Source organism: Rattus rattus, chromosome 1, assembly GCF_011064425.1.
Source record: "Rattus rattus isolate New Zealand chromosome 1, Rrattus_CSIRO_v1, whole genome shotgun sequence".
In the NCBI taxonomy this organism is placed as follows: domain Eukaryota; kingdom Metazoa; phylum Chordata; class Mammalia; order Rodentia; family Muridae; genus Rattus; species Rattus rattus.
The window spans coordinates 182284602-182356690 of record NC_046154.1 but is presented as its reverse complement, the minus strand read 5'-3'; positions in this window follow the sequence as shown (position 1 = coordinate 182356690).

Here is a 72089-nt window from a genome sequence, read left to right as displayed (position 1 = left end):
GTAATTCCACCAACAATGGAGGAGTATTCCTCTTTCTCCACCTTTCAGCCAGCATCTGCTGTCACTTGAGATTTTTATCTTAGCCATTCTGACTGGTGTGAGGTGGAATCTCAGGGTTATTTTGATTTGCATGTCCTTGATGACTAAGGATGCTGAACATTTCTTTAGGTGCTTTTTGGCCATTCAGTAATTCTCAGCTGAGAATATTTTGTTTAGCTCTGTATCCCATTTTTTAATAGGGTTATTTGGCTCTCTGGAGTTTAAACTTCATCAGTTCTTCGTATATTTTGGATATTAGCCCTTTATCAGATGTAGGATTGGTAAAGATCTTTTCCCAATCTGTTGGTTGCCATTTTGTCCTAATGACAGTGTCTTTTGCCTTACAGAAGCTTTGCAGTTTTATGAGGTCCCATTTGTCGTTTCTTGATCTTAGAGCATAAACCATTGGTGCTCTGTTCAGGAAATTTTCCCCAGTGCCCATGTGTTCGAGACTCTTCCCCACATATCTTCTATTAGTTTGAGTGTACCTGGTTTAATGAGGAGGTCCTTGATTCACTTGGGTTTAAGATTTGTAGATGGTGATAATAATGGATCGATCTGCATTCTTCTACATGCTGAACTCCAGTTGAACCAGCACCATTTGTTGAAAAGTGCTATCTTTCTTCCATTGAATGGTTTTAGCTTCTTTGTCACAGATCGAATGACCATAGTTGTGTGGGATCATTTCTGGGTCTTCAGTTCTGTTCCACTGATCTATCTGCCTGTCTCTGTACCAATACCATACAGTTTTTATGACTATTGCTCTGTAATACTGCTTGAAGTCAGGGATGGTGATTCCCCCAGAATTTCTTTTATTGTTGAGTAATGTTTTCATTATCCTGTGTTTTTTATTCTTTCTATCTCTATAAAGAATTGAGTAGGAATTTTGATGGGGATTGCATTGATTCTATAGATTACTTTTGGCAAAATGGTCATCTTTATTTTATTAATCCTGCCAATCCATGAGCATGGAAGATCTTTCCATCTTCTAAGATCCTCCTCAATTTCTTTCTTCAGAGACTTGAAGTTCTTGTCATACAGATCTTTCACTTGCTTGGTTAAAGTCACACCAAGATATTTTATATTATTTGCGACTATTGTGAAGGGTGTCATTTCCTAATTTCATTCCCAGTCTGTTTATCCTTTGAGTAGAAGAAGGCTACTGACTTGTTTGAGTTAATTTTATACCCCAACACATTGCTGAAGTTGTTTATCAGGTTAAATAGTTCTCTGGTGAAACTTTTGGGGTCTCCTATGTACACTATCATATCATCTGCAAATAGTGATATTTTGATTTCTTCCCTTCCTTTTGACATCCTATCCCTGTCTGATTGCTCTGGCTAGGACTTTAAGTACTGTATTGAATAAGTAGGGAGAGAGTGGGAAGTCTTGTCTAGTCCCTGATTTTAGTGGGATTGCTTCAAGTTTCTCTCCATTTAGTTTGATGTTAGCTACTGGTTTGCTTCACATTGCTTTTACTGTGCTTAGATATGGGCCTGGAATTCCTGATCATTCCAGGTCTTTTATCATGAAGGGGTGTTGAATTTTGTCAAATGATTTCTCAGAATCTAATGAAATAACCATGTGGTTCTTATCTTTGAGTTGTTTATATAGTGGATTACATTGATGTATTTTCATATATTAAACTATCCCTGCATCCCTGGGATGAAGCCTACTTGATCATGGTGGATGATTGTTTTGATGTGTTCTTGGATTTGGTTTGCAAGAATTTTATTGAGTATTTTTGTGTCAATAGTCATAAGGGAAATTGGTCTGATGTTCTCTTTCTTTGTTGGGTCTTTGTGTGGTTTAGGTATAAGAATAATTGTGGGTTCATAAAAGGAATTTGGTAGTGCTCTGTCTGTTTTAATTTTGTGGAATAGTTTGGACAATATTTGTATGAGGTCTTCTATGAAGGTCTGATAGAATTCTGCACTGAACCTGGGCTCTTTTTGGTTGGGAGACTTTTAATAACTGCTTCTATTTCTTTAGGATTTATGGGGTTGTTTAGATGGGTTATTTCTTCATGATTTAACTTTGGTACCTGGTATCTGTCTAAAAAATTGTCAATTTCCTCCAGATTTTGCAGTTTTGTTGAATATAGGCTTTTGTAGTAGATAGGATCTGATGATGTTTTTAATTTCTTCAGATTATGTCGTTTGCCTCCCTTTTCATTTCTGATTTTGTTAATTTGGACACACTCTCTGTGTCCTCTCATTAGTCTGGCTAAGGGTTTATCTGTCTTGTTGATTTTCTCAAAGAACCAGCACCTAGTTTTGTTGATTATTTGCATAGTCCTTTTCATTTCTACTTGGTTGATTTCAGTCCTAAGTTTGATTATTTCCTGCCTTTAACTCTTCTTGGGTTTTTTGTTTTTTTGTAGAGCTTTTAGGTGTGCTGTCAAGCTGGTGACATATGCTCTCTCCTGTTTCTTTTTGCAGGTACTCAGAGTTATGAGTTTTCCTCTTACTACTGCTTTCATTGTGTCCCGCATGTTTGGGAATGTTGTATCTTCATTTTCATTAAATTCTAAGAAGTCTTTAATTTCTTTCTTTCACTTCTTCCTTGACCAAGTTATCATTGAGTAGAGCTTTGTTCAACTTCCATGTTTATGTGGGCTTTCTGTCATTATTGTTGTTATTGAAGACCAGTCATAGTGTGTGGTGATCTGATAAGATGTACAGGATTATTTCTATCTTCCTGTATGTGTTGAGGCCTGTTTTTTGTGACAGATTATATGGTCAATTTCAGAGAAGGTTCCATGAGGTGCTGAGAAGAAGGTATATCCTTTTATTTAGGATGGAATGTTCTATAAATATCTGTAAAATCCATTTAGTTCATAACTTCTGTTAGTTTTTCTATGTCTCTGGTTAATTTCTGTTTCCATGATCTGTCCATTGATGAGAGTGGGGTGTTGAAATTTCCTACTATTATTGTGTGAGGTGCAATGTGCACTTTGAGCTTTAGTAAGGTTTCTTTTATGAATGTAGGTGCCGTTGCATTTGGAACATAGATATTTAGGATTGAGAGTTCATCTTGGTGATTTTTCCTTAGATGTATATGAAGTGTCCTTCCTTATCTTTTTTAATGAGTTTGGTTGAAAGTCAATTTTATTTGATATTAGAATGGCAACTCAAGCTTGTTTCTTCAGGCCATTTTCTTGGAAAGTTGTTTTCCAGCCATTTACTCTGAGGCAGTGTCTGTCTTTGTCTCTGAGGTGGGTTTCCTGCATGCAGCAAAACGCTGGGTCCTCTTTAAGTGTCCAGTATGTTATTCTATGTCTTTTTATTGGGGAATTGATTCTGTTGATTTTGATAGATATTAAGGAATAGTGATGGTTGCTTCCTGTTATTTTCATTGTTAGAAGTGGAATTATGTTTTTTTGTCTCTCTTTTGGTTTCATTGCAAGGAAATTATATTCTTGCTTTCTGTACGGTGTAGTTTCTCTCCTTGTGTTGGAGTTTTCCATCTATTATCTTTTGTATGGCTGGATTAGTAGAAAGATATTGTTTCAATTTGGTTTTGTGATAGAATAGCTTGTTTTTTCAACTATATTAATTGAGAGCTTTGCTGGATACAGTAACTAGGGCTGGCATTTGTGTTCTCTTAGGGTCTGTATGACATCTGTCCTGGATCTTCTGGTTTTCATAGTCTCTGGTGAGAAGTCTAGCATAATTCTTATAGGTCTGCCTTTATAAGTCACTTGACACTTGACCTCTTTCCCTTACTGCTTTTAATATTCTTTCTTTGTTTTGTGCATTTGGCATTTTAACTATTATGTGATGGGAGGGATTTCTTTTCTGGTCCAATCTATTTGGAGTTCTGTAGGATTCTTGTATGTTCATGGGCATTTCTTTCTTTAGGTTAGGGACCTTTTATTGTATAATTTTTTTTAATATATTTACTGGCCCTTTAAATTGGTAGTCTCTATTTTATTGTATACCTATTATCCTTAGGTTTGATCTTCTCATTGTGTTCTGGATTTCCTGGATGTTTTGGGCTATATGCTTTTTGAGTTTTAAATTATCTTTGACAGTTGTGTCATTGCTTTCTATGGTATCTTCTGCCCCTGGGATTCTCTATTCTATCTCTTGTATTCTGTTGGTTATGCTTGTATCTACGGCTTTTTGTCTCTCCCTTAGATTTTCTATATCCAGGGTTTTCTCCCTTTGTGCTTTCTTTATTGTTTCTATTTCCATTTTCAATTCATTTGGTTGTGTTTTCCTGTAATTCTTTCAGGTATTTTTATGTTTCCTCTCTAAAGGCTTCTACTTGTTCACTTGTGTTTTCCTTCCTTTCTTTAAGGGAGTTCTTTATTTCTTTCTTAAATTCCTCCATCATTATAAAAAAAATGTGATTTGAAATCTACATCTTGCTTTTCTGGAGTGTTTGGATAACCAGTATTTTCTTTGGTAAGTTAACTGGGCTCTGATGATGCCGAGTAGTCCTGGTTTCTGTTGCTTAGGTTCCTGCGCTTGCCTCTAGCCATTGGGTTGTCTCTGGTGTTTGCTTGTCTTGCTGCTTCTGAGAGTGACTTGACCCTGCTGTAGGCCTCTGTCTTAGCACTCCTATAGAACTTTTTTCCTGTTTCCTTTCATCCTCTCCTGAGAACAGGTGCTCTGCTGTCAGCTGTGGCGGCGCTCCTGGAGACTGTCTTCCAGCTCTAGGCATGGGCAGGAATCAACTGGTCCTGCCCCTGATTGCTATGCGATTCCCTCTTGGGTCTGGACTGTGGACAGAGGGTAGTCTCTGACTTCTCAGGAGTATCCACACTTCTGAGGGTCCAGCTCTCTCCACCATGGGATTTGGGTGCAGGGAGCTTTTTGGCCGGTTCAATTCAGTCCTGGACACAGACCAGAACCGCAGGTACTGGCGGCTGTTTGTTTCTGTATCCCTGTGTCCAGAGGCACTGTGCAGTTTCCCCTTGGACCAGAGATGTGGACAGAGGTGTGCAGTCTGTCCTGCGGTCTCAGGATGTCTGCACTCTTGGGTAGTCAGCTCTCTTCCCCACGGGATTTGGATCCAGTACTAAGTTCTTAACCAGTGACCTATCTTTTCATTCTCACACATCTATCTTCCTAAAAATGTACTATATTGATATTTTCTTCTTAGAAGTAGATATGTGTTTCCCAGAAAACCACATTCCCAATTATAATAACTTCTTTAGCATTAAAAATAAACCCTCATGTAGTATTTTTTTTCTGGAACATATGATGATTATACTTGAAGAAAAAAAACACAGCAAATAATGCAGACATCTGAAAGTCTGTGGAAATTAAAAATGCGTATGTGATAACATTGTATTAGTCATATCCAAAGCCTCACAAATCAAACAAACATATTTTGAACTAAATGAAATGTCAAATGTCAATATTTATGATATAGCAATGGTACTTATTGGAGAATAATCATAGCACTAAATGTATGTGTTACAAATGTTGAAACAAATAGATTGATAACCTCAGTTTCTATCACAGGAAATTAAAATTGCAAAAGCAAATAAACCCAGAATAAGCAGAATAGTAAATGTAAATTGTCATACAACCTGGTGACAATGATTTAATTATTTCTATAGATGCCTAAACAACTGAAGCAATTAGTGAAGTTCTAAATTAGAATTTTCCAGGCCCAGGATTACAGTGATTCCTTGTGGCAAATCTTTATAACTTTTCAGCTGCAAATATTTAACAAACTCTCTGTAATCTTTTGTACAAGAGAGAAGAAGAAAAACATCAGTAAACAAAAAGTTATTTTAAAACAAACACATTTTAAAGCAAATGTTACATGTCAGTATTTTCTTCATATACATATTTTTAAAATTCACAATAAAGTATTACCAGAGCCGCAATTGTATACACTGTATTTATGATATATAATTAAGTGGAATATACTTTAGATATAAAAGTTCAGTATCAATGAAATGTAAATAAATAAAATAGTAAAAATTGGAAGAAGTATGCTTAAATTAATAAGTATTGCAGACCATTATATTGGCGAGGTAAGGAGGTAAGAAACCCTGTATTTTAATATCAATATCTGTGGTAGAAAAATTAAGAAGTCCCTCAATTATTCATGCTCAAAGACTTCAATACAATAGTTGTAGATCATTCTCAATTATCTAGAAATACCTATAAAAATATGTAGCTCATTGCATTTATATTAGTGAGACGCTTTTATATAAAATAAGATAAAGAACAAAGTGAGCTAATCCTTTTTAAACACTGTCTTTTGATATTAAACTGAAGACAAAATGATAAGAAAGACAAAAAAATATGACAATGTGCACTTGTTTGAATAGTTAATGATTCAACATTGTGAATGTATAAAGATAATAATATCTTGTTAAAAATTCAAATTATTTGAAACCTGACTGGAAAAGTTCTTGGGACCACTAAAAAATTATGGCCACAATGAAGGATTTTCGTAATATTCTCAAATAATATGAGCAGATAGCCAAAATGCCTATAGAGAAAGATGGGATGTGACCGCTTATAGGGGTCTCTTGAAAACCATTTTCAATAAAAGAACTGTTAAAATAAAAAATAGTTTTAAATAGTCAGCAAAACATCTTTTTGTTTGTTTGGTGTTTGTTTCCTCTTCCCCTTTACATTACAAATAGATTCTCTTCTCATATAATATATTCTGATTACAGTTTCCCTTTTGTGTAATCCCAGTTCTTCCCTACTTCCCTTCCAAACTGGATCCACTCACTTTCTGTCTCTCATTAGGAAACAAACCAACAAAAAACAGAATTCTAAGAGGTAACAACAAACCATAGCGAAATAAAGTATATAATAAACTTAAAACAAAAATCACATCAAAGTTGGACAAGGCAAATCAAGAAAGGTAAAAGAACCCCAATTGTACACAAAAGAATCAGAGACTCAGTCATGTCCATATGCAGGAATCCCATAAAATACTAAAGAGAAAACAATAATATGTACAGAGAAGACCTGGTACAGACCAGTAGAGGCCCTGTGCTTGTTGCTTCGGTTTCTGAGTTCATAAGGGCTTTGCTCAGTTGATATTGAGGGTCTTGTTCCTGGTGTCCTCCATCTTCTCTATCTCTTACACTCTTTCTACTCCTTGTCTATGGGGTTCGTGATTTCTGGGGGAGGAATTAGAGCCGCATGTCCCCCCCTCCAATGTCTGTCTGGAGAAGTAAATGTCTCTGGTGGATGAATAAGGCACTGATCTATTAGTACAGCAGAATATCAGTTGGAGTCATTTTATTATATTTTTTAGATCAGTCTTAGTTTTACTCGAGGTCTCTGGACTACCTCGTCGTTCTTGATAACGCAAGCAGTATTGGGTATAAGTTTCATCTCATGGAATGGTCCTTAAGTCACACTGCAAAGTGATTGGTAACTCCCACAAGTTTGTGCCACCATTTTCCTAGAATTCCTTGCAGGTAAAACAGCATTGTAGATCAATGGGTTTATGTCTGGCTTTGTGTTTGTTTCTCTTTTAGTAACATGCCTAGTACCTCCCTGAACATTTGAACATATGGGTGAAGGCTCTATGTAGATACCAGCTCTGCTTCTCCATATTCAATGCATTGTGTAGGTGCTGTAATTTTGTCTTCTATAATAGGATCTTGCTTTCAGTTTGCAACCTATGGTCTTAACAACAGCCTGGGTGTTGGGGATTTTCATGGGATCCCTTTGTCCAGCAACTCAATGGGATTGAGCTGAGTTGGAACTCCATCTCTCTCATAATTTGGAGACTTCATCAGGATCACCTTTATATATTTTTAGGGTATTTCCCTGCACTAGGTTTTCATACTACCTCTCAAATGCTCTCCTCAGTTATACTTGTTTCTCCTCACTTTCTTTCCCTCATCCCTGCTACCCTATTTGTCCCCAACTAACATTGCTGTCCCTGCAGACTTCTGCCCCATTCCTCCTATAAAATCACAAAAATTAATTTCTGCAGTCACAATCATGCTTGCCTTGATAATGGAATTCAGTCAATCTAGAATTTTGAAACAAAAATTCATTTTTACATGAAGAATTTTCTACCTGTAGCACTATGAGAAATACCTGAGTCATTGGTGCACCTTTTAGTATATACTTTACCAAGTTTATGAGTTATAAAACTTTGACTAATACATATGTATATATGTAATAATAACATGTTATTATGGGATGTATAAAAGAAAAACTTTGAAATATAACCACTTGGTTATACTATCTTGGTGGCATATAAGAGAGGAAATTCAGAGGATGACCAGAATGACCTCAATGAAGTCATTTCCTGGTGTGATTATCTCATAGCAATTATCAATTATGCACATGTGTTTTATATTAGACAAAACAACCAGACTTCTTCTTACATATGATGACAATAAATTTTCCTAGCAATTTATCACAGCCTCTCCTGAACCACATCCAAAGGATGTTCACTGCAGTTGATACTGAAATGTTGTATGAGGTGTGCAGTTACTTCTGTAGCAAAGCCAACTTAGTAATGCTGAGGACTCTAATTTTGTTTTAAATAGCATGAAAACAATCATGTCTAACAAGGATATTTATTAATCAATGGCTTTCGGTACTTTTCTCAATTCCCAAGGCTGTAGCAAGTATATCAAGGGAATTTTAATGTGGATCCATTGTCACAAATAGATAACGAATTTACAAAATAAAATCCTTGTCTTTTCTTTTTCACAATATGGAACTTTTACTCATGTAATTTCTGTATTCAGGAGTACAAGAGTAACCCTTTACAAATGGTGCTTATTTTTACCAGAGTAAGTGGCAAAACCAAAGCAGTGTTTGGTGACAGTGATAGGGCTTTATGGTTTAAACCCACCTAAGAAGTTTGTTACAATCTCTTTCAGCTTTGCATCTGACTCTTCTGAGATTTTTCTCATCAGCCCTGATATTGACCAAGAAGGACTGGTGCTGGCTGATAGCATGAGACAAGAAAGCATTCTCAAACTTAAAATCCTCGTCTTATCTGTAAACCTTTGTCACAGTCTGTTTTGCTTATTTCTCAAAGTAAAAATGATTTTATGTATTTATTTTCATAAATAGTGAAAATTTGAAAATGTTATCTATTTTAAAGTTGTATGTGGAAGAGGTGCCTAGGTGTATGAATCCTGGCTAAATTTCTGGGTAGTTTCTACAGAGGCTGGAGGGTCCTGGATCCCATGGCACTCGAGTTACATGCAATAGTGAGTGCTGTGAACCAAATTTAGGTCTTCATAGGAACAAGCGCTCTTAACCGTAAAGCCATTTCTCCAGTGCCCAAAATAAAACATTTTATCTCCGTTATCTCCATTCTCTCTTCTCTTCTCTTCTCTTCTCTTCTCTTCTCTTCTCTTCTCTTCTCTTCTCTTCTCTTCTCTCTCTCTCTCTCTCTCTCTCTCTCTCAATAATTTTTTTAATTTGACTTAATTTTTTTCTTTTCTTTTACTTATTCACTTTACATCCTGCTCACTGCCCCCTTCATCACTTCAAAAATCACCTCCTTGTACAATCAGTCCCCTTGGGTATGCCCCCCATCCTGGGACTTTCTCTCTCTGCAGGAATAGGCACTTCCTCTCTCACTGATGCTAGACAAGGCAGCTGGACTAGCAGGACAAATCCCACATACAGTCAACAGCTTTTGGAATAGCCCTCTTTCCAGTTGTTCGGGACCCAAATGAAATCAAGCTGCATGCACATCTGCTACATGTGAGCATAGAGGCCTAAGTCCAGCTCGTGTATGTTCTTTGGTTGGTGGTTCAGACTGTGAGAACACCAAGCATCCAGGTTAGTTGACTTTGTTGGTATTCCTGTGGAGTTTCTATTCCCTACATGGCCCACAAGCCTTCTTCCTATTCTTCCATTAGAATCCCCAAGCTTCATCTAATATTTGGCTGTCGGTATTTGTCTTGGTCAGCTGCTAGCTGGAGCCTCTCAGAGGGAAACATGCTCCTGGCTACAAGCATAACAGAGTATCACTAATAGTGTCAGGGCCCAGTGCTGCCCATGGGATGAGTCTCAAGTTGGTCTGGGTATTGATCAGTCAACTAATAATGGCCAATTATCTCTTCCTTAATACGGTTTTTTCTCTTTATTTCTATAGAATTATAGTTTCTTAAAATATTAAACATACATATGTTTATGTACATGTATGTGCAGGTGCACTGAGTTAGAACAGGTGCTGGATATAAAGCTGCAGTTAGAGGCGGTTGTAGGCTACCTGACCTGCCTACTCAGAATCTAATTGGGTCTCCTACAAATACAGGAAGCACTACTCAGTCATATCTCCCACCCCCCGATTTTTACCTTAAATCAAACAGAAGATAAAGTACTTCTAAATTATTTTTATAATTTAGTGTGTGACTCACACAACTCCTTTTCTCAAAATATCAATGTTTTAGTCTATAATTTATTTAGAAATATTTTTGATCTGGATGCATTTCTATGTCCCCCATATGTGATTTTTGCCCAAAGTGGCCAGAAAAGTGGTCAGATCACTTAAGTCTGGGGATATAGATACTTGTTAGCTCCTTTGTGATTTGAATCCAGGGCCTTCTAAAGTATCTAGTACTGTGAATTTACTTATCCATCTCTCCAGCTACAAATTTGCAATTACTAACATATATTATCCTATTCTTACCCACTCAAATTCCTCTGCTCCATAAACTTTTTCCAAGAGTCAGATTTAACCTATCCCTCTACTAAATTCCAAACTTGCAGGATTTGAGCGAGCTTCTTGTGCTCCCTTATGCTTTGCATGCTTTGTTCCTAGGTAATAATCATCCTCCTTTGAGTATGCATGTTCTTTCAAAGCAGAAAAAAAGAACATATTTTTGTATATATTGCCATGTACTTAGTTAGGCAGTGTATCGTCACACCTAGTGGGTGGTTATAAAAGCTATTTGAGTTAATATGGAAAATACTAATCTATCAAAATAAAGCTTAAATGGAAAAGTTTCAAATAGTTGTCCAGCTTTCCCAAAGAGATAGCACTGAATCGTATGGAGTACATTTGCTGATTCTAATAAGAAGAATCATTGTTGGTTCTCAAAGGAAAAAGGATTGCATTGCTTATTAAACAATACCTAAGGGTTCAGGTAGATAACATTGGCAATGTCTGACTCCAAATCAGTTAAATAAAAAGAAACCAGCTCCCACATTTACTATGGAATGTACACCCACTCCTGCATTATGAGACACTCAGAACTCAATTGTCTTCCGAAGCTTCATGAGACATTTTGCTTCCAAACTGTATTAGTGTTCATATGTATGAAGGGTTAATACAATATTTTGCTTTGAGTCATATTTATTTTTAGAGATGGTAGCTTAACATATCGTTGGGGATAGGAATAAGGTGTAGAATGTAGAATGCAATTATGCTAATCTAACGTAATCATGCAGGTGGTACTTGATCCTTTTCTAAGGTTTTGTTACCTCAGCCCCCCAGGAACCTGGTTAGGATTCTAGTAACACACATGATTTCCCTCCTACTGAGACACCTTTAAGTCTAATTAGAAAGCTATTGGTTGGTACTGATATGTGAGAGTAACTTTGTGTACCTTTGTGCATACCTTGCCACATTAGTAATTGTTGTGGTTCATAGGTATCACAGCTGGGTAGGATTGTTTAATTGCTTCCCTCCATTGGCAGCTTTCATAGTGTTTTCTGGAACCGTAGAAGGTAGACTTCAGGGAAGAAGCATTCAGGTCTGATGCAGCTCAATTATCATGGGTTATAGGACCTATAGGTGCTGTATCTTCTACAATGGGATCCAATCCTCAATCCCCAAGAGATAACAAAGGATTACAACTTTAATCTATATTGTTTGTCGAAGGACTTTCATATTTATTTTCTGTGTTTTCTGTATCATGAGGTTTAAAATATATTGTGACTTTTGCAATGTAAACAATACTGGTAGTATAAATAGATAATATTACTGTTCTACTTTCAGGGATAGGGGAAGAATTAATAATAGAATCTGAAAAGGCGCCTATAGCAGAAAAACCTAGATTTACTGTCAGGGGTAAATGTGAAGAGTTTTTAAATTTAAGTTACTATTTCCATAATACTCATACCTATGATTTTAATTAGTTTTCAAGTATTAGAACAGAAGCAATCTTTACTTCATATAAGTCCCTAACAATGGCAATACTAACACAGAACTGTCAGTTACACAATAGGCACTATCTATTGGTACTTTTCTCTTTGTAGACACTTTCTATTTTCCAGGCATGCTTCTGGTTGGCTGAGTAGTTAAATCAAGTCCTAATAAAAAGTTATGTAAAATTTATGTATGGTATTATATTAAATAATTATATATAATATTTATGATTAAATATGTTTATATATACATATGTATATATGGATAATTGGTTTTAGGCTTCTAGGATATTTATTGACTTAGCACATGGTGCTATGAACTTGAAGGAATGCTTCTTTTTTTCTTATATTTTATGCAGTGAAAGATGTGATTTTTTTTCCTTCAGAGTTGTTCCCCAGTTAAAAACTAGATTTCTCTGCCATGTATTGAACTTTGCTGTCAGTTGATGACAAAAATAATACCTAGAGAAACTAAAAGGTCACCCAAGAGGCAGATGAACAATGAGGGTGTGCATTGAAGAAAATAATAATCCCAGGGCATCATAGTTTACTAATTCAGGCCTAGAAATCAATAAAAACTTAATATCCTGCAAAGAGTCTTCAAATGAGTGTTTGCAGAGCCAAACATGTTATTTTTTGGTAGATGACAAAAAACCCTGCAATTACTTTTATTAAAAAAATACAAAAGAAAATGTGTTTAGTGTGTTTAGATAAATCAGTAGAAGCAGGGCAAAAGCAGGTACAATTTGTTTCAACAGAATTTTCTTTGTATCTTTTTGGCACTGCTATGTGGATTGTTGTGATGGTTTGTACATGTTCAGCCCAGAGAGTGGCACTATTTGAAAGTGTGGCCTTGTAGGAGTAGGTGTGTCACTATGGATATGAGCTTTAAGACTCTCACCCTGGTGGCCTGGAAGCCAGTCTTCTGCTAGCAGCCTTTCAATGAAGATGTACAACTCTCAGCTCCGCTTGCAGCGTGCCTGTCTGGACGCTACCATGATCCTGCCTTGATGATAATGAACTGAATCTCAGAACCTGTTAGCCAGCCCCAGTTAAATGTTTTTCTTAGAAGAGCTACCTTGCCTTGGTCATGGTGTCTGTTCATAGCAATAAAACCCTAACTAAGACAACTGTCAAAATAGAAATGATTAGTGTGGGAGAGGAAGGAGGAATAAAGGAAGGACAACTAAAATTAAGGAACCTTTAAGGGATAGCATGGAAACCTAATGCAGTAAAAATTTTTCTAAAATATATACATATGTGCACATGAACTAAATTCAATTGCTAACTGATGCGGTGGCCTATGTCTAAATGACAACTAATGAAACTTCCACTACCAAGACTGAGTTACCTGAGTTGTTGGCCAGCGGAGTCCTATGGGAATCCCCAAAATTGCAGGCTATTGGCAAGAAAGTAATTTGGTCTCCACAAACTGACAAGGCTCCATAGCTGAAGATAACAGCCACATAACAGATTAAAGATGAGAATATCAATTCTGTGCCTAAATAAAGCCTTTACACCTATGCCCTAGCATCTTTGATACAAGAACAAAAGCAGGTAATTCTCATAAGAGAAGCAGAAACACCAAGCAAGCTACAAATCCTCTATCAGCAACGGTATTGCCTTCAAGATATGCCAGGGTATTGGTGGCACAAAAGTCCTGGGAGTAAACCACCAGTAGATGATGTGACTTAAGGCATATTCAACAAGATGAAAGCCATAATCACCATTTCTTGTGTTACCAAAAACTTGAGACAAGATTGCCCAGGAATGTAGGGTAAGACAAAATAAGATTGGTCTGCAGAAAAAAATATAGATGTAACTATTCCTAATGATATTCTGTTATACTCATAGATCAGAGCCTTTTTCGGATATCAGAGAAACTTTCTCCTGCAGCAGATGGGAGCATACATAGAGACACACAGCTGGACATCATGCAGAAAGTCAAGAGATCTTGGAATAGCCATCATTAAATGAGATTACTCCATCAAATCCTTCCCCTCAGAGCTCAGGAAACCCTGTGTAAGAAGAGACAGAGTTTAAAAGCCAGGGGGGATAGAGGACACCAGAAAACAAGACTCTAAATATGAGCAAAACCCATAAATTCTCAGAGATTGAAGGAACAAACCCAGGGTATTTCACTGGTCTGTACTATTCCTAAATCCGAGATCTGTCCTGGAGAGGTTGATATACCCAGTGTCACTCTGTTAGAGAAAATTGATATTTCCTTGTTGTACTAAATAATAAAAAATAGAAGCACCATGCCAAGCTAGCGCCTGCTACTCTCTGGCCCCACTGCTCTTGCTGCCTCTAGGGCTATCCCCATGCAGCAACCGTACATGTCAGAGTTAGCTGTCACAAATCCCTGTAACCCAGTAAATCAAAACTCTAGAGGCTTGTAATTTATTAGTCAGATTTATATCAGTAAATTTTCACCCACAAAATGCCCAAAGAAATCAGAGCCAATTGATATTGATATAAACTGCCCAGTTAGATTGGACAAATTGTCCAATAATCAATCCCTTATGTGATACTCATAGCTCCCTGTGACTATTTAAATCCACACAGATCTGGGTCATTCTGCTCTTTATCTTCCTTCTATCCCTTTTCTCCTATCTCTCCCGCCTCTTCAAAGCTCTCAGCCTGCCCTCCTTTTCTACTGTCCAGTCACAGTCTCTAGCCTTGTCTTTCACCTACCCTCACTTGCTTACAGATAGAGATACATTTCCCCCTTTTTTGTCCAATTAAAAGGCTGTTTACTCTCAGATATAAATTGAGCATAACTATTACCATTATGTAATTTATAAAGTACAAAATACACTTAATATTCAGTCCATTTTTTCAATTAAATAGAACACTCTGTTATCCATCCTAACTTAAGAAGGGCTTAAAATCTATATGCTATGTCCTGGCTAGCTTTGTATACTGTCTGAAAACTATCCAATTAAATATATATATGAGGTTAGCTATGAGACTATAACTAGTCTTTTAATTAGTCTAGAAACCTGAGAGTGACTAATATTATCTGAAAATGTAAGAAGTCTAATATGGCTTCCAGAACTGAAACAAGTTGTAGAGACAGCTGCCTGCCTATACAGTCCTTTGTTAGCAAAACATTGGAGCATCAGTCTTCATCCTTCTGGCACAGGATCGTCTGATACACCTCGTGAAACAGGAATTATGAAGGACTAGCTTATTCAGCCTTGGCAGAACTAAGCTGTCCTATCCTGTAACTTGTGTCCTCTCATGAAAAGTATAGGTCTGTAGAAGAAATAGGCACAAAGAAGATACCTGGAGGCTAAGTTTCTTCTTTGAATCCATGAAAGGAGAGTTGTTAGGAGCAGATATGTCTCAACAAATGACAAATAACATTAAATGTCACATTCTGGGGATTTCTGACTTTTTGAAAACTATCTATGTAAAGTAATATGGACTGTTGTCTGTTAACTACTCTCAGCTGTTTCTAAATGAAACACATAGCAAGCACCCTAGTAATTAACTCAGACCCAAGGATTTGCTATCTGGCCTGAACTTGTATTACTTAATCATCTAAAGACAGTTTGTAATGGCATTAGTAGAAGGACTGGGTCCAAGCCTTGTACTTTTAAGTTATGTCAGTGAAAATCCTGATTCTGTAACAAAACAAATTCTGTACCAATGTGAGAAATTATAACTTCAACTTAGTACAACTTTAAAGTTTTCCTTATTATTTAATGTAACATTTTCGGTTTCAGCAGGTATAAGTGACAAATGCAAAATATATACAATGTGCATATAATATATGATGTATGAGCGACATAATATTTTTAGGTATAAGTATAAATTAAGTAAAAAATTATTTGATATAAAGTCTACTCCACAAGATGGAACCCATCCTATTAGGATTAGTATTATTAGGATTACTAAGAGCCTGAAAATAGATAGCCCCAGAACCTATTGTAAAACCAATAAGGCTGGTCTAAAGAAAAAGTTCTTTGTAGGCAAATTATGGCTTCCTTGTGTAAATAAGTGGTTCTCTGATTCTTTTGATTTCTTTAGGGTTCTTTTTCTTCTGCTGGTACGTCTTGTCTAACTTCAATGTGAAAAGATTTGTTTTATCTTATTATATTTTGTATTGCTATATTAAAAATAATGGAAATAAAAACCTACTTACTAGGATAGAGGTTAACAATTAAAGTCTCACTTATACCTGTTGTGACATTGAAAGTTAGGTTTCTCTCACACAGCAATACTGCCTATATCCACCGCTTTAGGAGAGGCCCCATATTCAAGAATAGCTAACCATAATATAATTAGAGTCCACAGGTAGGTGTGTGTGTGTGTGTGTGTGTGTGTGTGTGTGTGTGTGTGTATTCTTTTATATGTTTACTGTTTCATATTTTGTTTTTTTAGGTGTGTTTTTATTTTGTGTTCTTGGTTTTAGGATATTTTGTTGTATTTGGTTTTTAGGAAGAACTTAAATTTGACTGGGCGGGGAGAGACTTTGGAAGGAATTGAGGGAGGGGAAATCACGAACAAATATATTCAGCTTTAAATTATTTTAAATTGTAGAATATGCAAGAATAAAGAAACCTTAAAGAAATCAACAGAGTGGGTGAAAGTTAACTAAGAAGAAGCAGGTGTGTAAAATAACAGTAATAGAGTTGTGTGAAAAGGCAAGAGTTAGAATCAAACAAATAAGAAGTGTAAATTAAGTTCCCTATTCTCAAAGAATTTGTTATGTAATTAAAATGTGATATTGATCATTTTAATAATGTTAATCCTAATAATAGTGTGATCCTAGAGCATAATTTTGTCAGTTTAAGCTGGGAACGCAAGGCAAAGGAAAGAAATTGAAGAGAGAGTAAAAGCTGCTATTGGGGATGACGAAAGCTACAGTCCTACAATTCATGTTAAGTGTATAGATTTAATAATGTGCTATATACTTGACAATTTGATGAAGGTAGATTTGAGGAGGTCTTGACATTTACGCATCTGCATCTGTACCTATTTATTGCCACAGAGCTATAATTTGACATGAGACCTCAATTCAAATTAAATACACGTTGGGACAGATACTTCAAACATAAATGCAAATGATAAATAAGTATTGAAAGATATATACTGTATCATTTATCCTCAAGAGACTAAAATAACACAGCACTGAGAGCCTATTCTTAACTGATTTAAATTGCTATACTTCAAACAAATCAACATCAAATGCCAAAAAGACATGGAGAGTGTGAAGATGATAGGATGACTTGGAAAGTGTACAGACAATTGTAGACTTCAAGGATGGCTTTGTCAAAACACTTGAAAATATGTCCATATAAAAATTTGTGTGATTGGTCAAATCTTATTGATTAAGACTTAAAAGTACCAAAAACTTAGTTGCTCGAGTGAAAGGATGAATGATAAATACAGACAGTAGGAAATTGCACAACCAGGCTAAACTATGGATCCAGAGAGGGAAATAAAATGTAATTAGTAAGCCAGTATATGACCTGAAATGAGTACCTATTAAATGCATTTTTGACTACATCACCTTGTAGATGTAGAACCATGGGGATGACGAGAAGATAAGTTGTTTGAATCTAGAATGAACACATCATAAGTGACACAAGGCTACTGATGTGCTTAGGGTAATAAAAATGCATTTATGTAGGTTTGTGTATTGTAACAATTGTAACCTTTCTACCATTGAAGGTCGGGATAATGAGGAAATTTTACATAGCTGGCAGCAGAAAAGCCAATCAGAGACTGAGAATTCCATTCCCTCATTTTTGCTATGGAACTTTAAAGGTAGCTAAGGAGAGGAATGAATTTTCTTGAATTTCATTTATTCTGCTATCTTTAAGTTCTCATGTCAAATGACATTTCTGTACTTGACAACTCCAAATGTCGAAATATTGATTAATATTCAGCTAAAGGTAAAGCTATTAATTCCTACCTATAAAAGTAAGGAAAAACATGTTAATGTTTCAAAATCATCTGAGTACTGTTGTAATAAGAAACAGAAGGAATATGTCATTTTGTTCTGATAGTAAGCAATTTTGCCTGTTTTGCTTATTTTGACATGCTCGTGGAAAGGCGACAAGGTTGATTTTTGAAAACATGGTTTGATTTCGATGACGGTTATGCTAATTTGGTACATTATTGAAAAAAATTCCAATCCCCTATAACATAAAGATAAATATTTAATAAGTTAATAAATGTGATAAAATATTTGAAATATTTGCTCAAAGAATTCTAAATAAAAGTCTGACTTTTATAACGTGGTTGGTGGTAAAGATATAGAAGGAGCTCGGAGGGAATAGGTTTCCTAAACCAGAATTTTTTTTTTTTTTTATTAACTTGAGTATTTCTTATATACATTTGAATGTTATTCCCTTTCCCTGTTTCCGGGCAAACATCACCCACCCCCCTCCCCTTCCTTATGGGTGTTCCCCTCCCAAACCTCCCCCCCTTGCTGCCCTCTCCCCAACAGTCTAGTTCACTAGGGGTTCAGTCTTAGCAGGACCCAGGGCTTTTTAAAAAAGAAATGTAGTAGCTTCCAGCTTAGTGAAATTTGAACTCTTATAGAAAGTGTTGACTTAACTTGAAAAGCTGAGACACTTGGCAGATGTAGATAGGAATTTTCTTCTAGCCACAATTACCAAGACTGGACAGATATAATTCTTTCTTGATAAGCTTTGAGTCAGCATACTTATTCTACATTTTCTGTTTTTACTCTCATATCTGTCAGTCTCCTAGACCTTCACATGCTTTAAGCGCTCTGTGTAAAATGAAATATAATAGCATCCAGTTAACCTTTACCTATAAGTGATAACTATTGTATATGTATCTGTGTGTCTGAGTGTGCACATGAATGTGTGTGTATCAATCTGTATGTGTGCTGAGCCTCTATTTGTAGTTTCCCCATTAACTCTGTTTGTAGCCTAGATGGGTCATAAATGCATGTTCCTCTTGTCTCCTTCTCTGAGGAATGGAAACAAGCCTGTTTCAAAACATGTTTGCTTATTTGCTTAAGTTAAAAAAAATAACCTTAAGTAACATAAACGTTTTTTAAATTAAAAAAAGTATTTGTGCATCTAATGATAATTTTGATTTTTTAAATTTTTATATCTGTAACAGGTATACAATACTTTTGGTGCATTTTTAAAAATGATTGTTTTTATTAAGAATACAGTGAAGAATTAATAATGGGTCATTAAAATTTAATCTGTTGTTCAATGTGAAAATAGGTTTTAATTTAATGTTTCATCATATGCTTTGTGAATGTCGCCTATAATATGTGATGGCCTTTGTGGACAAAGGTCTTCCTTGTCTAACATGTTGAAGAGATACAGATAAGAAGAGGGAAAACCAAACGGGAGGCTTTCAATTAGAGTCCTTAGGAATGATGGCAGGCTCTTCCAGGATTAATGCTTTGTTCCACGCTCCATTGTTTTTGATCCATTGTGCTTTCTTGTTGAACTGCATCCCAGAGATCAGAGCACAGTTTATCTAAAGTTCAAGTTGATCACATGGACTCTAATGAGTGTATCAAGATAGATTTGGTCTCATAAATATCTTCTTGTGATCAATGGCAACATGAGGTCATGTCATATCATAAGAATATTCTCTGGAATGTTTGTATTATTTTTATATCAACATTATTTAAGTTGAACCCACACCAAAGACAAAATGTTTTATATAAATTTATTTCATGTTAAATTAGGCTTAACTTTTTAACCTCTAATGTCCAAAGAAAATATATTTCTTATTTAAATTTATGTGTACATTTTATGTGATGTACATATGCATGCATTGTGGCATATATTTATTTATATGTAATATATATATAATATATATGGCATATATATTTGTGGCATATATTTATAACTGTGACCTATGGTTATAACTATATGTAATATCTTTCCAAAGGCAAATTTTCATCACATGCATTGTTAACTATAATGTCATATTCATTTTCTAATAAATATATTACTATGACACCAGAAAGTCTTTTCTATTTGACTTTAAGGGAAAAATGAAAAAGTCTATTAAATTTCTAAAATGTTTACAAAATATTTTCTTTAAATAGATTTTCAAATTTTCTCTTTATGCTTTCCCGTGAATGAAATATGATAAAAGTCCTCAAATGTATACAATAATGTTTTCAATATATTAATACATATACTGGATATAAGTTTTATACTTTGCTTACAAAGTCTTTTTTCATGGGAACTTTATTCTATGAGGAAATAGTGATAGGATATGATTCAAGGACTCTATTTGACATATTTTTCATTTTCTCAACATATCTAACTTTTCAAGAACACTTACAATCCTATGCATTGTGACTTTTGGTAATTGTTATAATAGCTTTAGAAAGAGAGATTGAATCAGCATTGATAACCGCCGGCCATTTCCCAGTCATTGGACTGTAGACAAGTTGCCTAGATTAGTCGGTGCTGGGAGACACACCTGGCTCCTCTGAAAGAGCAGCAAGCTTTCTTTTTTTTCTTGGATATTTTATGTATTTGCATTTCAAATGTTACCCACTTTCAAGGTTCCCCCTTCTTCCATCCTTTCCCTCTGCTTCTATGAGGATGCTCTTCCTCCCACTCACTGCTACCTCAGCACCCTGGCATTCACAGTTGTATCCAACCACCGCTCAAGAGAATCCAATGCACTCTTCTGTCATCTTTGGGCAGTGCATGTACTTAGTGCACTTACATAATAAGGGATACACTCACATATATAAAAGAAAAACAAGCTTAAAAACAAAACAGAGCTGTATATATGTCAGGGACATATATCAACTAATATATGCTGCCTGGTTGGTGGCTCAGTGTCTGAGAGATCTCAGGTGTCCAGGTCAGTTGAGACTGCTGGACTTCCCATGGGGTTACCCTTCTCAACCTTTTCCAGCTGTTCTCTAATCCAAACCCAGGGGAATCCACCTTCTGTCCATTGGTTGGGTGTATCTGTATTTGACTTGTTCAGCTGCTTGTTGGGCCCCTTGGAGGGCAGCCTGCTCTGGCCTCAGAGAGAGAAGATTCACCTAATGCTCAAGATTCTTGAAGCCCCAGGTAGTGAGGTGGCTTGATGGAATGTGGGGTGGTGGATAAATCCTCTTGGAGACAGTTGAAGAGGAATGGGATGAGGAACTGTTGGTGGACAGACCAGGAGGGGAATAATGACTCAAATTTAAAATGAGATTAAAGATAACCACCTTCACCACCACCACCACCACCACCACCACCACCACCACCACCACCACCACCACCACCACCACAATCATCATCAAAGCAAAATGAGCCAATAAAGTCTTTATTACATATCCACTAAAATCATCAGCTTGATAGGTATACTAAATTGAACAACACATATTTTTGAGTACAAATGTTAGCCAAATTAGATTGAGCATTTCTACATTAATCATGACACATTTGCTGTTCATGAATCAGTTTAGCATCACACTTTAAGAAAAATGTGTTATTATGTTGCCTTTAAGAGAACAGCCTCTCACTAGAAAAAAATATTTTACTCCTCTTTCACAACTTTTCTTATTTATCTCATGGTGGTGAAGATAATCATTATTAGATATAGTAACAGTAACAGAATCCCACTATGTAGTTCAGAGGGATATAATCCTCTAACCAAGTATTAATTCAACTCATATCAACTCCCCTTCCTCAACATTATGAGTGCTGAAATCACGCATCCATCCTATAGAAAATTGAAATAGTTAACTTCCACATTTCCTTTTATATTTCCTTTAAAGGAGAGTTTACCTTGTTGCTTAATTTGTATGACAGCCCAAACTGGCATTTGAACTATTTTTATTATTATGTATTTATTAATTCATTTACTTATCCCAAATGCTGCCCCACTCCTGGTCCTCCCTTGCAGAGTTCTTTTCCCCAAGCTCCTGATCCTTGGCTTCTGAGAGGGCAGCCTCACTTACCTCTTATCTCCCAAGCCCCCCAACACTCCAGTGTATCAAGTCTCTGGAGGAGTAGGACCATCCTCTCCCACTGAGGCCAGACATGGCAGCCACGGAGGGAAAGGAGCGGGTATTGATCAACCTGTATATGCTATTTGGTTGGTGACTCACTCTCTGGGAGCCCCCAGGGTTTCAGGTTAGTGGACACTTGTGGTTTTCCTTTGGGTAGGGCATCTATCTTTCGACTAACTCTTTCAAAAAGGTCCCCGAACTCCTTCCAACGTTTGTCGGTGAGTATCTCCAAGTGTCTCAGTCATCTGCTGGGTAGAGCCTCTCATAAGTCCCATCTAAAAGAAATGCATGCACTTCTTGGCATCAGAAAGAGTGACTGGGTTTGGTGGTTGCAGATGGGATGGATCCCCAGGTGGGGTAGTCTCTGGATGGCCTTTCCTTCAGTCTCTGCTCCACTCTTTGTCCTTGTATTTCTTTTAGACAGAAGCAATTCTGGGTTAAAATTATGGGAAAGGTGGGTGGCACCAACCCCCAACAGGGGGAACTTACCTAACCTCTGGATATGGTCTCTACAGGTTCTCCTTCCCCTTTGTTGGACATTTTAGCTAATCTCATCCCTGTTGGGTTCTGGGAGCCTCTTGCTTTCCTGGCATCTGGGACTTGATGGAGGCTACCACCAGTTCCCTATCCCACATTGCTACACACCTCTGTTGGAATCCCTGATCCTCTGTATATCATCCCTGTCTCCTCTCATATCTGATCCTGCCACCCTTTTCCCTTCCCTCTCCTCTCTTCCTCCCAAATCCCTCCCTCCTTCTACCTCCCTTGAGCTTCACATGGTCTGTGAATTGGGTCTTGAGTATTTCTAGCTTTTGGGCTAATATTCACTTATCAGTGAGGATATATCATGTGTGTTCTTTTATGACTGGGTTACCTCACTCAGGATGATATTTACTATTCTATCCATTTGCCTAAAAATCTTATGAAGTCATTGTTTTTAATAGCTGAGTAATACTCCATTTTTTAAATGTACCACATTTTCTGTATCCATTCTTCTGTTGAAGGATATTTGGGTTCTTTCCAGCTTCTGACTATTATAAATAAGACTGCTATGAACATAGTGGAGCATGTGTCCTTTTTATATGTTGGGGCATCTTTGGGTATATGCCCAGGAGTGGTATAACTGGGTCCTCAGGTAGCACTATAGGCAATTTTCTGAGGAACTGCCAGACTGATTTCCAGAGTGTTTGTACCAACTTGCAATCTCACCAACAATGAAGGAGTGTTCCTCTTTCTCCACATCCTCACCAGCATCTGCTGTCACCTGAGTTTTTGATCGTAGCAATTCTGATTGGTGTGAGGTAGATTCTCAGGGTTGTTTTGATTTGCATTTCGCTGATGACTAAGGATGTTGAACATTTCTTTAGGTGGTTCACAGCCATTCGATTTTGCTCAGTTGAGAATTTTTGGTTTAGCTCTGTACCCCATTTTTAATAGGGTCATTTGTTTCTCTGGAGTTTACCTTCTTGAGTTCTTTGAATATATTAGGTATTAGCCCTCTATCAGATGTAGGGTTGATAAAGGTCTTTTCTCAATCTGTTGGTTGCTGTTTTGTCCTATTGACAGTGCCCTTTGCCTTACAGAAGCCTTGCAATTTTATGAAGTCTCATTTGTAGATTGTTGATCTTAGAGCATTAGCTATTGGTGTTCTGTTTAGGAAATTATCCCCCGTGCCGATGTGTGTGAGGCTCTTCCTCACTTTCTCCTTTATGAGTTCCAGTGTATCTGAGTTTTGTTGCTGATGCCAAGAAGTGTTTGTTAGCAGGAGCCTGATATGGATGTCTCCTGAGAGGATCTGCCAGAACCTTACTGATACAAATGAGGATGCTTGTAACCAACCATTGAACTGAGCACAAGGACCCCAATGGAGGTCTTAGAGAAAGGACTGAAGGAGCTTAAGGTGTTTGCAACCCCATAGAAGAAAAACAGTATCAACCAACCAGACCCCCCCCAGAGTTTCCAGGAACTACACTACTAATCAAAGAGTACACATGGAGGGACCCATGGCTCTGCTGCATATGTAGCAGAAGATGGCATTGTCTGGCATCAATAGAAGGAGAAGCCCTTGGTCCTATGAAGGTTCATTCCCCCAGGGGAATGACAGGGTGTTGAGATGGGAGTGGATAGGTGGGAGGCAGAGGATCCTCATAGAAGCAGGTGTAGGTAGATGGGAGAGAGGGAAACTGGGAAAGGGGATAACATTTGAAGGGTAAATATTTAAAATATCCAATAAAAAAGAAATGCAAGGACAAAGTTTGAGCAGAAACTGAAGGAATTGCCAATCAGTTACTGGCCCAGTTTGAGACCCACACCATAGTCAGGCACCAATTCCTCACAGTATAAATAATGCTATGTTGTGCTTTTAGACAGGACACTAGTATTTGAACTCTCGATCATCCTGTTTCAGATCCCAGAGTTGCAGAGAATATAGTCATACCCCACCACATCTGGTCCTGTTTATCAATTATTTCATCAAAAGTTTTTTGAGATCATAGATTTCAAATTGGAATCTTTGTTAAATACCATATGAGTTTTGTAGAGCATACCTTCTCAAATTCCCCTTATCTTCATGCTACACGGAATGCTAGTTTTAAAAACTCTAAACTTTAGATACCTTATGAACATTTTTAATTGTTATTAATTCTAATAACTCATTGTACAAAAAGATTTAGCTAGTTATTGTATGTTATGTATTTTTAAATGTTTTATTAAACAATATTTATTTTTATTTGAAACTTTTTAAACAATAGTTTAAATTGATATGTGAATACTATAGTATTTAGAGTAAAATTAAAATTATAAATGATTGACTACCTTGGATTATTATGTAAGAATGTAAGTATGTAATTAAATAATGAAAATCAATTGCTTATAAATATCTGAGACTGAGTAGATACTGGAAATCTTATAATTAGTAAATTACACATGCACATCACATTCTAAGGTCATATAACTTATAAAAGAAATGCTCCCTTTTTCAGTTGATATTTACATTAGTATTCAATATGTACGTCATGGCTTTAGATCTGGTACTAAATGAAGGTGGTAAAGAGAAATAAAATGTAAACATAACACAATGTATGATTTAAAAAACGAGGAAAGGTAGCATGTGAGTAACGAAAAAACGATGCTGTTTTGAAAAGAGTGAGAGAACAAAACTCGAGTGGTTGAGCCCTGTGTTTTCTGTTTATTTCAAACAGAATTATTTCAAACAGTGTGGTACTATTGGTGGACATTTCTTATACAGTTTCTTTATGGTGATATCATCCTTAATATAGTCTTAAAAGCTGGCAAAATCACTTCATATGTATCACTGTATTTGTGTCTGAGTCTATAATTTGGACTTCAAAGTATGGTGTAAGATGAGCAATATGGAAAGTTCTCATAACAGCAGAAATAGTAAATTTGAGTTTGAGGTGACCATAACCCTCCAGCAGTCCAGGGAAATCACTGAAATTGTAACAATATATCATTGTTGTCAGAAAAATAAGGTGATATAATTTCACATATGAAATATGTTCAAAATGTCAAAATGCAATTTTCTGTGTAACTTCTGTCAAAACTAATACTGAGGTGAGACTGTATCCATCACCACATGTAATTTTAAGTAAATACACAGCGTCACAGTGTGTTCTCTGTGGTGTAATACATGACTAAAAGCAACTTGTCAAAGTAAGGTTTTATTCTGCTTATGTGTCTCAGGTTGCAGTTCCAAATCAGGGCAGGAACGCAAGAAAAAAAATCTGGAGGTGGAAACTTACGCAGAGATCATAGATGAACACTTTTCACTGGCTTATCTACATGGCTGGCTCAGCCTGCTTTCTTATATAATCCAGTACAATGTGCCAAAGGCTGGCGTTGACCACAGGGAGTCAGAATTTCCTACATCAGTAACTGATCACGAAAATGCCTCACAGATTACATGTAGGCCAAAATGAGAGAGAAATTTTCTGGAAGGAGATTCCTTATGCCCAAATCACCCTATTTTTTTGTCACATGGAGCAAGATACCTAGCTATCATATCTAGTAAAGGCAATTAATTATGGGTGGTGCAATAACTTTTTTCCTTCAAGTAAATATAAACAATGGTATATGATTTCCAAATCCACATGAATTTGAACACTCCTTTTCTCCCATTGCTTTCCCTTCACTCGACTGAGACACAGTCTTTCTAGAAGACACAGACATAAGTATATTGGTAGTGATAAAAGGATCAAATCTAATTAAGAGCTAATACAGACTGGGAGATGAGAAAAATAAGGGCTAGGACAAAGACTGATCATGAAGTAACTAAGAATCAAGCTTGAAAGTTGGAGATTGAGCTCCAAAACCCATGTACCAGTAACAGCAGAATGTGCCTGTAATCTAGCCCTGGGGAAGCCAAGACAAGGGAATCCCTGGAACTATATCATATAAAGAAACAAACTTTCTGTAGAAGAAAAATTAAATAAAAGAATTGACTTCATGAGCAGAAAAATGAAGCATCCTGAGAATAAAATGCAATGACAGTCTTGAATTGGTTCTTCAGGAAATGAAAAACTTTAATAAGAATAGAAAAATTCAGAAAAAGATTATTTAGTGATAATGGTGAATGTTACCTTATTTTATTTTTACAAATATAGCAACCAGTGACATGACATCATGTCAGAAAACCTACTTGAAGGAGAACACAGGAACACTCTATGTTACCTTCGAAGTTTTCTGTAAAACAAAAAGTATTCTAAAACAAGATGTTTAGTTTTTGAAAGATAATATTTCAAAGAACAAACATTTGCTTGAAGTGAGCAAATGCCTTGGGAATACTAGAGGTAAATGTTCAAGAACTCTTAACTACAAGAAACTTGTATGGTCCGGTGAAGTTGAATTGATTGGAGAGCATAGCATGTTTTCTTGAAAAGGAGCTAGTGGAAATGAGCACGAAAAGAGAAGATGGTGCTCAGGGGAAGTTGTGATTATAGAAACATCTGGGGACATTTCTAGATTTTTCTGTACATACATTTTACCAACTTTCGCAGTTGGAAGACTTCAAGCAAAAAGGCACAATTATATGTAAACTAAGTCTTCAATCTATATATGTAATGGATTGTATGGAGCTGAAAAAGAGTAATTATGCATATGGCACAACAGATGCTTCTAATGATGATTTCATTTAAAATATTTAATATTTTCAGTCATGAATAAATGATAAAAGTCTTCACAAAATGGAAGATTTTATTGATACCTGTGCTACGATTGAATGCATGATGGGTATGCCTTTGCAGGTAGGCAATTGTAGTGGATAGAATTCACAGATGGATAAAATAGGTGATTGTTTGATCATCCTGTAGCATGCACAGCATCTTCCAAAACTTTGAAAGCTAATCTCAACAGAGTGGAGTCCACCATTAAGTTCTGGAGGGTAACAAAGAGCAATCACAAGACCCTAATGTTTGGTAGTTTGTAGTACCTTACTGACCAACAACTCCAAATGGGGTAACCAGTTTCTGGCAGAGGAGTTTTTATTTGGTAGCCATTTATATGTAAAGGAGGCAATATAGTCATAGGGTATGTTTATGTAAACTCTTATACACAGTTATAATTTAGAAGTTTCTGCAATACTAGTATTTAAAGGACTTTTTTTCCATTCTTTTTTATCTTTATTACTTTATTATTTACATTTCGATTGTTATTCCCCTTCCCGGTTTCCGGGCCAACATCCCCCTAACCCCTACCCTCCTCTTCTATATGGTCTTCTCCTCCCAATCCTCCGCCCCTTACCACCTTCCCCCCCAACAATCATGTTCACTGGGGGTTCAGTCTTGGCAGGACCAAGGGTTTCCCCTTCCACTGGTGCTCTTACTAGGCTATTCATTGCTACCTATGAGGTCGGAGCCCAGGGTCAGTCCATGTATAGTCTTTGGGTAGTGGCTTAGTCCCTGGAAGCTCTGGTTGGTTGGCATTGCTGTTCATATGGGGTCTTGAGCCCCTTCAAGTTCTTCCAGTCCTTTCTCTGATTTAAAGGACTTTTTTTAACAAGGTCTTAAGTATTATGTATGTACTGTAGCTTGGATGAGAATGGATCTTACAGATACACATACTAGAATGCTTAATGTCCAGGTGGTGGGATAGTTTGGGGTGGTCTTATTGAAGAAGGTATGTCACTGTGGGTGGGCTTGAAGTTTCAAAAATCTATGCCTGTCTCAACTCTCTCTTCCTTGTGGCTAAAATTCAAGATGTAATTCTTAACCCCTTTTCCAGTGTATGCCTACCTGTTCAATGTTTGCTGCTTTGTACGCTGTTATAATGGCAAACCACCTCAGTGTCTGAAATTGTAAGCCCTAGTAAGCCCAATCATCTATATATTGCTTGAGTCATGATATCTTATTATGCCAATACAACAGGAACCAATATGACACAGCTCCTCATACTTCTTCATTCCTCCTGTCTTTTCATACTCCCACCTTATATAAGCCTTCTTGTCCCATTGTCTCCACGCCCTTTATATCGCTGTGTTCTATCACTTCTCCTTTGAAAGCTCCCTCCCCTCACTGCTTCTGAACTACTTGAACCTGTACATTCTGATTAGATATGCGTCCCAATCCACAAGATGCAGCCCACAGCTGGCACTATCTTTAGGATCAAGAATGTGTGGCCAGACAAGTCTTAGATCTTAGGGCAGAACATATGATCTTAGATATACTTTATTAAAGGAAGGTAACATTAAACTGACTCCTAATGACTTACTCTTATGCCCATGGAGTAGTGCAGCTTTCAACTGATACCAGAGAGGTTTATATTTATAGTAAATGGTAATTAACAATTACCTAAAAATGGTCATAGTGCAGAGGATAAGACACTACTAAAGCTCAGACCTGAATGGGAGTATGTTGATGTTTGAATAGGTAGGGCGCTGATAGACTCATGTGTTTGAATGTTTGGCCCATAGGGAGTGGCACTATTAGAAGGTGTGGCCTTTTTTGGAGTAGGTGTGGCCTTAATGGAGGAAGTACATCACTGTGTAGGCAGGCTGTGAGATCTCACATATGCTCAAGTTATGTTATGTGTTGTACGGTCTGCTTCTGCTACCTCAAGATCAAGCTGTAGAGCTCTCAGCTCTTTCTCCAGTACCATGTCTGCCTGGACACTGCGATGCGTCTCTCTATGGTGAAATTGTACAAAGCCACCAAAACTGTAAACCAGCCCAAATTAAATATTTTTCATTATGAAAATTGCTTTGGTCATGGCATTTCTTCACAGTAATTGAAATCCTGACACAGAAAGACCTATCATACCCACTTCTCCTAAGATTCATGAATCACTATAGAAGACGGAAAGAAGAGGGAAAGAGCCATAGGAATTGGAAGTCTATAAGGAAGCAGAATTTTCAAAACACAGAATGGCGCATATATATGTGTGTATATATATATATATATGTGTGTGTGTGTGTGTGTGTGTGTGTATAGCTCAGCAGTTCTGATAATGTGAGCACACACAATATCTGCACCATTTCAAGCCTGACTAAATTCCAGCAAGTCTTTAATACAAGCTATTGGCAATTGATAGCATATTGGAAAGGGAGATGTAGAATTTGTTGAGAGCTTGTCCCTGTTAGATAAAAGGTTGAATGGAAGGCCGCACACATGGGAATACGTAGCCTTCACTGGTTGGATTCCAAGGTTTTAAAAATAATAGAGACATTAAGTAGGGTGAGTACAGAGGACAGAAGAAGGATAGACCTCAGAAAACTTGGTAAAGGATAGCAAATATGATTAAAAAGCAATGTTTGAAATTCTCAAGAAATAACACACTTTAAAATTAATATCAATTAACTTTTAAGAATTCCAAGTTTTATTTTTGAAAGGAAATACATAGATATGTATTTAAAAGTGTAATCTCAGCAATTGATTGGGGAAACTTTTGAGTTTATGAAAATAACAAAATAAAGTGTTATTTTTATTGCTCAATAAAATAAATGGTAATGAACTAAGCCAGGCTTTTTTAATTCTCCAAAGCTTAGTAAGCCTATCTACTTTCCCCTATACATTTCATTTAATTAATATCTTGACAGCTCTAATTTAGTGAGATATTTACATGATAAAATTTGACAAATGCTAACATTCACAAGGGTTTTGAAGTTTTGAGACTGTGTCTGGGGAGCTGACAGATAAATATCAGCCTACATTATTGCTTCACACACACACACACACACACACACACACACACACACACACACACACACACCACTGCCTGTTTCACTATACTAGGTGATCATCAGTGGTTATGAGACTGGGTGCTCTTGCAAAGATCCATATTCATTTCCTGGCAATCATGTGTGGCCAAAGCCATGACTATCTGCAGGTCCACCAGATCCAAGGCTGTATTTTGATGGTATAAACATATGTACATAGTATACAAACATATGTAGGCTTAGCATTCATAAATATCGAATAATTCAAAGTTATGAATACTGTTAAATAACTACTTTTAAATTTTTATGTGTTGGACAAAGTAATTCTAACTTCAAAAGCCAGGCTTTGGTTTGAATACTCAAGTTTGATCTAACAGTATTTAAGAGACGAGGAGTTTAGAAACTGAGAGTTTACTTTGGACATGTCTTATCTCTTCTTTCACTCAATTTAAAAATTTTTCAAAACTATTTGCCTGATCAATTCCTCCCCTTTGGAATTCCTTCAAATAGAAAAAAAATGGTTTGGTTATTAGGGTACCAGTCCTAAATAACAAAAATTAATTGATAAGCAAACAAAAATTGTTCTGCTAGTTAATGTGTCCTCTAGAAATGTGGACACTTATTGTCTAGTCACAGGCTGTCTTGTCTGTGTGGTACTACAGGTTCTACCATATCTGTGCTGCTTCTGTGATTGAAGGAGTCACAAAGAACTATTGTACACACAAATATTCCTTGGAGAAAAGCATCCCTCATGCAGATTTAATTAAATCTGCAAGGAGACATTTATAGATACCTATAAAACTTAAATAATTTATTATAATAAGAATATGAATTTCTTAACCAGGAAAATAAAACTTGAAAAAATGTTCTTTTTACTGTTGTTGCTGATATTAGTTATCATAGAGAATTCTACTTAAAGATCAAATTTCCTCAAGGAATATGTTTCTAGAGAATGGAAATCAGTCTGAATCCCTTTTCCAAATTTGTACCTATTTTTATCATAATCATGGGAGAACATATTTTGCACATGAAAATTTCACATTATTTGTAAGACTTATTTATTATAATCATAATATATGAAGACTTAAAGATGGAAACAAGTTCCTTTGGATTCTGGTAGAACTCTCCATTAGAAATAGAACTTCATGGTAAATGAAGTATTTTCAGTTTGCTTATGGGTTACATATTCAAAATTTATTTTCTTGCAGCTAGAAAAGGCAATATTCTTGTCACTTTCCTGGTTGGTAACATATCTTTAGAAGTTATAAAGAAACTTTTAGTTGCCTGAGACATTTCCTATTGACATGGAGTAACGATGTCTTCTTGATACACATTTCATAGCACACATGAGCATTTTATTCATAGATATTCAGTGCAACATTTATTTTACGTGTGTTCTAGGTGATTTTGCTGCTCAAAATGCAAATGAAGCAATATTTTTTATTTTAGTGCGCCTGCTCAGCAGTAAACAGCTATTCTGTATCCTGTAGAGTTAAGAATGTTTATTTGGTAAAAAACCTCATCTAGATGTGATTTATACAGCTAACAAAGACATTCAATATTAACAGATCTATAGATGGATAGATAGATAGATGGATAGATAGATATAGATAGATGATAGATAGATGATAGATAGATAGATGATAGATAGATGATAGATAGATAGATAGATAGATAGATAGATAGATAGATAGATAGATAGATAGATGATTTTAAACAAATATGTGAAAACGAGGTCATGTCTTCATTAGAGGTTGAAGGATGGGATGAGAAACTTACATATCAGCATATGCTTGTCATCCCAGCTCTTTTTTTTTTTTTTTTTTTTTTTTTTTTTTTTTTTCGAGCTGGGGACCGAACCCAGGGCCTTCGCTTCCCTAGGCAAGCGCTCTACCACTGAGCTAAATCCCCAACCCCCCAGCTCTTAAAGAGACAGATACATGAGTATTTCTGGGTTTTCTGGAGAGTTGCTTTATTTTACTTGAAAAATTCCAGGTCACCAAGAGACCCTACATCAGATAGCCAAGTTGAATGACTCAAAATAAAAGAAGCTTTAGTTTGAACTCTGGCCTCCACAAACATCACCCACACACACCATGTTTTACACACACACACACACATACACACACACACACACATACACCCCACACCACACCACATGAAAGATAATAAACAGCTTTAAAGCTTATGCATGCATTTCTTCCCTGCAGTGATTCATTATCATCTGTGTTGTCATTGTCACCCTTCATAAAGCATATGTTATCACCATATTCAGTAACCTCTTGTTTCATATATTCATACAAAGATCATGGGGTTATGTGGAATAAATGCAAAGCATGAAGCAAGTGTGGAAAGAGAAATGAAAATTTATTGGTGGCCATTTTTCTATCTTACTCCTTTCAAATTACCTTTTTCTTGTTATGGTAAGACTCGTAGATATATATTTTAAAGACAACAAATATTCAGATATATAGGATTAAGAAGTACATTATATTTCAAACACACAAAGATGAGTTAAAATGCATGGAGTTTATATATAATGTATATCACACAGGTTTTTGTCTTATAATAGTTATTCTAGGTAGATAATCCTGGCTTTTTAGCAGAGAACAGCAAACTGGGTATTTCCTATTCGTTTTTACTGTTCTACCCTCATCAATGTAATGTTTCTTCCTGTTTTCTCCTAAAATGAACAAAATGGATTAAGACCCAGAGAAATAAGGCTAGAGTGATGGCTCAGTGGATAAGAACACTGACTGCGGCTTTCCCAGAGATCCTGCATTCAATTCCCAACAACCACATGGTGGCTTACAACCACTCATAATAGAATCTGATGCTCTCTTCTGGTGTGTCTGAAGATAGTGGGAAGGAACCTGACCCTGTACCAGCTCTTTCTACAAAGCAGCCTGGAATTTGGGGTTGAGGGCTGGAGTGTCAGTAGAGGGTAAACTTAGTTTGTGAAATTAAAAGTTGCTTAATGATACAAGAATGATAGGAAGACAGTAAGTCAAGAGAAAGCTCCAAGGTTTGTAGATGAAGCATGAGCTGAGTCAGTCAAACTGGTGGTGGAGGAACCTAGTTTTTCTAGTTTGGAACAAGCAGCCAAGATGTAATGTAATTCGACTCATTCAGTAAATACAATAGAATAAAGTCCAAACTCAGGCCTTGATAAGAATTATAGCAAGTTACGGTAGAAACTAACATCTTGGAAACTTAAATCTAAATGTTTTAAAGGAGAAAACCACAATCCACACACCTTATAATATATTCATAACATTCAGGATATTGTAAAAAATCAGAGGAACAAGAAACTAGAGCTTGTGGTCCATCCTCAAGAAAGGAAGTAGTTAATAGTGAACACCAGGCGACACCAATGGGTATATTTGCAAAGACAGCAGTAACCCAAGGTGGTTACTCAAGAGTATTTTTAACAATAGGAAAATGTGGTTTCCATATGAACAAATTTTAGGTCTCTGCATACAAACAGGAAATAATAGAATGATCAAATGAGGCTCTAACAACACAATGTTCACTATCTGAAATGGAATTTTCAAAGCACAAACTTAATGGAAACTTGCAGAGGACAAAACAAAGGATCAGGTAACAAAACAGATCTATAGAATTTTATTGTGAAGAACAAAGATCAAAAAAAAAAAAAAGAGTTGCTTAATTACTCTCCTTGATACTTCAGTATTCTGGGACCAGAAGTAAATGGCTTCAGATGATTAGCAGTCATTGCTTAATAGCTGGGGCATTAGGTAAAGGATTATAGCTACTGCTCCCTTCTCTGGCCAGGCAGCCAGGAACCCATCAACAGTCAGGCTGGTTAACTCTGTTAACACTTTATGAACCAGAGAGTAAGGAAAGAAAAAGAATTAAAACCCTTTATATAGGAAGTTATTCATAGGCACACATACATTCATGTACACACATTCTGACTTGAGTCCACCCACCTGTTTAAATCAATTCCACAAGTGTTCATACATGCTTACATACATATAGGTACGTATAAACACACAAATATATACATTTGTGTATAAATAAATACACACACACACACACACACACACATACACACACACACACATTTGGGTGGATGGAACTTTTCTCTCAACAATTTTATAGACAAATGTTCTTAGAAAATTACCTTATAGATAAAATATTACACAAAGAGGGAGTTACAAAGGTTGTTGATGTTAAGTTCAAAGTGGTATATTACTCTGTTAGTACATTTTAAGTTCAAAATAAAAGTTTCACATGGCCTTGCCTTATAATAGTGCACACCTGTGGTGTCATCCCTGAACCTGAATGTTTTTTCTTGAACATAAATTCGTCCAAAGCCTATTTCTCTTTTGAATGTAATTATAAAAGCTCACTTTACTTCTTATTGTATAACATTTACTAACTGTTATAAGGAGTGGGCACATTTTTGATTCTATGTTTATTGAAACATCCTACCAAAACAACTAAAACCATCTCAAAACACTCTTCCTGAGATCAAATCAGTAATTCTATAAAATTATTAATTTTTCTAAACATATGAATTCATGAAAGTTCATCTTTATGTTGGCCTGCAGGAAATTTGCTCATTAAGGTGGGCTAATACCTATGGATTATTATATTAATCTAGTAATGTCAGGAAAGGATTATCAGCTGCAGGAACCAATCCTAAAATGAAGTCTCTTTCAGACCTAGACTCTCAGATTTCACCCATCGTAGTCCATGCACAAAGGTAGGCTACTTCTAGGAAGGTCACTTCCTATTCTTAGCCTTTTCTAGATGACTCCTGATGGTTATTTGAATAAAACTTTCTCTAACTTGCTAGAATATCAAAATGATTATTAAATGTTGAAGAAAATATTATCACTCTGTTAGAAAAAGAAAGTATGATTAATTTTCTGCAGGTCAGGGCAACTTTGGGTTCAATGAAGCAATGAGAAAACATGCCTTCTTCTAAATGTTCATTCCAAGCACCAACAGCTATTGTGGGGTCTTTTATTTCATGGTTTTGAAAAATGTTCCATACATCTTACACAAAGTGTTTATTTCATAATTTTTTGTTCCTGTAGTGTCTATCATTCTCTTTCTTGCATTTTTTCTTTTGAAACGTAAATAGTATAAGTTTGCAGCCTTCCTGATAACATTTCCAGTATTTAAAAAGAGAGTAACATCTAGATTCCATGTAATCAATGCAGTAGTGCCCTCTCTTCAAAGATTACCATTGTTCTTCTCTTTCATTTAAAATCTTTCAGAGACTATTTATTAAGGTAGATGACTGAATACAGTTCTCCCTAAAGGCATCTAGTACTGAATTTATTACAATACTTCCCTGTAACCAAACAGCAAACTCTGCGTGTAAATACAGTTTTTACTCTGGGTATTATTGACACTCTGTCAAATCATATCACACAGTTCTCACTGAATAATTTTTAGGTGTCTGATTCCCAATCTTTCTTTGTCTGTTTGTATAATCTAAAGGAGTTCAGATTGGTTACACTAAAACAAACTTATAGCACAAGTGGATTTCCCCCATCTTGTCTGTCTCTGTTTAGTCATAGGCATATAGAGTGGCATGAAAGACAGATTCTTTCACTTTAGAAAAGAAAAAAATTATCATATTATTTTTCCCTAGCAGCAACTTTTAGGTCCCATCTAGTAAGAGACTGCCTAACACACTAACCATCTACCTTCTCTCAACTTTATGGAGAATTAAACACATCTGAAATCAATGGAAATTCTCTCCTGCAGGGTTTCTCAGGGTTTGAGTCTCCACAGAAGGACTTTGCCAGGAAATCTCAATTATGGTTTGGGCTCTGTTGAAGGGTGTGATTCCCTACTAAGAGAGTCTCTTGCAACCTGGCTGAAGACACTCCCTCCTGACTGGTTCTGGAGTAACTCAGAGGATAAAAATATGACATGGTCTCCAGAGTCCATGTAATGTAGACAAAGAACTTAGCAGCTGTTGCCATCTCTTAATTAGAAACAGGTGGGCTGAACCTTTTTCCAACAACTCAATTTTTGTCCTAGTCAAAGTAATATGTCAGAAAAATCACCATTCTAATATGTGACTGTAATGGAATTCAGAACGTATTTGTGGTTATAAAGCTCTTTAGGAATACGGCTTTGTATTCAAAACTCTCTATGGGATAGACACACTTAGTGATTCATGCAAGTTATTAATTTTTTAAGATAAATAAATTGAGTGTGATGGTCCTGAACAAGTAAGTTCCTATAAACAACAAACACATTCTGGGCTAAAACAGTCACTGGCCAAACTCATTGAATATTCATAAATATAAATGAATACTGAAATGCATTCTCTTCTAAAACACTGAAAAAAAATAAGGATGTAGATATAGATTCTCGAGGATGCTACCTCGCATGCACTGACACATCTAAAAGATCTGCAATGGCCTTAGTTGGGTTTCTGTTTCTGTGCTAGAACATCAGGACCAAAAGCAACTTATGAAGGAGAGAGTTTATTTCAGTTAGTTATTCTTCAACATGATCAGAAGTCAGGGCAGGAACTCAAGGCAGAAACCTGGAAACAGTAACTGCCGGGGCCATTAAAAGGTGTTTCTAACTAGCTTGCTCCTATATGCTTACAAATTTTGCTTTCTTATAGCCTCTGTGACTAACAAGGGAAAGTGCCACCTTCAAAAGATTGGGAATTTCCAAATCATTTACTGCTCAATACAATTTTTGTTAGACTTGCCTACTGGCTACTCTAATAGATGAATTTTATCAACTGGAGTTCTATCTTCCCAGATGACTCAGGCTTGTGATAAGTTGGCAAAAATAACTAAGCAATACAATTGACTCCTTATCAAGTTGACCTACAACCAAATCACTATTCAATTAAAAGTTTCCCCTTTTCATTTTTTCTCAGGTTTTCATGCTGATATTAATATCATCGTATAAAACATAATATAATTTTCAAAGTCTCACAGTCTTTAAAACAATTTAACCTCTATGTGCTGTCTCTTTTAAATGTCTGAAGTCTCTTGAAAAGTTCAAAGTTTTCCTATAATTGCAAAATCTCTTAACTGTGGGTTCCTGTAAAATTAGAAAACATGTTAAATACTTTCTTATTCTAAGAGAGAAGAACCATGGTCTAGTCACAATCAAATCAAAGCAAAGTCAAAGACCAACAGTATAGACTTCTTTGCTTCACATGTAATTCTCTGATTTCCAAAGGACTTGCTAAAAGCACATCTCCAGTTCTACTCTCTACAGCACAAAGAGAATGACAGTTTATGTGTGCTGGCTCTGAGAAGGTAGTCTCAGATTTATGAATCTCAGTGAGACTTGTCTCTTCTCAATCATTGCTAATATTAAGGGAAAGGTTTCCCTACAATGATTCTGGCCTACTGTTTACAACAGGCAAACCTTCAGTTCCACCTGATCAAACACCACTTCTTAACACAAAATATCAAACAAATGGTCTTTGTGTCCATCCACAACTTCATAATCCAAGTCTCCATAGCCTGCATTTCTCCCTACACTCTTACCTTCCCAGGTCCCATAGATTAGACCACTGGGCTCTGGTCATTCAATGGCTTTTCCACCACAATCCTATCATGAAAACATGGTCTGTGTTAGTTATGTTTCCACTGCTTTGATAAAACACCATGACCAAAATCAACTTGGGGATGAAAGGATTTCTTTCAGCTTATTGCTGTAGCCCTGCATGAAGGGAAGTCAAGGCATGAACTGAAAAGAGGAAATTGTCTTAAGGCAGACTGACTCCATGATAGACTGCAAACTAGGAGTTCAGGAGACCAGTGCTGAGTTCTGATTTCCCAAAATTGGGCAAGTCAGTTTTCTAGATGTGCAAGAACAACTGCAGTCTTATGTAACATGGACTCTCCCCATCTTGTAAAAGTTATCCAAGCTTTCAGCCAGAGGTCAAGAGCTACCCCTCCTTGGCATGAAGCAAGCATAGTTAGTCTGAATCATGGTATCATTTGGACCTCTCAGAGGTAGAGCCCACCAATCAAAATATAGATTACCTACTGCTCTCAATGTTTCTCTTTTTTGGTTTTAAAACTGAATCTGTCATTTGAGCGTTTGGGCTAATATCTACTTAACAGTGAGTGCATACAGTGTGGTGTGGTGTGATGTGGTGTGTGTGTGTATGTGTATGTTTAATTACCCAAAATAAAATCCACAGACCACATGAAGCTCAGGAAGGATGACCAAAGAGTGGATGCTTCAGTCATTCTTAAAAGGGGGAACAAAAATACTCATAGGAGGAGATATGGAGACAATGTTTGGAGTAGAGAACGAAGGAATGGCCATTTAGAGACTGCCCCAACCATGGATATATATATATATATCCATCTCCACCAAAACTAGACAATATTGATGAGGCCAACGAGTACATGCTGGCAGGAACCTGATATAGCTGTTTTCTGAGTGGCTCAGCCAGAGCACGACAAATACAGAGGCGAATGCTAGCAGCAAACCATTGAACTGAGAACCAGGTCCCCCAGTGGAGGAGTTAGAGAAAGGATTGAAGGAGGTGAAGGGGTTTGCAACCCCATAAATACAACAACACCAACCAACCAGAGCTCCCAGGGACTAAACCACTACCCAAAGAGTACACATGGACAGACCCATGGGTCCAACTGCTTATGTAACAAAGTATGGCCTTGTTGGGCACCAATGGGAAGAGAAACCCTTGGTCCTGCCAAGGCTGGACTCCCCAGTATAGGAGAATGTCAGGGTGGGGAGGCAGGAAATGGGGGTTGTTGGGGAAGGGGAATACCTTTACAGAAGAAGGTTAGGAGAACGGGATAGGGGGCATATGGATAGGGAACCAGGAAAGGGAATAACATTTGAAATGTAAGTAAAAATAACCAATTAAAAAAAGAAAAAAAAAGATAACCAGATAACCAAAAACAAACAAACAAACAAAAACAAACAAGCAAACAAACAAACATAAAACACGTGAATCTGTAAATTCAGTCAGAGTCTGTCCATCTAGATGGGTTTGGGTCTCTGCAAGCAAGAATTAATGCTCTGTGCTCTTGTATACTATATGAGTTTGGATTATCATTCTTCAGCAATCCCTCACACCCTAACAAAACTCAAAGCAGGAGACCCAAGGAAGGTCTGAGGCAGAGCTATGAAGGAATGCTTCCCACTGGCTTGCTTCTTGATTCCTTTCTCAGTTTTCTATTTTATATACTCACTATCATGTGCCTAGGGCCAGCATGGTCCATAGTAAACTATGCCTTTCCATATCAATCACTACTCAAGAAAATGTTCCCACAGACACGTCTACAATTTCATCTCCTGGAGGCATTTTCAAATTTAACCCACCTTTCTTCCAGATGAATCTGGCTTGTGTTTGGTTGACAAAACATGAAGCAGCCCAGAGATTTTGGCCATACCATGTAATCCCAGAGGGGTATAGAATACGAATTTACAATTAGGAGATACATTGGTGCTACCTTATGGAATTGTTATACAGCTTTTATTCTATCTAACATGCTCAGAGAACTATATTCCATTCAGCGATACTTATTTTGCATCTCTTTTTTGCAATTGTCATTGATGTTAATGCAACCAGCACATGGCATGGCTGATCATGTTTGCCTAAAAAAGTTTGGAATCCCTATTTTCATTAGCATAGGCTACCAAACTAATTACCTACTGCTCCCATTCCACTGCATGCGTGCTTTGTTTTGCTTCAGTATCCTTTTCTGCTTCCTAGTCATCTGATTACAATAGTTCTCGTGCAGCATTCCTGAAGATTTCTAACATTTTTTGAGTGTCTCCAAGATAATTCTTGGGTCTTTCTTCTATCAGTACTCACCACTGCATGACTTCCTGTAACTACTCTTTCTCTTGACCCCAGGCAGAGAGAGTAATGAGAAGGCAAATAAATGATCCAGCTCCATGACCCAGTGATTCCGTTTGTGTTCCTTATGGGAGCATGGGCGACTTGAATAGCTGCATCACCAAAAAGCATGTGCGACACTGGAGATAGCCCACAAGGCTGTATCAGTGACTTTGCCTGCCCAACTTGGAGATGGTACACTGTAAGCGTCTTCTCTCTTCCAGCAGTTACTTATATTGCTTATATAATGTCAGGGAAACGTCTATGTGTCTTGTACATTTTGTGATCCTTTAGAGGCTTCCTACTCCCTCCAGGACAGAATGTTTTAATTTAAGGGACTTTAACATTCACACATTTTGAGACGCCCTAAGAAATCAAGAGTTTATACTCCCTCTGCATTCTAAACTCTCTCCGATATAAATCATCCATCTAGACCTCTTTCCATTATTTTGGAGCAATTGTTAACTAACAGCTTACAAAGTTGAGAAACAGGCCTCAAGAAATTTGAAATCATACAATTAGATGAACTTTAAAAAATGCAAAACTGGGCATGAAGCTTAATTTTATCCACACATACAGTAGTTCACAAATCTTGAAAAATATTTAGACATTTTACTATGTGTGTATATACACATTCATATATATAATATATAAAAATATAATAAAAATATAATATATTTATATTAAAATGTAATATTTTTATATATACATATATATGTATTTTTTTACTTTACTGATGACTATATTGTCCCCTCTCTCCTCCAAGTTCCTCCCTCTTTCTCATCCTCCAGTCCTACCTTTCTCCTCAGAAAAATGGGGTCTCCTATGGATATCGCCCACCCTTGGCATATCAAGTTGCAGTAGGACCAGATCCATCATTTCCTATACAGCTAGACAAGGCAGCCCAGTTAGCAGGAAGGGATCCAAAGGCAGGCAACATAGTCAGAGACAGCTCCTGCTCCTGCTAAGATACCACATGAAGACTAAGCTACATGACTGTTTCATATGTGCATGTCCTGTGCATGCTCTCTATTTAGGGATTCAACCTTTGAGCTGCCCACAGACTCAGGTTAGCTGATGCTTATAAATGTTGCTTAATTTTCTCAGATGAGTTGGTGAGATGAGAGCCATATCCAAATTGTGCAAATACATGGCTTGGGCTGTGCCCAGAGTGTTTCTTGCTAAGTTTAATCCTGGGAATCTTCTAACCTCTGTACAATCTAATCTTCTAAAATGACTGATTCAATATTGCTTTTCTCAGATTCTGCCTAAATTTCCCTGTCTAGCCCCATATGAACTTTGGCCATTTTGTGCTAAAAGTCTGGCTCCTTCTCATTCTGTGACTCATTATGTCTTTACTTGTGTCTAGTTTGTTATTTATGAAACCTGTCTCTGTAAAACTGCCTCCTCTCCTGGTTTACTGCTCTCTCCTAAGTAGGCTTTCTGTCCTATCTGTTCTCCTAAGAGTTTGCCATAGCCTATTCTGTCAAATCTTCCTTTGTTTAATCAGTTTATCTGCCACACAATTAGACATCACTTTCAAATATGGCTGCTCCCTTTTACAAACCACGTTTACCTTCATTGTTAGGGATTAAATGTCTGCACTGAGGGAGGGCATGCAAGTCTGTATTCCAGCCAGATCACCGCACTATCCAATGTATGTTTGTACTGTTCAGATCATATCCTTGGATGTAATCCTTTGCCAGAGTACCATGCTGCTGGATTAAAGCCACTCTGCATCTTCTCCCTTTCTAAGTATAAAATTATACATAGTTTAACTTTTACAAGAGAAACAATTATCTCACACATGTAACAGTCCATATGTCCTTATAAAGATCCAACGATACAGTGATCCTTCATAACTAGAGCCCTGATCATCTGTCCTTCAGCAAATGTTCATTTCAGCATAAAAGTTTTCCAGTCTGCCAGTCTGATGAATGATCTGTCTTTTATCAGTCAATAAGTTGAGCTATACACATGAGTGGTTGTACAGGTTATCAGCTCTCTGCATCATCTGTGTTGCTGTCTTTTGGCTTCGCTTCCTTCCTTGAATCATGACTTTCATGTGAAAATTTCTCTTATTCAGATTGGATATTTGCCAGTTTGGATGGAACCCATAGTCCTTCATTAGCTATGGAAATATAGACAAAAACCTCTTCCCCATTGTAATACATTTTGACTTCCATTTTCATGTTTACACATTTTTCAATGTATGCAGGTTGATTTAACTTAGGTTTCCCGCGCCCCCCCCACCCCCAGTTTCTTTCAGCAACTGCTTTTTCTTGCCTCCTTGGCATTCAAAACATTTAAAGTTAATAAGGCATTATTCAGTCTATTTCTGGGGGTTCTTATTCTCCCTTTTTGTTCATCAAGTTATAATTAGATTGTTATGAATCTCTCTCTCTCTCTCTCTCTCTCTCTCTCTCTCTCTCTCTCTCTCTCTCTCTCTCTAAGAGATCCAGCATTTAACCTTTAAACTAGACAATTACTTGCAGTTATGATCATCTAGATGGCAGTGAGCTGGCTTTTTACCTATTTAAATAAAAAGACAAGTCATATTCCATAAGATTTTAGGAAACAGGAGCAGTTAAAATAGGTGTCTTCTGAAGGGGCCGACGTGGAATCCAAGATTTTCATGAGATTATAGTTAATTAGCTATTCCTTAGTATGAGCTAATCCAGGTAGTAAGCTTTCTTAATTCATTTAGTTATCTGTTAAGCTTATTTTTATTTATCCACTTTACAGCCCAATCACTGCCCCCTTCCTGTCAACTCCTTCCACAATTCTTCCACTCACTCCCCTTCTCCACTGAGAGGGTAAAGTTCCTCTGCTCCTGGTTATCTCCCTACTTTGCCACATCATGTTTCTAGGCACTTTCCCTCCCACTGAGGCCAGACAAGGCAGCCCAAATAGAAGAATATATCTCACAGACAGGTAACAGCTTTTGAGATAACCCTTGCTCAGGTTGTTCAGGATCCACATGAATACTGAAATGCACATCTGCTACATTTATGTTGGTGACCTAGTTTCATCCCCTGTATGTTCTTTGGTTGGTGATTCAGTCCCTGAGATGTCAGAGATTCCAGGTTAATTGACTCTGTAGAATCCTTATCCCCTTCAGAAATTACAATCCCTCCCCCAGGGTTTCCCATATTCAAAGAATTATCTCTTGGGGACTCTGCCATTACTAAGTGATTACCTTGCTGATCTCCATTCACTCTTCAATGTGTACCATTACCATATTTTTACAAATCTTAGAAGGCTGCACTCTTCTAGAGAATGTCTAGGAATGTCTTGTCTACCATCCCTTTTCAAAGGACCTCTGAACCCACAGTACAAAAAACAGATACATTGACATCTAGAATTATTAGCTACAGTTAATCCTCCTCCTCTTCCCCGTTCCCACTCCCCAACCCTGTTTTTTTCTCTCCATTTGCCCCTGATCTCTATTGTAGTTCCCCTTTGGTACTGGCTGATTTTGTCTTTCAACTTGACACAAGTTGGAGTTATCACAGAGAAAGGAGCTTCCTTTGAGGAAATGCCTCTGTGAGATCCAGCTGTAAAGCATTTTCTCAATTAGTAATCAAGGGTAGAGGGCCCAGGCCAGTGTGGGGGGTGCCATTACTAGGCTGGTAGTCCTGGTTCTATAAGAAAGCAAGCTGGGCAAGCCAAGGGAAGAAATCCAGTTCCTGCCTCCAAGTTCCTGCCCTGTGTGAGTTCGTACTCTGACTTCCTTTGGTGATAAACAGCAATGGGAAGTATAAGCTGAATAAACCCTCTCTTACCCAACTAGCTTCTTAGTCATGAAGCTTTGTATAGTAATACAAACCCTGACTAAGACACCTTCTCAGTGAGATTCAAGGGAGTTTCACAGACCCTCCTTATTACCTAGCTTCTTCAGGTCTGTGGATTGTAGTGTGATTATCCTGTATTTTATGGCTAATATCCACTTACAAGTCAATATATTTTTTTGTCTTTCTGGGCCTGGGTTATTTCACTCAGAAAACCTCTTTCTAGTTCTATACATTTGCCTAAGAAATGTCAGGATGTCATTTTTTAAATAGGTGAGTAATATTCTATTGTGTAAGTGTATCACATTTTCTCTATCCATTTTTCAAATGAAGGACATATAGATTGTTTCTAGTTTCTCAATATTATAATAAATATGACAAGCTGTGCCTCCACCTCTCCCTGCAATAGCAGTGCACACCACCTCTCTACTCCTCAGTTCTGCCTGCTCCCCCAGGAGGCTTACTCCCATCCAGGATACCCAGCAGGGACAGCAAGACCCATTTCCCCTGTCTACTTGGACAGGAACAGAAATCTGGGATCTCCCTAGTTCCATTGGAGTCTTCCTTTTGATCCATAGCTATACCTGCAATTGAGGATTTACACCCTACTCCTCATCCTACAGTTCTCCCTGCCTCTCTGGAGGCCTACTCCTACCTGGGCCAACTATGACAGCTATCTTCATCTTCTAGTCCACACTTTCACCTGCATTTGAGTATCTACACCTCAACCCAGCCCACAGCTCTGCATGTGCATGACTTTAGGGAAGGAGGCCAGGCACCATCTTAGACAACCAGACCCAGAGGATTGCTATTCTCCATGACTATCAGGCCAGCCAACACAGAGACAACCAGATGGGAAGAGGCAAGCATAAGAAGACCAGTGAAATATGTCACCATCAGAACCCATCTTTTCTACTGTAGCAAGCCCTGGATATCCTAACACACATGAAAAGCAGTATTGTGCCCTTAAATCTCATCTCATGAATATGATAGAAGCCTTAAAGATAATATAAATAAATATCTCAAAGAAACACAAGAAAACACAATTAAACAGGTAGAAGCACTTGAAAAGGAAACAAATAAATCCCTTAAAGAACTACAGGAAAATACAGTCTAACAGGTAAAGAAAATGAATAAAACAATCTCAGACCTAAAAATGGAAATAGAAGCAATAAAAAAGGAGGCAACCCTGGAGTTGGAAAACCTAGGAAAGAGAACAAGAGCTATAAACACAAGCAGCACCAACAGAATACACGATATGAAAGATAGAACCTCAGGCATAAAAGAAAGCATAAAAGAAATTAATACATCAGTCAAAGAAAGTGTCAAATCTAAAATGTTTCTAAATCAAAACATCCAGGAAATTTAGGACCACGATGAAAAGTCCAGTAAGAATAATGAGGACAGTAAAAGGTGAACATTCCCAGCTCAAAGAATCAGAAAATATTTTCAACAAAATCATAGAAGAAAATTTTCCTATGGTTATAAAAGGACAAGAATCATACAAAACACCAAGTAGAATGGACCAGAAAGTAAATTCCTTGCATCACATAATAATCAGCACTGAATGTACAGAACAAAGAAAGAATACTAAAAGATGCAAGCAGAATAGGCCAAGTCACATATAAAGGAAGACCTATCAGAATTACACATGACTTTTCACCAGAGACAATAAAAACTAGAAAATTCTGGACAGATGCCTTACAGACCCTAAAAGGCCACAGATGCCAGCTTAGACTTTATACCCAACAAAACATTTAATCACCATAGATGGAAAAACCAACATATTCCATGACAAAACCAAATTTAAACAACATCTTTCTACAAATCCAGTCCTGCAGAAGATGGTAGAAGGAAAATTCCAATACCCAAGAAATAAATTATCTCACAGCAAACACATGCACACAGACATACACACAGACACACACACACACACACACTCACACACACACACAAACAAACATAACAAAAATAAAACCACTGTTCCACCATTAGTATTGAAAATAACAGGATCTAAGAATCATTGTTCATTAATATCTCTCAAAATCAATGGACTCAATTCACCCATAAAAAGACACAGGTTAACAGACTGGATATGTGAACAGGATCCATCATTATGCTGCATACAAGAAACACACTTCAGCAACAAAGATGGATGCTACCTCAAGGTAATGGGCTACGAAAAAGGTTGCCAAGCAAACAGACACAGGAAAAAGCTTAAGTAGTCATTCTAATATCGAAATTTCTTTATGGAAAGTGAGAGGTAGACTTATTGGTAAATATAAGATTAAGTATTTGGAATGCTGTTGGAAAATATCCTAGTTTAGCACAGTGCTAGTATTTGCTTTTCTGACATCCTTGATGTCACTGGACAGAGGTAGTGGTCTAAGTTTACAATGCCAGCCATGAATTCTTTCCTCTTGGGAAAACCATAAATTCAAGGATGTAGATTTTAATCACTTTTAAGATATAGGTGTCACTATTATAACTTTGGTAATATGTTGCCATACTAGACACATTGCTCCATAGGTTTTATAGCTGGATTTGACTATTGATTCCTTTCTGTCTTTGCAGCTGACATAGCTCCTTCTAGTAGTCTAAGAGACAGTCTATAGAAAGGAGGCTTCTTATTTGGAACCACTAGGCAAATCAGCATGGCAGTTCTTCAGGAAGATGGGAATTAATATACCTCAAGGTCCTGATAAATCTAGAGTGGTAACTCTTGGGCATGTATTCACAGGAAACTTGATTCTACGACAGAGACACTTACTCAACCATGTTTCTTGCTGCTCTATTCCTAATGGCCAGAACTTCAGAATAACTTAAATATCCCTCAACAGGAGAATGGATAAAGAAATAGCAGTACATTTATACCATGAAGTATTGCTCAGCCTTTTAAAATATGAAATCATGAAACATGTGAGTGAGTGGATGGACCAGAAAAAGTATCCTGAGTGATTAATACAGATCCCAAAATAGGAATATGTTTTGTATTTTTAATAGGTAGATACTAGCTGTTCAATCAAAGATATCCAAGCTACAATCCACAGACCTCAAGGGTTAAGGATAGAATAAGGGAAAGGGAGTACAGATATATATCCTAAGGAAAAAAATGTAGAATTAATAGTTATGCATGGGTGAATGTGTGTAATAAGATGATCAAGTGGGAACAGAGAGGAAAGGAGATGAGGGAGGAAATATAGACAGAAATATCTAAAATTAATGGTCATTTGAGTATAGAAACCCAATACATTAGAAACTTCCTAAAATATATTGATATAGGAAGGTAATATAAATAAAATTATCAAATAGTGGGGAACACAGAGGCCAAAAAGGCCATCTCATCTCCAGATGAAACTCCTGGTCCTGGACTTGGGTTACATCTAATTTAGTTGTCTGCTAAAGGGATTATACAGCAATCTCCATCTGACCAGGCTGCATCCAAGAGTATAAATTGCTCTCCATAAATCATCTGCAAGGCCCCACTGCTGAACATCTACACAACCCCCAGAACCTTCATCTCTATTTGCTAGCATCATTGGCTCAGGAAAGTGTTTGGCATACTACAAAAGAAAAAAGTTAAACCCCAACTCATCAACAAAACCTATCAAATCCTACGATCTACAGTGGTGTCCTGACTGCATGATACCCTAGTCTAATAGTGGCACAAAATGTTAGGGAACAACCAGCCAATATATAAATTGACTTAAGTATTTTCCCTAGTATATAAACCATACCTCATTCTGCTTGGTGGCCAAGAACTTGATAGAATATGGTCCAAGGACACATTCTTTTATTATTATTATTATTATTATTATTATTATTATTATTATTATTATTATTATTAACTTGAGTATTTCTTATATACATTTCGAGTGTTATTCCCTTTCCCAGTTTCCCAAACCAAAATACTACTGATCTAAAATTTTAAAGTCTAAGAAAGATAATAAAATGTAAAAATAAGAAAATGTGGTAATGGAATTACTCTCTATGACATTGTTATGCTCATAGATCAGTGTCTTGTTCAGTCGTTGTGGAAAGCTTTCCTGTGAAAAGCAGATGGGAACAAATACAGAGACCCACAGCTAAAAATTATACAGAGAGTGAAATATCTTGAAAAATTCATTTCTCGATTGGATACCTGCATCCAATCCCACCCCTCAGGGATCAGGGGCTCTATGGAAAAGGAGGCAGAGGAGTATAAAAACCAAAGGCAGTGGAGGACACAAAGAAAGCAGGGCTCTCTAAATAAACACAAGCATAGCTTATATGCATTCACAAAGATTGAAGCAGCATGCACACAGCCTACACAGACCTATACCACACCCTTAGTGTATATACTATGGTTTTCAGCTTGGTGGTTTTGGGATTTATGAATGAGCCATTGTCTGGTTTTTGTCCCTTCTCTTGACCTTTGTTTTCCTTCTATTTGCCTCTTATTCAATTCTGACATGCGAGCCTTTTCTTTGTTTTATTTACATATTATTTATTATCCCTTAGAAGCTTATTTTTTTCTAATGAGAGAGACAAGTTTAGTAGATATAGATAAGTGGAAGGAGGGGAGATAATGTAAGGAGGAGAGGGATGGAGGGAGGGGAAACTATAATCAGGTTATATTATGTGAGAAAAAATCAAAGAAAACGAGAAAAATAAAGAGTAGGAAAAGGAAAGGCCTACTATATTTTATAGGTACCATTTAAAATGATTTCAAGAAATTAAAAAAAAACTGTAAGTGTTAACCAAAGCACATATTTTGTACAATACAATAATGACCTCGTTTTTTTTTTTTTTAATTACAGTATGCTACTGTGTCAAAGAAGGAAACTCAGCAGGAATAGTTTGGACCTAAATTCTTTGACTTACTCTTAGTACCTAAAGAGTTTTGCTTTTAGGATTTACATTGTAACAGGCTTCTATACAAAGTATATGTTGAATATTATATAAATTTGGAAAGCTGTGAACCCAATTTATTGTGTAAGAGTACTGAAAGTTAGAGAGGAAAACAGTGTTCACCATGTGCATAATTTTGAAAAAATATTGACACAAATGAAAAATGACAGCCTTATGGTTGAAACACTATCTACATGTGTATAAATAATCTAGGATTTAGAAACAGTAATTAATTTCCTCAATCAGAGAAGCTGGTGAACACTTCAGTAGTTCTTTACTAAAGTTTTTCTAGTTCCAAAATCTGAATCTGTTTATTAGAAAATTTTAGACTTCATAAGTAGAAGAGAGTAGTAGAATTGCTATGAATTAAAGTCGATGTCAAAATATAATTTGTTCAGCAGCAATAGTATCTAACAAGATACAACTAAAACATATTTTAGTATATGAAAAGGACTTGGAAGCATTACATAAAACCTCACATTATCCTCAGATTATAATATTTTGAATATTTGATGTGGAGAAAACATTAAGCTGTATTAAATTTCTTCTTCAAAATACTACAGCTAACACTTAACATGTGGATCAGATTTAAATTATAGGAATCTAATTTCAAAACCCCTGTTATTATCCTAGGTCCATCATTTTTAAATTAAAGTGTATATGTACCAACTAAAATTAATGACATTTTAATATAGAATATAAAGAAAAATAAAATGGATACAAAGAATTTGTCACTGATGGGGAAAATGGGGAATGCAAGGGTGTGAAATATAATTAAGTGAAATTTTTTGTGAGGATAGTACTCAAATCATTTAATTCCTGGATTGTTGCTTACTTTTCTCCTGTGAAGCTATTAATACTGATAATAACATTATTTATTTGCTCTTTAAAGTATCGGTAAAAGTCTTATCAACATGAACATATAGCATAAGAATTTTCTTAGAAAATAAAACTTTTTAGGGATTTATAAAGATTAAGTCATAAAAGAGACAAAAAAATGTATTTAAAGATTTCAATACATCAATATTCTTCTCCTTGGAAATAAGCAGGATAATTGTAATGAAAAGTTCTCACTCTTAATACTGCAAACAGGGAAACACAGAACACAGACTGACAAACCTTAGATAAGCTCTGAATAGAAACATTCTACAGATTTTTAAAAACAGAATAGATTCTTATGACATTTTTTCTTTATTTTTTCTTTTATTGGATATTTTATTAATTTACATTTCATATGTTATCTCCTTTCCAGGTTTCCCCTCCAGAAACCCGTTATCCCATCCCCCTCCCATTTCTATGAGGGTGCTCCGCCAACCACCCACTAACTCCCTCCCACCTCCCTCTGCTGATATTCCCTTACACTAGGGCATCAAGCCTTGACAGGACCAAAGGCCTCATCTCCCATTGATGCCGAAGGCCATCCTGTGCTACATATGAGCTGGAGCCATAGGTCTATCTCTGTGTTCTCTTGTGATGGTGGTTTAGTCCCTGGGAGCTCTGGGGTATTTGGTTGATGTTGTTGTTCATCTTATGGGGTTGCAAGTCCCTTCAGCTCCTTCAGTCCTTTCTCTAACTCCTCCACTGGGGACCCTGTTCTCAGTACAATGGTTGGCTGTGAGCATCCTCTGCTGTATTTGTCAGGTCCTGGCAGAGCCCCTCAAGAGACAGCTACATCAGGCTCCTGTCAGCATGCACTTCTTGGCATATGTAATATTGTCTGGGTTTGGTGGATATATATGGGATGGATCCCCAGGTAGTGCAGTCTCTGGATGGCCTTTCCTTCAGTCTCTGCTCTACACTTTGTCTCTGTATTTCCTCCAGTGAATATTTTTGTTTCCCTTTCTGAGAAGGACTGAAGCATCCACATTTTGGTCTTCCTCCTCCTAGAGCTTCATGTGGTCTGTGGATTGTATCTTGGATAATCTGAGCTTTTGGCCTACTATCCACTTATCAGCGAGTGCATACCCTGTGTGTTCCTTTGTGACTGGGTTACCTCATTCAGGATGATATTGTCTAGTTCCATCCATTTGCCTTAGAACTTCATGAAGTCATTCTTATAATAGATGACTATGTGTAAACATACCACATTTTCTGTATCTATTCCTCTGTTGAAGGACATCTGGGTTCTTTCCAGCTTCTGGGTATTATAAATAAAACTGCTATGAACATAGTGGAGCATGTGTCCTTGTTATATGTTGGAGCATCTTTTGGATATATTATGTGGACAAAGAAATACCAAGATAGTTTTGTTTTTCTAACCTGAAACTTTTAACGAAAAATATATAATCAGATATTCCATAAAGTTTATCTCATGAAAACTATTGAAGAAAAGTGATGATAGGGCCATTTTGATTGACAGAACAAACACCCAAAAAAGAATGTTCATTAACTTTGGGTGAAAGCACTAAAATTTGTAGGGCAACACAATTAATTAATGTAGTATTTCGTTCCAATTTTGTTTAGTTTTCAACTGTGTATTGTGTGATGTGCCTGATGATGTTTTCAAGGATCAATTGAATTTTCATTTTAAATTCCAAATAGACTGTTATAATTTCAGTTTCTAAACAGTTTTCAGAGTAGATCATCCATTAGAATAAAAATAATCAAAATACTAATTAAAAGAAAGGTACTTGTATTTGTTGGAGGATGAGGACAGGGAGATTGGTCAGCAGGTAGTGAGTATAGAACATAAGGGTTGGCATGCAAACATGAGGAGCAATATTTGAAAACCAGCCCCTATTTGAATACCAGTAGATGCAGGGACCTCCCTGCATTTATTGCATACAAGAGGCAGAGCCAGGCAGTGCCAGGACCAAACTGGCTAGTTAGACCACTCATATTAATGAGTCCAGGGTACCACCAAAGCACGCTGTGTCTGTACATAAGTAACATAAAACCAGTTATCTGCTTTTCCATGCAAATGTATATACACTTGGAAAAATATGAGTACCCATACAAGTGCTAGCCCATGTACATACATGGAGGAAGACTAAACACACATGGTGTTCGATTAATCATTTAACCAGAATTGGTAATAGTTTTAGGAATAAACAAACATAGCAGCCCATCAGTTTTCAAAAGAAAAACTGGAAATTTAGACATTATAGATTAAGCCCTTAGGAAATCAGTAAACAAATAGTAGAAGTCGAGTCCAAGGAAACAAATAGCATGAAAAAGATGCTTAGCCATCATCATTCTGCCTTTATAGACGCCATTCATTTTGCTTTTCATTAGGGAATAAAGATATTTTATACTGAAATTCATTTTCCATATTGATATAACTTGATAATTAAAGTTGATGAATATTATAAATTCTTCTTTAATTAAAAAAAGCCCCTATCTTCAAGAACTATGGATTAGTGACTAGAACAGCACCCTAAGAAATTTAAGAGAAATAGCTACACCTAAGTTATTAAAGTTTATTGTACTTTAAAGTTGCTATGATGGTATGTGCCAAGTGTTCTCATTACGTAAGTGAAGAATGAATGATCTTTCATCATTCTTCTTTATATAGATATTCTTCTATATCATCTATTGGGATGATTATTTCTCAGTGTGTGCATATATTATATCATTGCATTATACATCTTTAATATAACCCATATACTATTTCACAATGTGTTCTATGCATAAAAGCGTAACATCTAACATTAAACTCCACAGAAAATATTTTGTAAAATATGAAAAACATAAATTGTGCTAATAAATTATTATTTTATATTTAATACATTACTGGCCTTTAATTTATAATAATGTTTTAAAAGTAAAATAATGGCTTTGAAGGTATTTAACATGAGCATCCAAGCATCTAATAAGATGTAAATAAAATATAGAAGGGTACTATAGGTTTTTCAGCATTGTAATTCTGAAATATATTCTTGTCCCCAAATATAATTATACTATTCAAAAAAATTTAAAGGTTATTGATGGGCTGAATATATCGTATGCATTTAGGTTAAGCTGCCAAAATGTTTCTGTGGGTAAAGGACTCCTGCATTCAAGACTGCCAACTCTAGTTGTATCCTAAAATCCCACAAAGTATAAGGAATGTTAAAATTTTTAAATAAATTAAACTAAACAGACATTTGTAGTTTTCTTTACTAACTGCCGGTTTTGGTGGCAAACTAAATCTTTGAACATTAAATGAGTCAAACAGGAGGTGAGATATGTGTCTGAGACTTTCCACTTCTGTGGTATAGCATTATGACCAAAGGTAATTTGGGGAGAAAAAGATTTATTTCACCTTATAAGTCCAGCAATCAAAAAAATCAGGGCAGGAACTCAGGGCAGGGCCTTGGAGGCATGAACAGAAGCAGAAACCTCTTTTCTTTACAGAATCCCTTTTCTAAATGAATATCTTGTGTCAAGTTGACACAAAATTAGCCAGCACAATAGTTAATTGTCATGGCATCCTGTTCAGTTTTCAGTGATGCCTGGTACTCCCTTAGAAAAGTAAACAATATGTGACCCTACTTTTTCTTGACATTAGTATTAAATATTTCTCTTACTTGTACAGAAAGAAAAAAAAAAAGCTTCCATCAAGACTAACTCACTTTTATGTTAAAATTCAATTGATAAAAGAATGTATTATGTAAGAAAAGGTTATAAACTGAACATCTATTATTAGGGCTGTGATAAATTTATCCCAGCATCTGTATACCACATTTTTTCCAGCTTATGTTTTTATTCAGAAATGGTATTTTCTCATGGCGATAAATTTTACAAAGAAAGCTATTCGCTAGAATTTATTATATCCCTACTGTGTAGTATTGTCTCTTAAAGCACATACAAATCTGGAAAGCTGTTTCCCTGACTTTTTAAATGATTGCCTAATTCTCTTTTCCATTAAACAAAAGAAAAAACATCTCTGTATCTACGTAAATAAATCATGGACAAGAAATAAAAGTTAGGATGTTTTTAACTTCATGGAATTTAGATTTGGCCATTCTAATTGGCACATTCATTCTTTTTTTTTCTTCTGATATTGTCTGTTACTGGAGTTCTCAGCAATCATATTACACTCACTGTAACTTTATGCTGTAACCCAAATGGTCAGACGTTGTAAATACCAAAACATCATCGCAGTGGCTGTGTTAGGCACAGTGCAATCTTTATACATTTGCTAGGTATTTAATTGTAATAGACACCTTTGTTTAAACACAATGGCTTAGATTTTTAAGCATTAATAAAGAAGAAAAAACAATAAAAGATGTACCAGAACTCACATGATGTTACAGCTTTTTACCACATGTGAATAAGTGTGTTTGTGAGAGATTTAAAAATAAATCTCATATCATATAATAACCAAACCAGGAAATTCAAAAGGAATAATGACAATAATTCCAGACTTGAAATAGCAGGCACTGATGCAATTAAAATGTTCTTCCAAATGCCATACAATATTTTTTATTTTATAAATCAATTAAATTGAATTTATTTTTTTAAAATCATATATATTCTTTAAGGTGCCACTTGTAAATTTAATTATCAGTACATATTTGTCTTTGATTTTAACTTCAATCAAACAAGAATCCAGTAATTTTATCCAGTAGTCATGGGTTCGTGCATACAAATTTTTAGTAGGTCACATATAAACTTCATGCAAAGAAAATTATGTACACTGTATCAAGACTTTCTATTGAGCACTCATTAGTCACAATACACTCATTAGTCCCAGATAAAACTTAAAATACCAGACCTGATTACTTCAACGGTTCAGGAATGTATGCTGAGGACATTACTTGCCCTAGACTCAGAAATCATAAATGATATGCCATGCTTTGTCAGATCAGCCAATGGGAATGAGTCACAGGGAGCTTATATATGTTTGTGCACATTCAACTCCTCTTTGTAAGACATTGTGACCCCTAGAGATTGAAAGAGATAAATGGAAAAGATGTAGTATAGATATTTGATGTTAGAATTCATGTAAAGTAACTTAAGGGGAACAAAAAAATGTAAGTTGATTTTCTGTTTCTCTGCTTCAATGATATTAAGAAGTCAAAGCATCTTTGAAACTGGTTTTGATTCATTTGCAGGTGTAAACAGTTGGACAGAAGTAGTCATGGTGATTGAATAAATCAAAAGGTAATGTGGAAAAAGCATGCCTTTGGGACTGGAAATTTTACAGCAGCCAAATATATGTTTTAAGTCAGAAATTGATTCAAAACTCAGATACAAAGAAGTGAAATCTCAAAAGTGAAATTACTAGGTTTTTATAAGGTAATAGTTAAATTTTTGTAAACACACAATTTTATTCATATAAATATGTATTTATGTACTTAAAATTTTCTTTTCTGGAATCATGTAATAAATAAGATACATTTAATTCTAAATGGAAACTAAGCAATATTTTTTGTCTAGTGTGTATAAGTAATTAGAACGAAAGGACTGATTTTACAGAAATATTTTATGCCTATCACATTTTAAATAAGGATAATTTGCCAAGTTTAAGTACATATGAAACTGAAATAGTTTGAGTGTACAGTAACTAATGCCAATTCTTTTCCCCACGAAGTGAAGTATCCATAAGATGGATTTTTCCAAACAGCTGACTAAAAATGTGACTAGCTGCTACTTAAGTTAGTCTCAATTTTCCACCCCAGAACAGATTTCCCATAAGAAGCTGTTTGTAAAGTTTATGTACTATGAACACTTCTGTTAAAATAATCCATTCCTACAATAAACCTATAATTTCAAACACAAAATTAGGATAGCTACAATTATAGACTGTCATCAAGAAAAATTTACCTGTAATTAGACAAGAACTGGAGAAACAGAATTTAGTGTTTCTGCAGAGTAATAGGCAATAATGACAGTAAATCCACAAGTGTCTTAAACTTTCCTTATGTAATGTAAGCTTCACCCATGAAGGTTGGTGTCTATATGAATCTTCTTCTTCATGAATCTTCAGATGTTTTATTTGCAGTTCTCTGTCATGCTAAAATCTTTCAGAAAAAAATATTTTTCTTTTGAATAATGGCACTCTCACTGTAGGGGACACTCATGAGCAAAATATTCCAAATACGAATGGATAATTGCACTTTAATTGCTTATCTACATTTCATTGTTTTGTGGTCACATACTGGGAGCAGAGAGTGTAAGCCCACAATCCTTATTAAATATCAGATCATGAGGCTCAATTCGTAACTCTCGTAGACTTTTTTATCCACCATATACAATATTTCTGAACCTTTACATTTTGTATATTTTGTTCAAAGTCTCCAAAATATGATCCAAATAGTGGGAGAGAAAGAATCCATTATTTTCCTTATGGTCAAAGTGCTACCTCATTCTTTCATGTCATAAGTACAAACAACACAGAGACAGAATGTTAATTCCAAATTAACTAGAAGATATTTGAAATAAGTGTTTTTGGAGTTACATGCAACAGTTGTTTTAAGCAATAAAAACAACGGTCACTAGCAATATAGCATAGGTGCTATTAAATGGAAATAGAATGAAATTAATGTTACCACAAAATATCAACAACTATAAAATATAAAACACAGGAAGTCCATACTTAACAGATAATGCAATAATTTAACATTAATCATACACTTGTGTTATTCTAATATAATCCATTCTGTTGGAAACAAATTACCTTAAATGACTTTTTTCTCATGGCCACCAATTCATGTAACAGTCAACTATTTATTGATGACTCTACTGTGGTTCAAGTTCCACAGTAGATTGAAAAAAAAATACCTCAAAGGAGATTACAGTTCAGTGGAAAGAAGTTTATTACCTAATTACAAGGGAATAATAACAATGGAGTTAGAAAGTTGCTATGGAAACAGACAATGACATGCTATAAAGCATGAAAAACAAAAGTAACCTTTTCAGGGATGAGATTTTTGTCATGGATTAGACTGAAAAGCATAGATCCTTATGTGAGAGAGAAACATCTGATTCTTATTGATTGTCTGCATGGTTCACAGTCAGAGCACTTTTAGATTAGCACATCCCAGCTCAGTGACGGTGCTTCACAAGCTTGCTCTAGGAATAAAAGACTGGATGATTGCATTATAGCTAGTGACATGTGAACAAAATATTGCTTGTGATTTCTTGCTAATATTATGAATAAAGGAGTTTGATTTTTGATTGGATGTGGAGTAGACATGCAGATAATCGGACACATGCAAGGCAGATGTTGTATATAATACTGATAGTCATCCCATTCTTATACTAGAGCCACACTCTAAAATTCATGAGGAAATTGCAATATTGTTTCTTATTATTTCAAAAATCAATAGTTACATATTATATCAAGAGTCTATATGACAGAAATCAAATTGTAGTTATTCCCAAATTGATTTGGGGGTATATCCTTTAGAGAAAGAAATACTGCTAGTTATTATCCTAGTGAAACAAGAATGAAAGAATTTCATATAAGAGAAACAATTTATACCTTATATCTTATATGTAATAATATAAACATTAATAACAACATAAAAACTAACCAAAACCCGTGTAAATGTTGAACTTCACTTTGCTACATCTTTTACAATTCAGTGAAGAAAAAAAGCACCATGTAGCAGTGAGGAAAACATGTGCAACTTATAGCAAATGAGTTATTAAAACACAACTCTCATAATACATTTATAATATATATAAAACTTAAACTGACTTTTTTTGATTTTATAATTTTTATCAATGCATTGATAGTTTTGAGTTTGATATGTGTTTTGGTCAAATCTATACCCAAATATCTCTCATCTCTCATGCCTCTTTCCTCTTCCATATCCACTAATTTGTGTATATATATTTTTTTCTAAGCTTTTAAGATGAATTTCTGCCGAGCAAATATTCTTGGACCCATTGTCTCCCACTATATCACAGATGACTTACCAGGAGCTACACTTTTAGAGAAAACTGTTTCTCCATCTCTCAAGATCTAACAATTTCAGATAGATTCACGGTTAGTGCTGTGACTACTTATTCAACTCTCGTCTTCATTTTAATGATGGGAAAACCAAAGTGAATTTCAGGAAATTATATTGAAAAATTGAGGGAAAACTAATTTAAACAATTTGGGAGAAAGATGTTAAAGTAGTGTGTGAGTAAAATTGTGAACAGCGTGTAAATTCAAATAAGCCAAGGTGATAAAAATCGTGGATATGAGAAAACAGTTTTAAACAAATAAATAAATAAAATTATCAGAATAAGAATGTAAGAATGGGGAAGTCCCACACTAGCGGATCCTGGCCCGCAGCAGCTATCTGCTCCCAAACCCCGTGGGAGAGAGACCTCACCGCCTGGTCAGGTGGGCACTCCTGAGGCTGCAGAGCGGAAGAGACCACCAACACTGCCCACCCCTGCCCACATCCCTGGCCCAAGAGGAAACTGTATACGGCCTCTGGGTTCCCATGGGGGAGGGCCCAGGAGTGGCAGGACCCCTGCTTCTGAGACATACCGCCGGAACCTGAAGGAACAGACTGGATAAACAGTTCTCTGCACCCAAATCCGGTGGGAGGGAGAGCTAAACCTACAGAGAGGCAGACACGCCTGGGAAACCAGAAGAGACTGCACTCTGCACACATCTCAGACGCCAGAGGAAAACACCAAGTGCCATCTGGAACCCTGGTGCACGGAGGCTCCCAGAAAGAGCGGCGCAGATCTTTCCGGTTGCTGCCGCCTCGGAGAGGTCGTAGGCAGCACCCCACAAGCAAACTTGAGCCTCGGGACCACAGGTAAAACCAACTTTTCTGCTGCAAGACACCTGCCTGGAGAACACCAAACACAGGCCCACAGGAAGAGCTGAAGACCTGTAGATAGGAAAAACTACACGCCCGAAAGCAGAACACTCAGTCCCCATAACTGGCTGAAAGAAAACAGGAAAACAGGTCTACAGCACTCCTGACACACAGGCTTATAGGACAGTCTAGCCACTGTCAGAAATAGCAAAACAAAGTAACACTAGAGATAATCTGATGGCAAGAGGCAAGCACAGGAACCCAAGCAACAAAACCAAGACTACCTGGCATCATGGACCCAATTCTCCCACCAAAGCAAACAGGAATATCCAAACACACCAGAAAAGCAAGATCTAGTTTCAAAATCATATTTGATCATGATGCTGGAGGACTTCAAGAAAGGCGTGAAGAACTCCTTAGAGAACAAGTAGAAGCCTACAGAGAGAAATCTCAAAAATCCCTGAAAGAATTCCAGGAAATCATAATTAAACAAGTAGAAGCCCATAGAGAGGAGTCACAAAAATCCCTGAAAGAATTCCAGGAAATCATAAATAAACAAGTAGAAGCCCATAGAGAGGAGTCACAAAAATCCCTGAAAGAATTCCAGGAAAACACAATCAAACAGTTGAAGGAATTAAAAATGGAAATAGAAGCAATCAAGAAAGAACACATGGAAACAACCCTGGATATAGAAAACCAAAAGAAGAGACAAGGAGTTGTAGATACGAGCTTCACCAACAGAATACAAGAGATGGAAGAGAGAATCTCAGGAGCAGAAGATTCCATAGAAATCATTGACTCAACTGTCAAAGATAATGTAAAGCGGAAAAAACTACTGGTCCAAAACATACAGGAAATCCAGGACTCAATGAGAAGATCAAACCTAAGGATAATAGGTATAGAAGAGAGTGAAGACTCCCAGCTCAAAGGACCAGTAAATATCTTCAACAAAATCATAGAAGAAAACTTCCCTAACCTAAAAAAAGAGATACCCATAGGCATACAAAAGCCTACAGAACTCCAAATAGATTGGACCAGAAAAAAGAAACACCTCCGTCACATAATAGTCAAAACACCAAACGCACAAAATAAAAAAGAAAAGAATATTAAAAGCAGTAAGGGAAAAAGGTCAAGTAACATATAAAAGGCAGACCTATCAGAATCACACAGACTTTTTAAGAAAACTATGAAAGCAGAAGATCCTGGACAGATGTCATACAGACCCTAAGAGAACAGAAATGCCAGCCCAGGCTACTGTATCCTGCAAAACTCAATTAACATAGATGGAGAAACCAAGATATTCCATGACAAAACCAAATTTACACAATATCTTTCTACAAATCCAGCACTACAAAGGATAGTAAATGGTAAAGCCCAACATAAGGAGGCAAGCTATACCCTAGAAGAAACAAGAAATTAATCGTTTTGGCAACAAAACAAAAAAAAAAAAAAAAACACAAAACATAACCTCACATCCAAATATAGAATACAACAGGAAGCAATAATCACTATTCCTTAATATCTCTCAACATCAATGGCCTCAACTCCCCAATAAAAAGACATAGATTAACAAACTGGATCATAGCGGGACCCTGCATTCTGCTGCCTGCAGAAACACACCTCAGAGACAAAGACAGACACTACCTCAGGTGAAAGACTGGAAAACAAATTTCAAGGAAATGGTCAGAAGAAGCAAGCTGGAGTAGCCATTCTAATATCAAATAAAATCAATTTCCAACTAAAATTCATCAAAAAAAATAAGGAAGGACACTTTATATTCATCAAAGGAAAAATCCACCAAGATGAACTCTCAATCCTAAATATCTATGCCCCAAATACAAGGGCACCTACATACGTAAAAAAAACCTTACTAAAGCTCAAAACAGACATTGCACCTCACACAATAATAGTAGGAGACTTCAACACCCCACTCTCATCAATGGACAGATCATGGAAACAGAAATTAAACAGAGATGTAGACAGACTAAGAGAAGTCATGAGCCTAATGGACTTAACAGATATTTACAGAACATTCTATCCTAAAGCAAAAGGATATACCTTCTTCTCAGCTCCTCATGGTACTTTCTCCAAAATTGACCATATAATTGGTCAAAAAACGGGCCTCAACAGGTACAGAAAGATAGAAATAATCCCATGCGTGCTATCAGACCACCACGGCCTAAAACTGGTCTTCAATATCAATAAGGGAAGAATGCCCACATATACGTGGAAATTGAACAGTGCTCTACTCAATGATAACCTGGTCAAGGAAGAAATAAAGAAAGAAATTAAAGACTTTTTAGAATTTAATGAAAATGAAGGTACAACATACCCAAACTTGTGGGACACAATGAAAGCTGTGCTAAGAGGAAAACTCATAGCGCAGAGTGCCTGCAGAAAGAAACAGGAAAGAGCATATGTCAGCAGCTTGACAGCACACCTAAAATCTCTAGAACAAAAAAGCAAATACACCCAGGAGGAGTAGAAGGCAGGAAATAATCAAACTCAGAGCTGAAATCAACCAAGTAGAAACAAAAAAGGACCATAGAAAGAATCAACAGAACCAAAAGTTGGTTCTTTGAGAAAAATCAACAAGATAGATAAACCCTTAGCCAGACTAACGAGAGGACACAGAGAGTGTGTCCAAATTAACAAAATCAGAAATGAAAAGGGGACATAACTACAGATTCAGAGGAAATTCAAAAAATCATCAGATCTTACTATAAAAGCCTATATTCAACAAAACTTGAAAATCTGCAGGAAATGGACAATTTCCTAGACAGATACCAGGTACCGAAGTTAAATCAGGAACAGATAAACCAGTTAAACAACCCCATAACTCCTAAAGGAATAGAAGCAGTCATTAAAGGTCTCCCAACCAAAAAGAACACAGGTCCAGACAGGTTTAGTGCAGAATTCTATCAGACCTTCATAGAAGACCTCATACCATTATCAAATTATTCCACAAAATTGAAACAGATGGAGCACTACCGAATTCCTTCTATGAAGCCACAATTACTCTTATACCTAAACCACACAAAGACCCAACAAAGAAAGAACTTCAGACCAATTTCCCTTATGAATATCGACATAAAAATACTCAATAAAATTCTGGCAAACCAATCCAAGAGCACATCAAAACAATCATCCACCATGATCAAGTAGGCTTCATCCAGGCATGCAGGGATGGTTTAATATACAAAAACCATCAACGTGATCCATTATATAAACAAACTGAAAGAACAAAACCACATGATCATTTCATTAGATGCTGAGAAAGCATTTGACAAAATTCAACACCCTTCATGGTAAAAAGTCCTGGAAAGAATAGGAATTCAAGGCCCATACCTGAACATAGTAAAAAACCATATACAACAAACCAGTTGCTAACATTAAACTAAATGGAAGAAACTTGAAGCAATCCCACTAAAATCAGGGACTAGACAAGGCTGCCCACTCTCTCCCTACTTATTCAATATAGTTCTTGAAGTTCTAGCCAGAGCAATCAGACAACAAAAGGAGGTCAAGGGATACAGATCGGAAAAAGAAGAAGTCAAAATATCACTATTTGCAGATGATATGATTGTATATTTAAGTGATCCCAAAAGTTCCACCAGAGAACTACTAAAGCTGATATACAACTTCAGCAAAGTGGCTGGGTATAAAATTAACTCAAATAAATCAGTAGCCTTCCTCTACACAAAAGAGAAACAAGCCGAGAAAGAAATTAGGGAAACAACACCCTTCATAATAGACCCAAATAATATAAAGTACCTCGGTGTGACTTTAACCAAGCAAGTAAAAAATTTGTACAACAAGAACTTCAAGACTCTGAAGAAAGAAATTGAAGAAGACCTCAGAAGATGGAAAGATCTCCCATGCTCATGGATTGGCAGGATTAATATAGTAAAATGGCCATTTTACCAAAAAGCGATCTACAGATTCAATGCAATCCCCATCAAAATACCAATCCAATTCTTCAAAGAGTTAGACAGAACAATTTGCAAATTCATCTGGAATAACAAAAAACCCAGGATAGCTAAAACTATCCTCAACAATAAAAGGACTTCAGGAGGAATCACTATCCCTGAACTCGAGCAGTATTACAGAGCAATAGTGATAAAAACTGCATGGTATTGGTACAGAGACAGACCAATGGAACAGAATTGAGGACCCAGAAATGAACCCACCCACCTATGGGCACTTGATTTTTGACAAAGGAGCCAAAACCATCCAATGGAAAAAAGATAGCATTTTCAGCAAATGGTGCTGGTTCAACTGGAGGTCAACATGTAGAAGAATGCAGATCGATCCATGCTTATCACCCTGTACAAAGCTTAAGTCCAAGTGGATCAAGGACCTCCACATCAAACCAGATACACTCAAACTAATAGAAGAAAAACTAGGGAAGCATCTGGAACACATGGGCACTGAAAAAATTTCCTGAACAAAACACCAATGGCTTATGCTCTAAGATCAAGAATCGACAAATGGGATCTCATAAAACTGCAAAGCTTCTGTAAAGGCAAAGGACACTGTGGTTAGGACAAAGGGCAACCAACAGATTGGGAAAAGATCTAAAACATTCCTACAACAGATAGAGGCCTTATATCCAAAATATACAAAGAACTCAAAAAGTTAGACCGCAGGGAGACAAATATCCCTATTAAAAAATGGGGTTCAGACCTAAACAAAGGATTCACAGCTGAGGAATGCCGAATGGCTGAGAAACACCTAAAGAAATGTTCAACATCTTTAGTCATAAGGGAAATGCAAATCAAAACAACCCTGAGATTTTACCTCACACCAGTGAGAATGGCAAAGATCAAATCTCAGGTGACAGCAGATGCTGGCGAGGATGCGGAGAAAGAGGAACACTCCTCCATTGTTGGTGGGATTGCAGACTGGTACAACCATTCTGGAAATCAGTCTGGAGGTTCCTCAGAAAATTGGACATTGAACTGCCTGAGGATCCAGCTATCCCTCTCTTGGGCATATACCCAAAAGATGCCCCAACATATAAAAAAGACACGTGCTCCACTATGTTCATCGCAGCCTTATTTATAATAGCCAGAAGCTGGAAAAAGAACCCAGATGCCCTTCAACAGAGGAATGGATACAGAAAATGTGGTACATCTACACAATGGAATATTACTCAGCTATCAAAAACAATGACTTTATGAAATTCGAAGGCAAATGGTTGGAACTGGAAAATATCATCCTGAGTGAGCTAACCCAATCACAGAAAGACATACATGGTATGCACTCATTGATAAGTGGCTATTATCCCAAATGCTTGAATTACCCTAGATGCCTAGAACAAATGAAACTCAAGACGGATGATCAAAATGTGAATGCTTCACTCCTTCTGTAAAAGGGGAACAACAATACCCTTGGCAGGGAATAGAGAGGCAAAGATTAAAACAGACACAGAAGGAACACCCATTCAGAGCCTGCCCCACATGTGGCCCACACATATACAGCCATCCAATTAGACAAGATTGATGAAGCAAAGAAGTGCAGGCCGATAGGAGCCGGATGTAGATCTCTCCTGAGAGACACAGCCAGAATGCAGCAAACACAGAGGTGTATGCCAGCAGCAAACCACTGATTTGAGAATAGGACTCCCGTTGAAGGAATCAGAGAAAGAACTGGAAGAGCTTGAAGGGGCTTGAGACCCCATACGTACAACAATGCCAAGCAACCAGAGCTTCCAGGGACTAAGCCACTACCTAAAGACTATACATGGTCTGACCCTGGACTCTGACCTCATAGGAAGCAATGAATATCCTAGTAAGAGCACCAGTGGAAGGGGAAGCCCTGGGTCCTGCTAAGACTGAACCCCCAGTGAACTAGATTGTTGGTGGGAGGGCGGCAAGGGTGGGAGGATGGGGAAGGAAATACCCATAAAGAAGGGGAGCGGGGAGGGGGATGTTTGCCTGGAAACCGGGAAAAGGGAATAACACTCGAAATGTATATAAGAAATACTCACGTCAATAAAAAGAAATGGAAAAATGAAAAAAAAAAAGAAAAATACAAAAAAAAAGAATGTAAGAATGATAGAACAGAATGTAGAGAGAAGGGTTATTCATTCTCTAACCATGAGCAAATCACAAAGAAAGCTTTATAGCTGAAGGGGTTTGCAACCCCATAAGAAGAACAACAATATCAATGAAACAGACACCCCAGAGCTCCCCGCAACTAAACATCCATCCCAAGAGTACACATGGACAGATCCATGGCTCCAACTGCATATGTAGGAGAGGATGGCCTTGACAGGCATCAATGGGAGGAGAGGTCCTTGGTCCTGTAAAGGATGGATGCCCCAGTGTAGAGGAATGTCATGCCAGGAAGGTGAAAGGGAGTGGATGGATAAATATCTGCCAGGTATGGTTTACTGATTTCAATCACTAGAATCCATAAGGTAAAGAGATCAACTCTGGTAATTTCCTTTGCCTTTGAAATTCTTACATGCTATGTGGCACCCTTGATGTCCACAGATGCTCATGCATGCACACACACACACACACACACACACACACACACACACTCACACACTCACACACACACATACAAAGACACAACAAACTAATTAATTATTGAAAATCAAATAATAAATAATGATTAATGGATAAGTGTGCACCTGACTGGGCAACAAATACAGTTGAAGGGAAATTGACAACTTATTTTCTTTTAAGCTCTGTGAAATTACTGGAATTGGCCTTTTCTATTTTGTGCCACTGGTTCTAGATGGATAAATTAATATCAAAACATTGACTCTATTGTTTTGGTTTGTTTTTTAATTAAGATTTTATTCTTGGGGCTCAGTAGTTAAAAGCACTGACTGTTCTTCCAGAGGTCCTGAGTTCAACTCCCAGCAATTACACGGTGGCTCACAACCTTCTGTAACTGGATCTGATGCCCTCTTCCGGTGTGTTTGAAGACAGCTACAGTGTACTCATATAAATAAATTAACCTTTAAATAAAAAGATTTTATTCTTAGTCGCCTAGTTGTTTCTCCAGTCATTAGCATAGATTTTTTCCTTCACTCTATCTAAAATCACTTCCTGGATCTACTATGAGCAAACTTAATTAATGTAATACAATAGAGATTATCAATGAATGATCCTGTTATATACTCATTTGCAAAACTGCACAGTTTACTTCCATACTCTGTCTCTTTCTGTTATAATCCAGCAAAGCAGAGCAAAGTGTGTATTCAACATTACGGTGTCATCAGTTTTGCTCACAAATTTTGTGTGAGCTATGTATGTTCAGGAATGTTCTGTTTACCATGCTCTTTTCACTCTAATGATTTCTACAAACTATTCACTTTGACATTCTAGAAGGAGTAAAACATTCAACAGGAAGTTTCAGTTGTTACTTGACTCGCTGTATAGCAAAGAGATAATAAAAATATGATTCTCAAATTTGTTTACCTGTCATAAGTTTTTTGAAATGGATGCAAATTTAGATAGGAGGAGACTAGACTTGCTGGGAGTTGAGTTAAAAGGGTGAATATGCTCAAAGAATATTGTACAAAAGTCTCAAGAAACTTTAAAAAGGAGAAAAAAGTGATATTGACAGAATTTAACTTTAACCATGTTGAAAAGGACTAATCAAAACCGTTTTTAAAAGTTTTGATGAGGTTCTCAATAATATCAGGTAATGATACCACATTTCTATATATTGTATGCTGCAATACTCCATATTAGTTAGGATCTGCCAGAGAGTCAGAACAAACACATGTACATGCTTACAAAGCTGGTTCACCAGACTGACTATTTTTTTAATTCTGAAAATATTTCTTTCATCTTCTCTGATCCTCTCCGACTCAGTAATGAGTCATTCAAGACAACAAAACCTGGATTTCCAGATGTTTCCAAAGAATACATTTTGTCACTAGAGCTTTGACAAAAACATATATGTAGTATTTGCATACAAGAAAAAATAAAGCAAAGAATTGCCTGTAATCCTAACATGCCATAAACATTTAATTTAGGTTAGGACGTTTCATTTTCCTATTTACCCCTTTTCTGCTTTGGTTTCCGTTTTTTATTTGACCATTACTTTGCGCCTTTTAGAACATGCTTCTGCGCATGTGTTCATGTTGGGATTGGTATGAAGGATTTCCAGGGCACTAAGTCTGGTGGTCTTTTCTGAGTCCACGGCTCTTACAGCCTCTCTGCATTAGCAGGTTGAGGGATTGCTCCTCTGAAATACCTTTCTTCCCTCCAGCCCAAGACTTTGCGTTGTCTCAACTTTTCTTGTTTACATTGATCCTTGCTTTTTTACTGTCTGTTTTAAAGTAGGATTTTTTGTCTGTTTCTTTTTTTTTTTTTCTTTTCTTTTTTTGAAGCAGATTGGCTTCAGGTTTACCCATCCTGCATGGCTGGGTTTTCCTTCCTTCCTTTCTTCCTTCCTTCCTTCCTTCCTTCCTTCCTTCCTTCCTTCCTTCCTTCCTTCCTTTCTTCCTTCCTTTCTTTCTTTCTTCCTTCCTTTCTGTTTTTAATGTGGTTCTTTTTTTAAATTGGTTATTTTTTTATTTACATTTCAAATGTTATCCCCTTTCCTGGTTTCCCGTCCAAAAAAACCTATCCCCTCTGCCTTCTTCTATGAGGGTGTTCCCCCACCCATCCACCCACTTTTTCCCATGTCCCTGTTCTGACATTCCCCTACACTGGGGTGGGGGTCAGTCTCGGCAGGAACAAGGGCTTCTCCTCCCATTGGTGCTCAACAAGGCCATCCTCTGCTACATACGTAGCTGGAGCCATGGGTCTGTCCATGTGTACTCTTTGGATGGTGGTTTAGTCACTGGGAGCTCTGGTTGATTGGTATTGTTCTTATGGGGTTGCAAGCCCCTTCAGTTCCTTCAATCCTTTCTCTAACTCTTTCAATGGGGGACCCTATTCTTAGTTCAATGGTTGGCTGGGAGCATCCCCCGCTGTATTTGTCAGGTTCTGGTAAAGCCCCTCAGGAGACACCAATATCAGGCTCCTGTCAGCGTGCACTTCTTGGCATCAGCAATAGTGACTGAGTTTGGTGGATATATACGGGATGGATCCCCAGGTGGGGCAGTCTCCAGATGGCCATTCCTTCAGTCTCTGCTCCACACTTTGTCACTGTATTTCCTCTTGTCGTATTTTTTCTTCTTTCTAAGAGGACTCAAGCATCCACATTTTGGTCTTCTTTCTTCTTGAGCTTCATGTGGTCTGTGGATTGTATCTTGGGTAATTTGAGCTTTTGGCCTAATATTCACTTATCAGTGACTGCATACCGTGTGTGTGTGTGAGTGTGTGTGTGTGTGTGTGTGTGTGTGTGTGTGTGTGTGTGTGTGTGTGTGTGTGTGTGTGATTGTGATTGGGTTTCCTTACTCAGGATGATATTTTCAAGTTCCATCCATTTGCCTATGAATTTCATAAAGTCATTGTTTTTGATAGCTGAGTAATATTCCATTTTGTAGATGTATCACATTTGCTGTATCCATTCTTCTATTGAGGGACATCTGGGTTCTTTCCAGCTTCTGGCTATTATAAATAAGGCTGCGATGAACATAGTGGAGCATGTGTCCTTATTATATGGGGGAACATCTTTTTGGTCTATGCCCAGAAGTGGTATAGCTGGCTCCTCAGGTAATACTATGTCCAGTTTTCTGAGGAACCTCCAGACTGAGTTCCAGATTTATGATTTGTACCAGTTTGCAATCTCATCAACAATGGAGGAGTGTTCCTCTTTCTCCACATCCTCGACAGCATCTGTTGTCACCTAAGTTTAGCATTTCTGATTGGCATGAGGTGGAATCTCAGGGTTGTTTTGATTTGCATTTCCCTGATGACTAAGGATGTTGAACATTTGTGTAGGTGCTTCTCAGCCATTTGAAGTAAATCACTTTGCTGCGCTGTCTAAAACCCGACCAGCAAAAGTATAATTAGTTCTTTTAGGGGGCTTACATCTCATAATGGCATAAACCCGCGATGGAGCTCCAGTTTGAGAATTATAGAGTTATGTTTGCAAGTTTGCTTTCAAGAACTGAAGAATCCAGTGTTTTATGCCATAAGCAGTGGCAACAAGAAGATGGAACTGATGACCAGGCCAGTTTTAATGCCTAACCAATCACTTAGGTGTTTTTCAATACAGGCAATTGAATACTAAGCTTATTAGCATGTATTCAAAGTACTAAGGCTTTTTTCTTAGAAACATTGGACACGTTGATAGCAGTAACATGATCTTGTAAAAAGATTCTTTAGTATCAACTATCAAGAAATCAAAAACTAAGCAAAGAAACAAAAACTCAGTCAATCAATCAAACAAACAAATGAAGCATATAAGAAATATAACTTTTCAGATTTGATGCCTATCTGTATCTTTATGTGAGGACAGTATTCTACTAGGAAGTTCACTTGGAGTGATGGCTGTTGCTTAGTATTAAATTAAAATTCTAAACATTTTATTCTTTATGATGGTATCATAAAATCAACTTTTTTCTTGCTTCTTCCTTTCTTACTTTTCACTTCCTTTTTTCAGATCACTTCTTACTTCCACACATCATTAATTCATCCATCATTGGAGATTTGCCATCACATAATCAGCACATTGGCCTTTTGTTTCTATAATTGTATTTCATATATTTTTCTTTCCAGATTAATAGAGCTATGATTTCCATCAAAATAAGCAGCATTAGTATGAGAGGACACCTTTATTTTGCAAGATTTTGGGACAGGTTTTTTTTTTGTTTTCTTGGTAATTAAGAAGTGATTAGTGTGCAGATTTAGTCATATAAACTATTTATCATGTTTTAGAAAATTTTCAGAAAAATTGATTCTTATTTTCTTAAAAAGATACTGAAGTTCATCATATTTTTCTATAACTATAGGAATGCATAGCCCTTTTCCCCTTATGATGCTAAAACATTAGCTGCATTGGCCTATTTCATAGGCTGTATCATCTTCACACTTCAGGATTAAATCCCTCTGAGTATGGAACATAATCTATTTTGAATTTATTGGAGGGTTGTGTTTGTGGCTATTCTTATAGGATTATGAAAACAAAAAGTCCTTATGATATAGACCAGAATGTAATTAGGACTAAAAATCTGAATTATTGTTAAAAATTATTTGATTTTGCCCTCTAGATGTAGCCTATGGTATAGAAGACACTCTAAATGAATTGAGAAAATACAAGAGAAATAGAAAGTAGTGAAAGTTAAATAAATGGCAAAGAAATCATATTATATAAAATGGCATTTTTGAAATGACTGTGATGGAGAGTGAGAAACTGTATGCAGTAGAGATGACTGGCATAAAGAAGTGTCTATTAGCATTTATACAAAAGGATAGCTTATGAGTCAAATAATAATCAAGAGTTAATAGCAGTGGCTGATCAAAGTTACATAGTTGTTGACCAAGTGACTACATTAAATCTTAATGGACCAAAGTGTCCCATTTAAAGGTAGCAACTAAATATTGCTCTTCTCAATAGCTTCAAGGCCTTTGGAACTTATTGTCATATCAAATACATACTATACCAGGTGGCTCAGAGCAAAATATATTTTTCTTCTATAGTTTTATTCTCTTATAATATCCTGGAGGCAAACACAATGAGAACCAGAGAAGTATGTGTTGGCATGTTAGGATTTTCCCTCTACACTGAAAGATACATTATTTTGACATATGGGTATTTTTTTCTACACAAATCTAACCTACGTTTCATGGAATGAGAATCCCTGGGACTAAGTATGATCATCTTGCAAATGGCTTGGACAAGTGAGCAAACATATGTGAAAAAGTGACTTTGTCAAATGATCATTACACAGGCAGTTTGACACATACACACTCACACACACACACACACGCACACACACACAAAGAGAGGGAGAAAAAACAGATAATAGTAATCAAATATATTTCAATAAATATAAAAGTATTTTGCTGAAAGTTTTAAAGTGTAAAGCTAGATAAAGAAGTGTGTGTAGTCATCAAAACAAACAAACAGCAAAGTGGGAAGGAGCCCATCTTAACTGTCATCAGAGAGGTTTTACCCAGCAACACATGGCAACTGATGCGAAGACCCACAGGCAAACATTAGGTGGAAGCTGGGGGAATCCTGAGGAAGAGTGGGAAGTGTGGAAGGAGCCAGAGGGGTAAATGATATCACAAGAAAACCTAGAGTTTCAACAAATCTTTATGAGCTCAGAGGGGCTCATAAAGACTGAACCACTAACTGCAGCGCATGCACGGAAAGGACATAGGCCCTCTGCACATAGGCAATATTTGTGCATGTGTGTCTTTGTGTCTGAGTTTTAAAGCAAGAGCAGGGGCTGTCTCTGACTACACTGCCTGCCTTTGGATCCTTTCCCCCTAATGGCCTACCTTGTCCAGCTAAAGTAGCACACTTTTTGCTTAGTTGTACTACAACTTGATACGCCAAGGCTGGGTGATACCTATGGGAGGCTTCACCTTTTTCTGAGGAGAAAGGAAGAGAGTGTGGTGGACTTACAGAGGGCTGGGGTGATGAGAGGGAGGTATTGAGGAAGAGAGGAGGGAGTGAGGGCTGCAATCTGGATGTTAAGGAAATAAATAACTTAATTAATTAATAATAAAGTGAATGAAGTCAAGAAACTGCAAGAAAAACTACCTGCCAGCCTATTCTTGTATATATCCAGGGAAGGCATAAAATGTGCTAGCTGGGAGTTGAATTAGAACAACCAAGTTCATTGCAGAAGTGTTTACAGCAACCCAGATAATCATCTTAAGTGTCTATTCTTGATAAAAAAAAAAAACGGGGAAAACAAACAAACAAACAAAAAAAAACCCAAACAAAAACACTGTAACATAATCTATAAAGGAAGAAAACTACAATAGTTCTGACAACAAGCGTTGAATTGGAAGACTCAATGAGTAAATCACAACAGAAAAAGAACCATTAAGTGCTGGTTCTCTGGGAAGGGGATAAACTATGCGGTAAACTCAGAGAGAGAGACCATAGCTGTATGTACATGGGCTGGATCCCCAGGTGGGGCTGGCTCTGAGTGGCCATTCTTTCAGGCTCTGCTCCAAACTTTGTCTCCATATCTCCTCCTATGAATATTTTTGTTTCCCCTTCTAAGAAGAACTGTAGCATCTGCACTTTGGCCGTCCTTCTCCTTGAGCTTCGTATGGTCTGTGGATTGTATCTTGGGTACTTCAAGTTTTTCAGCTAATATCCACTTATCACTGAATGCACACTCTGTGTGCTTTCTGTGATTGGGTTACCTCACTCAGGATGATTTGGAAAGCAAAAATAAAAACTCCATTCAATAATAAATAAATATAGATAGATAGATAGATAGATAGATAGATAGATAGATAGATAGATAACCATTGCTAGGTGATGTTCTGATGCTGCAGCGGGTAAGATATGGAATCAGTCCAGCCTGAGGAACAGAGGACATGTGTGGAGAACAAGGCTCAAGGACATAAAGTACTGCTCTGATGGTGGGATTGCTGAACGGCCTCTCTGTTTCACAAAGTAAACACATTACATTTTACACCTTCAGTGTGCTCACTTTTTATTTGGCAGCTGATACAGTTTTATACGTAAAACAAAGGGGCCATACCAAAAAAGAAATA